Below are 60948 nucleotides of genomic sequence, written 5' to 3'. Positions count from 1 at the left end.
TTTTTAATTTATATTGATTTTAAATGTTGTTGCTGGTAAAATAAATTCATATCCAGATTACACAGTTGTTCCTGATTTTATGGAAGTAGGTTACACTACCCTATTCATTGTCACCTACAAGCAGGAATTCAAAACCAAGTCACTTGACTCAATGGCAGATCTTATGATCCAACGCCATCATGACTATTATTTCATGTGAAATTTAACCCTAGATTTAACTTGAACAAGGATGTGTATTGTTTATACGGATGTTATAAATTAGTTTAGTAGTTCATACATCATGGCCAGTCTTGTATATGTTCTAATATTTGTGATAATTTGTAAGTTCACTCAATGTAAAGTAGGTAAGTAATATTAGTTCTATCTTTGTGCTCAATGAAATTAGAAATAAATTGAAGGGTTGAAGGGGGGGGGGAGGTGGATTGGATGACCGAATGGCTAGCACATGCGCGGTGTATCATAAGGTCTGTCACCGAGTCAACTTGCGTGGTTTCGACTCCCGGTTGTACGTGACAAGGAGTAGGGTCGCCTATCCAACCTCGTCGGTTTTCTCCGGGTACTCTGGTTTCCTTTCACTGCTAAAGACCCCTACGCGCAACCGAATTATTGAAATAAAACTGAACTATGTGTTAGTCCCGAAACGAGATCGTCTCTCTCTCTCTCTCTCTCTCTCTCTCTTTCTCTCTCTCTCTCTGCAATCACATCTCTGCAATAAGCATATTATATGTTTAAGCACTCAGTCATCCGACACTCATTTTTCACATAATTATTGTATCGCAATTTGTATCGGGCTATTAAACGGATGTGTTTCCATGGCAACCGATATGTCTTATTTACAAACCTTCGTAAATAAAAATCAATTTTTGAAATATTCCCCGAGATTTATCCATTTAGTAAAAGGCGTGATTTCCCTGGTAGGATGTAAAACGTGAAGTAAAGATATCTTAAGTATTTCCTGAGATATTCAAAATTAGAATTGAGTATCAGAATCTACGAACAATTATCAATTCTTTAATAACAACAAGAAGAGCAGTGCAGCATAGCAACTGGTCTATAACATCAAGAGAAGTGCAGCATGGCATCTGGTCTATTTAAAAAAACCCAGCATCACCAAAGCCAGCGAAACGTCAAAAACTATTCTTTGCTGCATTTGATTTAATCCATATTTGTTTATTTTTGTTATACGAAAACGAATCCAAAGCACTGACTATTTCAATCAATCAGAGAGAGAGAGAAGGGGGGGGGGGGCAGGCAGGCATGCAGACAGAGATTGAGCACGGCCTTGCGGGGGATAAAGTCCACTCAAGGTCAATTTGGAACGGTAAATACAGTGCAATTTTATTTCAATAATTCGTTTACACGTAGATGCGTTTAAGTATAGGAGGAAACGGGAGCACGAAGAGAAGCCCAACCCGCTTGATCACATGTCTCTGAGTATTAAACCATCACCCCTACCCCCGTGAAGTGAAATAGAAAAACGTTATTTGTTTACCAACGGAAGACATATGCCAGTACAGTAATTCATGCTTTAGATTCATGCCTGCTCGTTATCAAGTTTATTCAAAACCAAGCACTTAGTTAATATGTTTTCTCGTTTTCAGAAACAATGATTCCTCATATTCTCTTTCCATAAACTGTGAATGTTTTCCTTTTTTTCTAATTTCAGAACTAACTGGATTTGATTTTGCATATGAAGGCGAGAAATATGTTTTAACATGTCATATCGACACTACTGAGCGTAATTATGAAACAAAATATAACTGGTATAGAAATAATGAACTGGTCGCCCGAACCGATTCTTCCCCGGAAGAATTAAACTGTAAAATATTTAATATTAGTCAACGTTCAAGATATGAATTAAATTGTAAACAACATCAGCTGATCATTAAATCTGTTGACCAGACTAAAGATAGTGGCGTTCAGTGGAGTTGTAAACACCTTGGATATGATACAGACCGGTTTCCAGATTATACCAGTACGTTTGTGGTAAAAACAGGCAGTACGTAATTATTCATTATAAATGCAATTATGACTTAAACATTTGTTATTAATTACATTGATCGTGTAAAACGTGCGAAATGGAATCAGGTGTCACCTATGTTTGTGTGTGTGTGTGTGTGGGGGGGGGGGGCGAATGGCCTAACGCGTGCGCTTTCGAACCGACACTTGTAGGATCACCTGTCAAACCACATGTTTGTTCCAAAATGACCTTCCAACCTCGTGGGTTTTCTCGGGGTCCTCCGGTTTCCTCCCACTGCTAAAGACCCTTACGTGCAAAGGGATTATTGAAATAAAATTGAACCATATATTAGTCCCAGGATGACCTAGTTTGTGTCGAGTGGACGTTAAACCCATCTCTCTCTCTCTCTCTCTGTCTCCCTCCCTCTCTCTCCATCTCTGTCTCTCTCTTTCTCTCTCTCTCTATACATACTTAACATTTGTTTAGAATAATGATCACTTGTCTGGTGGTTATTATGTGAAGTATATGTCTGTCCGCAATTTTAATGAACTAATTACCTTCACAATGATTAATGAACTGATGTTATTCATGACCACGTCTTCGTCGGTGATTCCGAATCCCGGGTTGTACGTGACAAGGAGAAGGGTCGCCTGTCCAACCTCGTGGGTTTTCTCCGGGTCCTCCGGTTTCCTCCCACTGCTAAAGACCGCTAGGCGCAAGCGAATTATTAAAATAAAATTAAACCATATGTTAGTCCCTAAATGACATGGTTTGTGTCGATTGGACATTAAACCTTTCTCTCTCTCTCTCTCTCTCTCTCTCTCTCTCTCTCTCTCGTCGGCGATTGGTCTTCTGACACTATTAACTTATTTATTCCAGAAGGTAAACGGTCAGATATGTTTGGTTTGAAATTGCTTTAATTTTCAGTATCAGTACCTGTTAAAAATGTATCTATCAGCTTTAAATCAACAATCTATCGACTTACCAACGACACAATTCAAATCAAAAATGGTGAAGTTTTACGAATAAGGTGTGAACCTAGTAAGGGCGCCTCGCCAGCACCAAACATTCGTTTGTATAAAAATGATGTTGATATACAACGTACAACAGGTTATTACCTGGAGACAAATTTAACCGTTACCATGGAGATGGATGAGTCACAATTATACTGTAAAGCTAATAACAGTAAACAAAATGAAAGTTCAACAATTATAAAGTTACAAGTATTAGGTAAGTTTCTTGTAGATAAGATTTGTTTGTAAATGTCTTGCAGACCACATTTATTGGGTGGTTAGTATCCGAATTATATGAAAATGTGAACCACATAATATATAGTACACACGTTGTTCAACAAGGCGGCCATTAATTAAAGCAGACATCTATTTCCAAAGTAGATAGTTATCTGTGTGCAGAACGACGTAGATGTAACTGTAGTAATATGATGCTTTGAGGACTCCATTTTGAAATATGATTGATTGATGTCGTGTTTTTGGAATATACGAGACATGCATAATGTCTTCTAGTTCGCAAGTAGAAAACACAACTCGTAACGAAATCCAATCAGTATTTTGGTTTTTTTCAACAACATACAAAAAAGTGGACATTCAAAATGGCGAAAAGGGACGGAAAACAACAGTAGGACGTTAAATCCCATTTCATTCCATTTAATTAGTGAGTCGACTCCCATAATGTGACAAGATTTAAAGCTGCATTAAAGGGGCTAAATCGCTAATATTTAAGATCTAGAAATTGACACAAATGGGTCGCAACGCATATAATAATGTAATATTTATTTATTTAAACTGATTTACATTCAATCGTTTCTGTTTTACTGTAATTTCTAATCAGTTATGTTCGGCGAAATACGCCAGAAGTCTCAATCGAATGGCAATCTCTGGCGTCTGGTTATTCCAGTCTACACCGATAATATTTATTGCTCATGCTCTCCGGATAAGAATATGACATCAACGCTTGACATGACTTGTGGAATTTGCCTTGCCTAGTTTTTGGAGTCCCTTATTACAAATAGCGCTTAAACGCACCATGGTACACGAATCGTGTACCAATCGTAAAGTGTTTATTTTGTCTTAAGTATTGGATATCAGAAGTCCATCTTTTCCCTGTAAGATCACAACATCAATTTTGATTTAAATTGACAAATAATTCGTGGTTTCAATGTCAAAGATTTTGGACGATATTGAGTTAGAGACTGAGCTACTTTAAGTAAGAGCTGAATCCGTCTGTGACAGGTATTAATATTTCGACAAACTAGGTCATTTCGGGACTAACATATGGTTCAATTTTATTTCAATAATTGGTTTGTGTGTAGGGGTCTTTAACAACGGGAGGAAACCGGAGAACCCACGAGGTTGAACAGACGACCCTACTCCTTGTCACGAAACCACGCCAATGACAGACCTTATGATACAATGCGCACGGGTTAACCATTGTCCCCCTCCCCCACTTATCTCGACTATCTCGACAAAACTTTTTACGCCTCTACTTTCGCCTAGATTAAAGTCATTTGACAGAAATGTTCAATATATTACAGTAATAACAGTCAGTTGTTGATCATCGCTTACCCATGTCCAAACTATGAACTTATTGTTTGGCTCCGCGATATCACCCTAGGTAGAAATGAAATGAAATGAAATAGGGTTTAACCGCCTACAGTTCTGCTCCGAACTGGGCTGATGAAGACGGGCATACGTCATACAGTGAGCTATGGGGGAAATTTTGCCCGGACAGCGGCACTACGGCCTACTCTTAAATCGAAATCCAACTGTCAAGGGATCTTTTACGTGCACACCAATGTGTACACGGGACCTCGTTTTTTCGCCCCATCCGAACGACTAGACAGCTGTCCTTGTAAGACCCTCCATCCTGCATCACTGACAAGGGTGATCCACGCTGGAAAATCTGGATGAACTTTCTCGGCCAATGCATGGATCGAACACCCGACATCCAGGCTAGCGAGCCAGCGTCTTACCCACTTAGCCACCGTGACCCCCCACCCTAGGTAGAAGCAGGCGTTAAACCTCACTGACTGATTGACTGACTGACTGACTCTAAATCTTACATGACATGTAATATGTGGTGGTCGTAGGCCATTAAAATTGACAACATGAGTAAACACGGATCTTAAAACCCAGTAAGTCAAGTACAGGAAATACATGCCAGGAAATGTACAAGTTTTAATGTAGCTAAGTCTCTAACTCAAAGTCTTTGACATTGAAAACACGAATTATTTGTCAATTTAAATCAACATTGATATTGTGATCTTAGCGGGAAAATATGGGCTTCTGATATCCAATATTTAAGACAAAATAATCATATAACGATTGGTACAATAATGCTTTTCAGCGCTACTTGTAACAAGGGACTCGAAGAACGAGGCTAGACATATTCCACAAGTCATTCTTATCTGGAGAGCATGTACAATAAATAATATCGGTGTAGATTGGAATAATCAGACGCTAGAGATTGCCATTCGATTGAGAATTCTGGCGTATTCTGCCGAACATAGCTGATTAGAAATTACAATAAAAACAGAAACGATCGAATGTAAATCAGTTTATATACATTCATATTACATTATTAAATGCGTTGCGACTGACTCTTTTGTGTAAATTTCTAGGTCCCAAATATTAGCGATGTAGCTCCTTTAAGTTTAAAATCCCACGTTTACCCCTATTATATCTGTCGTATGTAACTCTTGTTAATAAACAAATTTTGAAAATCTATTGTTACTAAAATATGATAAAGATTGCTCATACAGTTGAATAGCATTTACAACCTTAAAGGTATATTATGTAAGATTTAGATAAAGAGCTGACCATTAATGTTTTTTTATAGCTCAAAAATATATAATGTAATTACTTCATTGTGAGTCAAGTTAACACTGTTTGAAGTTCTGACAAGATGTGTGCATTGTTGTAATCGTTCTAATCTAGTTAAAATCTCGAGTATCCGATGCCACCGAGACTTGATTATGGTCTTGTTTTGTTAATAAATGTCTAATTAATAATTTAGATAACATTTCAGGCCTAAAGAAAGACTTGCAATAGACAGATTTAGCTCTTGCATAATGTATGTTTAAAGATTCGAAGCGTCATTTGCCTTTTTGCTGGAATATGAAATTTCTCACGGTTTACACCACGCTAAATATGAATTCGGATTGATTATTCAACATTAGTTAAGAAAACAAAATCAAACTACCAACGCTAGATATAGACCCATCATGTTTCTCCGCTACCAATATAAGATGGCGGCGTCTTGTGCCACTCAAACAGCATATCATAACTTTGTAGATACTGAATGGAATGGCTGATATTCTTATTAGAGATCAACGTTTCACAATATTGTAGTTTACAAATGATTCATATAGCGCTAATTGCCGCATCGAGCCTTTAATGTAATTGATCTGTAATTATAACATACACGCAATAATTTTGTTTACATTTAACGGTTGCCATAGCATATACGTAATATTTATGTTTACATTTAACAGTGGTTATAGCATACACGTAATAATTATACTATTCAAAAAAAGTAGGGGATATTTGATTTTTAAGTGTTATTAAAGTCACCTAATGAAACTGACGAAGAAACAAATGACAAAATGAAATGAAGTTCACATTCATCGATGTATTCCAAATGATCGTTAGACTAAGTAAGGCACAGACTGACCATTATAAGGGTAAATACTATATACTATTCAAAAAAAGTAGGGGATATTTGATTTTTAAGTGTTATTAAAGTCACCTAATGAAACTGACGAAGAAACAAATGACAAAATGAAATGAAGTTCACATTCATCGATTTATTCCAAATGATCCTTAGACTAAGTAAGGCACAGACTGACCATTATAAGGGTAAAATGATACCCGGGGTCAAACAGCAAAGTTACCACAGCATCACAACCAAGTCAGTAACGGGTAAATCCTCCTCTGTTTGCCAAACAAGCATTGATCCGACGTGGCATACTCCTAATGAGACGTCTAAGGTCATTTTGGTCCAGATTGTCCCATTCCTGTTGCAACGCAGCAGCAAGTTCTTGGACATTGGCAGGACGTTGTTGACGTTGACGTAACCTCTGTCCAAGCATGTCCCAGACATGCTCGATGGGGGAGAGGTCGGGACTCAGTGCTGGCCAAGGTAATGTGGTGATGTTCTGTTGTTGGAGGTAACCTGTAACGATCCTGGCCCTGTGACATCTTGCGTTGTCATCCTGGAAGATGAAACGGCGGTCATGACGTCGTGCGAACGGCACAACATGGACTGCCAAGATGTTGTCCCGGTAGTACTGGCCTGTAACACGCCCTGCAACAACATGTAAAGCCGTTCTTCCAGCAACAGTGATGCCTAACCACACCATAACAGAACCACCCCCAAATCGATCATGTCTGATGACGTTAACGTCTTGGAAGCGCTCGTTTCGACGACGCCACACCCTCCTACGTCTGTCCAAAAAATCAACAGTGAACCTTGACTCATCTGAAAACATCACATTGCTCCAGCGTCGATTATCCCAGTGTTGACGATCCCTACACCAACGACGTCTTGCCTGAATGTGATGATCTCTCAAACAAGGGATCACGCGAGGACGTCGGGCGCGAAGGTGACCCCTATGCAGTCGATTCCGAATCGTCTGGCCACTCACTCTCACACCAGTGTCTGTTTGAAGTCGAGCGCTGATCTGATTTGCTGTGATGACACGATTTCTCAAGGCCAAGGTACGGATAAATCGATCCTGGGCTTGAGTTGTCGCCCTTGGTCGACCTGAGCGTGGTCTGTCCTGTACAGATTGTGTATCACGGTATCTGGACCATAGCCTGCTTATGACAGACTGAGAAACATTCATCGTCCGCGCCACAACCGCCTGTGTTGTGCCGATCTGTAGCATGCCAAGGGCACGTAACCTTTCATTTTGGGTAAGCCGACGCATATCAAAATTTGTTTTCTGGTCACTAAAACAATTAAACTGATGTTTCCACCCTGGAATTCAATGCCACAATGACTGTAACATTCAAAGTCAGAGTCGTGCAAATCTTGGGTTGGACCCCCATGATGATCCCAAGCATAACCTGCATTCCATGCGGTAGCTATTGGTGCGTTTGGGCGTCACATGTAACTGGAAATGTTTCTTCTGTTAGGTTCTATAGTGACTTTTTTCGTATTCATTTGCATATTTTAGTATTATGCCCCCAAAATCAAATATCCCCTACTTTTTTTGAATAGTATATATTTAAATTTTCCTGTGGTTATAGCATAAACATAATAATTATGTTTACATTTAACAGTGGTTATAGCATACACGTAATAATTATGATACTTATGTTTACATTTAACAGTGGTTATAGCATACACGTAATAATTGTAATACTTATGTTTACATTTAACATTGGTTATAGCATACACGTAATAATTATAATACTTATGTTTACATTTAACTGTGGTTATGGCATACACATGATAATTATGTTTACATTTAATTGTGGTCATAAAATACACGTAACACTTATGTTTACATTTAACCGTCGTTATAGCATGCACGTCATAATTATGATTACATTTAACTGTGGTTATACCCTATACGCGTAATAATTATGCTTACATTTAACTGTAGTTATAACATGCAATATTGTGTAATATTTCGTGATCCTAGTTAAATTAGACGAAAAACTAAGAGAAAACTGATTTATTGTGACGAGGAAATAAATGCCCGGTCTTATCCGGTATTAGTTTTCTTTAATTTATGTGTATGGTATCACGATCCTCCTTTTGTCGTATGTTTATCGTAAAATGACCGGATCGCTCCCGGTATGCTGGCCGAGAAAGTTCAAAGGGCTTGGCAAGACATAGCGCTTAATCTTTCGGATGCTACGAGACGAAAAACCGAGGTCCCGTCTATATATTGGCGTGCACGTAAAATAACCCTTGGCAGTTGGAATTCGATATGATAATAGTCCGTAGCGCCGTGGCCAGGGCAAATTGTCCCTCGTAGAAAACTGTATAGTGTATTCCCGTCTTCATTAGCTCTGTCGCTACGGTACAGAAAATTGGACTTTAAACCCCATTTTCATTTTATTTAAGATTCGACAACAATGTCACTACACGTGAATAACGTCACTGACAATGAAATAATTCTACAATGTGAAGTAGATGGTCAACCGAATAACTACACATTTTCACCATGGAAGCATTTCTTGGATGGCGTATTGATACGAGAGGTCAACGGTTATCTGGAGAATGGGGATACTTCTATCTACTACCTCAACATCTCAACTCAGTTATATAAAAACAGAGGAGTTTATGTTTGTTCTGGAAATTACAGTAGAAATGGACAGATGTATAATCATACCACAAATATGACGATTTGTTCAACTGGTAATTTTTTCGAAAATCTTGTTTCCTCGCTAGGTGGAAGCGATCGCTCATAGTTTATGTAGCCAGTCATTGATATCTAAACGTGGATAGCGCATGCGCTTACTACGAGCCGTAAATTAATATTGAGGGTCTAGAATTATTCCGACAATCTTGTCCTGTCTAAGTGGAAGTGGATGTACATATTTCTTAGTTAATTTGTTTGTTTGCAATGTATACGAATATAATCAGGGATCAGGGGCGGACTGGGGGAGGTTCCAGTCTGAGGGGTTGGGGTGTAAATGGTGCTTTCTAGGGTATATCCTTATGTTGCTAGCTCATGCACAAATTCACCGTATGGCAATCTTACCAATTCACCAAAAAACGTAGTTTCTAAAGGCTAAAAAAGCCACCACCATTCTAACACTGGGTTCCCATACTAGAACAATTAAGGCTCCCATACAAATACAGGGCCCACAAACTAAACACAGAGCCCCCATACTAAAACAGGGCCCGAAAACTAAGAAAATGCTCCCCATACTAAAATAGGACCATCATAATATATGAGAACATTAACTCTTTAGGGTCCCCGGAGTTTACCATACTCAAAGGCTGCTTCTTGCTCCACTCTATACAGGACGTTACGAAGACGGCGCAGCTCACAATTATATTGGCATTGTTGGTAATAATTTGTATTTTCAGCTTCAATCGAGTTCTATGTAACTGATACTGAAACAATGAACGAGACTGTCAGAGTGGGATCTGATTATAATATAAGTAAAATTTTTATCACCGGAAGGAACAGTAACATCACGTGGTTTAAAGGCAACAATGGTCTAGAACGATCCAGTCGTATTGGTATTAGAAGATTAGAAGTTAATATTCCTCACGACTACAACCAATCTGTGTTAATACCATACAGTCGAACATTGATAACAATTACACATGTACAGGTATCTGATGAAGGATGGTATCAATGTTTTATATGTAACCATGACGACTGTAGTAATTCATCCTTTCATCTTTTAGTTGAAGACGAAGACCCGGTTAAGGATACTGATAAAGGTAAACGTTTTAAACATTTTAAAACTTGGACATTCATGGAGTATAATATAATTTACTTATTATAAGTTTTATTTAAATAAATCTCATGGAGAGGGTGGGAGGCGAATGGATAGTGCGTGCGCGCTGTATCATAAGGTTTGTCATTGAGTCATCTGGCGTGGTTTCGATCCACCGGTCGTAAGTGACAAGGCTGTCTGTCCAACCTCGTGGGTTTTCTCTGGGTCATCCGGTTTCCACCCACTGCTGAAGATCCCTACGCGCATGCATATTATTGAAATAAAATTTATCAATATGTTAGTCCCGAAATGACCTAGTTTGTGTCGAGTGGACGTTTGCCCCTCCTCTCTCTCTCTCTCTCTCTCTCTCTCTCTCTCTCTTTCTCTCGCAATCGTATAGAGTGGTATTATTGTCTGGACACTGGTGCGCTCTAACTAGTCCTTACCCTACCGTGGTTCCTGTGAATTAGTAATTCACCCTTTCATCTTTTAGTTGAAGCTGAAGACTCGGTTAAAGATGCTGATAATGGTAAACATTTTAAAACTTAGAAATGAAATGGGGTTTAATGTCCTACTGTTCTGCTCCAACTGGGCTAATGAAGACGGGCAGACGCCATACAGTGTGCTACGAAGGACATTTTGCCGGGGCACCCGCGCTATGGCTTACTCTTATATCGAATTCCAACTGCCAGGGGATCTTTTACGTGGACGTCAATGTATACACGGGACCTCGGTTTCTAGTTCCATCCGAACGATTAGACAGCTTGTTAGGTCTTCCGTCCTGCACCACTGAAGGACACCACGTCGGAAAATCCCGATGTACTTTCTCGGTCAATGCAGGGATCGAACACGTGACCTCCAGGCTAACGAGCCAGCGCCTTATAACGCACTTAGCCATGTTGGCTCCATTAAAACTTAGACTTTAATGGATTATTATTTATAGATTTATAAGTATTATTTGTATGAATATCTGTGCAATGTCATGGAGTTGGTAATATGGGCCGGACACTGGCGCTCTCTCTCTAAATGCCAAATGATATTTACTGTGACCTACCAATTTGTAGACGAGAGCTCGGGTTTGAACGGACCCCTGTTTTAAACACCTATTCTAATTTTCAGGTTCCCCTGACAACAAGAGACAAGATATGTTTGTGTTTTTTGGAGCTGGTGGTGGCGCTGGTTTGTTTTTCATTATTGTGGTGATTATTATTGTTGTGTTTGTCAAAAGGCATCGCCGTAATCAAAAAGGTCAGATTTTTGCTAGTTTTTGTAATAAAAAGAAATTGGTTCAACTATATTAAAGTAAACAGTTTCATAATGTACTCGGGAACAGAGATTGAAAGTAAACAATGTGTCAAATTAACTCCGACGGGCAACATGTACCCAGGAACAGTGATTGAAAGTAAACAATGTGTCAAATTAACTCCGACAGGCAACTATTGATTTCAGACTTGTTTATATCCTAACATGATAATCGTAGAGTATGATGCATATGTCGTGCGCGATGCAGGGTATGCCTCTTTTTAAATACCTGATACTACTTTCACTGGTATGTATCGACATAGAATGTGATTGACAGTTTGGTACAATCATGTATTAATGTGAATATATGTATTGACGAGGCTCGTGTTCTTGTACGCTTCGTGATAGTCCCATCATGAAATGAAGAATATGATTGACCTACGAGTACAGTATTGTGAATGTATTTAATGGGGACGATCTTGTTCTTGTAGAAACGGTTCAGGGCGACCCGCCCCAACGTGAAATGGAGATTATGGAGAATGATTTATATATTAGTGGTGATACACCGACACCCCAACAGAACAACGTGGAGGTGGTTTACACTCCCGTAAACAAGATTACTCAACGAAGAGGTAAATTAAGTTTTATTATTAATCACCATCCTCCACCACTGTACAGGTCCTTTACAGTCCGATAAACAAGATCACTCAACGAAGAGGTAAATGTCGAACATCCTACCACCCCTCTCAAGCACACACACCGAATTATAATCAGAATGCCACACTATTATTAGCATTACAGAAATCCAGATATTTACCTTTCCAAAATTGAGTCGAGGCTGCAGTCATTGATATTTTAGTCCCCGTTATAACATACTTGATACTCAGGTTCAACGTTTCGTTATAACATACTTGATACTAAGGTTCAATATTTAAAATGTTCCACCGTACTTACTTTAAAGAAATTACTCCCCAAATAATTATTATTTGAAATGTCAATTACATGAAAATTAAACATCGACACACAAAACATGGTGTCAAGATATATTGGACAGCTCGATTCTGTCGCTGCCTTGGTACGATTGTCCGACATCATGTAGTTCGAACTATATTATTATTTTTTAGTTGTATTTTGTTGTCCCCTGGAGAGTTTATTTCATTTTCTTTTAATCAAGATTGTTTTGTTTGATTTATTTAAGATGCTTCCTCGAAACCAGAAATGGAAATAATGGAGAATGATTTATATATAAGCGCTGATTATGATACGTCACAGAATCAAAATGGTGGAAATGGAGTGGAGGCGAAACCAGAAATGGAAATAATGGAGAATGATTTATATATAAGCGCGGATTATGATACGTCACAGAATCAGACTGATGGAAACGGAGTGAAGACGAAACCAGAAATGGAAATAATGGAGAATGATTTGTATATAAGCGCTGATTATGATACATCAAAGAATCAAAATGGTGGAAACCAAGGCATGAAGAAACCAATAAAGAAAGGTATTGGCTCTTCAAAAATTAAAATCATATATTTTCGAAAGAAATAAAATGAGGGTTAACGTCCCACTGTTTTGCTCCTGTAGGGCTAATAAAACGGGGATATTTTTTTTATTTTCGAAAGAGTTTTTCTGTCATATAAATGTGACCAGGAGGTCTCGGGATTGTTCCCGGTCTTGGTCCTAAAAATTTCCACGGGGTTTTCCGGCGTTGTTTTCCCTTGTCAGTGGTGCAGGATGGAAGGCCTGAAAAAGAACAGTGTCTAATCGTTCGGATGGAACGAAAAACCGGGGCCCTGTGTAGACATTGGTGTGCACGTAAAAGAACCCTTGACATTTGGAATGAAGGGTAGGCCGACGTATTCGTACTGCTGTCCGGGCAAAATTTCCACAACCACACACTGTCTGGTGTATGCCCAGTCTGTATAGAACACAACAGGAGGACGTTAAACTCCAATTCAATTCACTTGAACGTGTCACACGCTCGCTTCACATTTGAATAGGGGGATCACGTGGCTAAGTGGGTAAGACGCTGGCGCACTAGCCTGGAGGTCGGGTGTTCGATCCCTGCATTGGCCGAGAAAGTTCATCCAGATTTTCCAGCGTGGTTTCCCCTTTTCAGTGATACAGGACGGAGGGCCTGACAAGGACAGCTGACTAGTCGTTCGGATGTGACGAAAGATCGAGGTCCCGTGTACACTTTGGCGTGCACGTAAAAGATCCCTTGGCAGTTGGATTTCGATATAAGAGTAGGCCGTAGTGCCGCTACCCGGGCAAAATTTCCCTCATAGTACACTGTATGGCGTATGCCGTCTTCATTAGCTCAGTTTAGGAGCAGAACAGTAGGACGTTAAATGCCATTTCATTCATTTCATTGCGTTCATTTGAATACAGGGGAGACAACTCTGTACACCAGCCCAAAGAAGTGGAAGGTGTTAACAATTCGCTGGTTATTGTAAAACTAACCGAGTCAGTAACCTGTTATTCGCTGGAGAGAAGATTTTAGCCTGGGCAGCACCGTCCCCGTCTACTCTTTATAGTTTCTATTATCAAGGGTAGTTTTTTTTTGTCAGGTCAATACCTTCACCTTTTTGGACATATTAATATGAATACATGGCGTGTTGTTTCTTATTATCACTGCAATGCATATTTCAGGAACCATTTTGAATTGAACATAAAAATGAATCTTTTACTTTGTTTTTTAAACATTTACCCATTCCCTCTAGCATTTAGGGAAGCATGGCAAGACGATAAATTTTAGATCCCCTGGGCATCATCACCTTATACATTGAGTTCCAACAACAGCCAAATTTACCACTGCATCAATGTTTGCTCCTGATGCATCCAATGCTTAAAGTTTCACTTGATATCAGCACTGAGATTTTAATCAAGAGGTCAGTAACTGTTAAGCGGTCAGTCACGATAATTCCCTTGGGTGACTGCTGTAGTAAAGAATTGACTCTACCTTTAAAGTGGACACATACCCGATTGGTAGTTTCTAGGGGTTACACTGAACATACAAAAAGAAAACATCTTTTACTTCGCTATTTAATTCATTGTATTTATATTTAAGCTTGTACCAAACTGACCAAGTGAAATAATATTAGTCCGGATGAATTACCAAACAGAGACTGACTATCAAGATTTTCTGAAGTAATTGCTTTGATTGAGGTTAGAAAACAGAGGCTGGCTATTTATTAAAAGAACGGCTTTGATTGAGGTTACAATAAACTGTTGAATGGCGTTGAACTCTATAGTTATTGCACGATAAAATTTTAATTTCTCTATACGAACTATTTTTAATGTCAACGGTTGAATACAATATAAGTATATCTTAAATTGTTTTTTAACTGGCGATCTAAAGATTTTAAAGGTACACGGACACCTACTTTTATCTAAATAAATACTTTTGTTACAGTGTATCTTTGTATATATTTTATTACTATTTAATTTTAGTCAAAAGTAGCAATCGACCAATGTCCGAATTGATATCTCGCTAATCTTTTATGTCTTAATGTAACGATATATATTACTTAATTATAGTTAACACGGGTTCTGGCTATTGTCCATATCATCTTCTGTATTTAAACATCTGGGACCTGTTTCACGAAATCTTAACTAAAGATAAAATCCAAATTTTAGTAGATACTACAATTTTGATTGGCTAAGCACTAAAATCAACCCAATGTTATCCAATCAAATTACTAAAATTTGGATTTTATCTTAGTTAAAATTTCGTGAAACAGGACCCTGGTTCTTATGTACAATTTAACATCTTATCAAATATTATTATATAATTATTTTAATCGTAAGCTTGTATATATGTTCTATATTCTACTGTAACTTTAGTCTGGTGACCGGCTCGCCCTAGCGTTATTGTGATCTTTAACCAGTTATGGACACTCGTTTATTAAAAGTCGTTAGTGTTGGAATAAGCTACAAACCCCAGAAAACAGCACTTTCATTATTTATGTTTATGTTATTTGGAGAAGGGGTGGATAAATTTATTTGTTTATTTCATATTTGAGGGGAGTACTAGTTGGGGGTGTGGGGTGTAATGTTTTACCTTATTTTTAGAATATGTTTCAGGCTGATTATTTATTACCCATGCTGTATATTTTAATATTTAATATTTATCTTGTTGTTTATTATATCTTTTTTTATTGTAGATTTTATTTTATATATTCTTTCCTAAATTATGAATTTCAACTCAAACCTCCATCTTTTATCATTAGAGGTTTATTTTATTGAAATGTTCTCTAAATGTACAAGTTCCTTGTAAAATAGGGGTTTTGATTAAATATAATTTTAGGGTTTTCTGTTTGATGAGTGGGGCGATTTATCAATTTTTGTATAATATTTTTTTTAAATAAAGAATTGCTTATCATTAGAGGTCGTTTTATATGGCGGGGCATCAGGTTCAAAATGCGATCTGCAGTAGAAAGTAGAAAATAAAAAGCAAAAGAGAAAATTCTTATCCAAAATGGACCTTTTCGTGTGGGAAACATATACCGCTCGTGCCTTAAATATGCAAGTTCCTTAAGAAACAAAAAAAAAGCCAAAACACCTATACGTTCATTATAAATGATGGCTGGTTTACGATTAACTAATTAAAACCCTGTTTCTTAAGTAGAGATAGAAATTGGGTTTAACATTCACTCGACACAAAATAGGTCATTTTGGGACTAACATGTGGTTCAGTTTTATCGCAATAACTCGTTTGCGCGTAGGGGTCTTTAGCAGTGGGAGGAAACCGGAGCAGCCGGAGAAAACCCACGAGGTTGGACAAGCGACCCTACTCCTTGTCACGTACAACCGGGGAATCGAAACCACGGCAGTTGACTCAGTGACCGACCTTATGATACAACGCGCACGCTCAAAACATTCGGCCATCCACCCCCACCCCCGCAATAGAGAAACAGAGATCACGTGTCGTATATATGAAACGCGCTTCTTCACATACATCCCAGATACGTGATCTAACGGGAAACGAATCCATGTTATAGTCGTGGACTACTGAAAATAAATCTCATTTTAATCGACAAATACAAGACAAATATAGATAAATCTATATATATATTATTTCCGCTGATATCACCTCTGTGGCCTTAGGGCAAATATAAGAATATCATATTTCAAAGGACAGTCTATTGCCGTGGGGAACAGCAACTCATTTCTAAAACAATATGAACAAAAAAAATGCGATCGGTCACGGTCCTATTGATTGTTAACTAATTTCTTTCCGTCACGTCCACCGAAACGATGACAACATGGCGGACTGTTGGTAACTAGTGATTATCCAATTGTCAAATGAAAATGGGTTGAAATGAAATGAAATGAAATCGAGGATAAAGTTATACTGCCAATTGTAAAATGAAAATGAGTTGAAATGAAATCGAGTATAAAAGGTATACTGTATAAAATGCCTTTTTGTGACTGAAATAAAATTAGATTTAATGTTTGACTTTTCTGTACCAATCAAAATAATCGATGCGGACATATGCGATGAGGGAGTTGGCTATGAGGGAGTATGCTATGAGGGAGTTGGCTATGAGGGAGTATGCTATGAGGGAGTATGCTATAAGGGAGTTGGCTATGAGGGAGTATGCTATGAGGGAGTTGGCTATGAGGGAGTATGCGATGAGGGAGTTGGCTATGAGGGAGTTGGCTATGAGGCAGTATGCTATGAGGGAGTTGGCTATGAGGGAGTATGCTATGAGGGAGTATGCTATAAGGGAGTTGGCTATGAGGGAGTATGCTATGAGGGAGTTGGCTATGAGGGAGTTGGCTATGAGGGAGTATGGTATGAGGGAGTATGGTATGAGGGAGTATGCGATGAGGGAGTTGGCTATGAGGGAGTATGCTATGAGGGAGTTGGCTATGAGGGAGTATGGTATGAGGGAGTATGGTATGAGGGAGTATGCTATGAGGGAGTTGGCTATGAGGGAGTATGCTACGAGGGAGTATGCTACGAGGGAGTATGCTACGAGGGAGTATGCTACGAGGAAGTATGGTATGAGGGAGTTGGCTACGAGGGAGTTGGCTATGAGGGAGTTGGCTATGAGGGAGTATGCTACGAGGGAGTATGGTATGAGGGAGTTGGCTATGAGGGAGTTGGCTATATCGGAGTATGCAATGAGAGAGTTGGCATTGAGGGAGTTTGCTAAGATAGCTTCTATCATCTTCTTATATTGTTGTCTCTGTGCACGCCACTTTAATAGGTTCTGCTTTAACCTTTCATTTACTGTCGCAGCACGAACCCGCTGAAGATATACTGGCTTCTAATATTGTGATGTTTTAGCTTGTCTGGGTGCACACCACTTTAATAACTTCTACCATAATCTTCTTATAATATTGTGATGTTTAGCTTGTCTGGGCGCACACCACTTGAAAAACGTTTATCATAATCTTTCAATATTGTGATGTTTTAGGTTGTCTGGGCACACACCACTTTAATAACTTCTACCATAATCTTCTAATATTGTGAGGGTATTTTTCTGTATGACATTATAGTGAGTCAACATGAAGATCTTATTCGTCCAAAATATACGAATTAATTTGGAAATGAAATAAAATGGTATTTAGCGCCCTACTGTTCTGCTCCGAACTAGGCTATTGAAGACGGGCATACTCTTATATCGAATTACAACTGTCAAGGGATCTTTTACGTGCTATCCAATGTATACACGGACGACTAGACAACTTGTCAGGCCCCCCGTCCTGCATCACTGACAAGGGGGAACCACGAATTAATTTGGAAATGTAGAATACATTTAATGTAACGTTAGCTCTAATCGAAGATAGCCACGATTTTACTACATGTGTGGGGGAGGTGGAGAGACACACACACAAACTGAGTCATTTCGGGAATAACACATGGTTAAGTTTTATTTTCAGAATTCGCTTGCGCGTAGGGGTCTTTAGCAGTGGGAGGAAACCGGAGGACCCGGCGAAAACCCACAAGGTTGGACAGGCGACCCTACTCCTTGTCACGTACAACCAGGAAAATCTAAACCACGCCAGTGGGTGGGTATAACGTCTACTTAATAGAAACTAAGTCATTTAATGACTAACATATGGTTCAGTTTTAGTTCGTTAAGCAAGCGACCCTACTCCTAGTCATATATAAGCGTGGAATCTACACCACGCCACTTAACTATATGCCAGACATTATGATCTATAGCACATTAAATCCTGGGGTTTTGTCCAATAAATAACACGACGATGTGAATCAATTATCTGTAATATTAGTAGTTATTGGTGTTGATTATAATCTTTTAAAGATATCCTTGTTTACAAGTACTAATCATTGATTTACAACAACTAAATTATTTAAAATTGGGTACCCAGAGCAAATATATATCTATGTGACGTGGATTATAGATTTATATAATATTATAATTATTAATGTAATATAAATATAGAACCACCGTGACAGACATCCTTTGTAACCAACAGCCACAGTATCGTGTCAGACATGAACATCTTGTTTAAGAGCCTTCTTTCAATGGAATCTCTTTTATTCCTAAGTTCTCTGTCACTCGCCGTCCATGAACCCTTGAATATGGGTAGAATGTGTACAGATCCAAATTTATTTCAACGTATTTCTATAGGACAGATGTTACCCAATCATAAAATACAAAGTTTCACAGCTCCAGGATTAATGATCTGTGCTAGAGAATGTGTTTATCAGACCAACTGTTTATCTTTTAATTTTCATACTGAATCTGGACAATGTGAATTAACACGGGCCGTAGCTGGACCAAATCTACCTCTAGATTCAAAGCCTGGGTATCTATATGCTACAAAGTCAGACTGGATGACTGCTATAGCCGCGAATTGCCAGCACATTAACTGTCCACCCAATCATCGTTGTGTTCCGGAATCCAACGGAACTCATTGTGTCCTAAATGATTGTGGGATACCGCCAGCCATTGAGTTTGCTTCATACGTCGATTATAAAGAAACAATAATAGGAACTGAGCTTGGCTATACCTGCTCGCGACCCGGAATAAAAGCCCAGAACAAGTCGATGACCTGTACACCATATGGGTCGTGGGACAGGCAGCCGTGCAGGAAGATCTCGTCGTGTGCAGATGTCCAAAGATGCAATGTTACCACTGATGGTGAATATTGGTTATATCCCGAAGCATTTGGCAATGCTAACAAGGTGAAAATCTATTGTCATGGACTGACAACGTTAAATCCCAAGGAATATGTTTCCTTACCAAACGAAAATTATGTGCTGTATCCAAGAGCGGTAGTAAACTTGCCATTTTGTTTTCCTGATCATTCGGCGATCGTTGCTAACGCCGGACACGTGCGTTTTGAGAAGGTCAGGGTACATCCCGATAACATGACCATTGATGGAAAAGATTACCAATTTGCTAAGCTCATGTGGGGTAAATTTCAAGAGTATGGACACGCTGCCGACTGTGCGTCATATGCTAGTTGTAATAAGTATTTCGGTTTATTTAAAATTGACACGACAGGAACGGGTTTGGTAATAAACAGAACGGTTTCCTGGGTTCTTCATGGTAATAGAGCTGGGCAAACGTACTTCAACAGATCCAGCGACCATGTAATAACTGCCAAGTGTGGAGGCTTCTGCGGTGGATGTTTTCCCGATTCTAAGTTGAGTTTTGAGCTGGAATTCGGGACACCAACTGTCATTGGGTCAGCTTCTGACGCAATATGTTCAGGTATATTTTAGTATTCAGACACCTGCTCTATAGAATATGAAAATGATATGGGGTTGAACACCCTACTTGTTCCTTAAAGATGACATCTGATACTGTATTAATTTTACGACGTTAAAGAAAACAATAAAATGAAATATAATGAAATGGGGTTATAACGTTCTACTGTTCTGCCCTGGGTTAATAAAGACGGGCATGCGCCATTCTGTGTGCTATGAAATGAAATGAAATGAAATAGGGTTTGACGTCCTACTTTTCTGCACCGATTCGGCTAATGGAGACGGACGTGCACCATACAGTGTGATATAAGTGAAATTCGATTTATTATTGAGAACATTATATTTTATGTATGGGTTCAATCCTTGTTATTTTTGTATAAACAATATCTTATTTCAATTGGGTGAAAACGCACCAGGGAACAGGCATAGCCGATATCATCCCATATTCACACCTTATTTTCGAAAATGTTATATGTTATTTATGGGTTCACTTTATTTTCGAAGACGTTATAAGTTATTTGTGGTTTCACTTTATTGCCGAAGACTTTATAAGTTATGTATCGGTTCACTTTATTGCCGAAGACGTTATATGTTATTTATGGGTTCACTTTATTGTCGAAGACGTTATTTGTTATTTATGGGTTCACTTTATTGTCGAAGACGTTATTTGTTATTTATGGGTTCACTTTATTGTCGAAGACGTTATATTTTATTTATTGATTCACATTATTGTTGAAGACGTTATATTTTATTGATGGTTTTGCGTTTGTTTCAGATTATATTTAGCTTTCTGTATCATTCAGGTATGAGACAATGTTGTTGTAGTTTTTATTTATTACAGATTTAACATCAAGTAGTTTATATATGACATTATAAACAGGCTGATTTTAATTTATACGAAAGAAACATAAAAAGATTCCCCTCGTAAGGTGAGGGAGATAGAGAGAGAGGGAGAGAGAGAGAGAGAGAGAGAGAGAGAGGGAGAGAGAGAGGGAGAGAGAGAGAGAAAGGGAGAGAGGGAGAGAGAGAGAGGGAGAGAGAGAGAGATAGAGAGGGAGAGAGAGAGAGGGAGAGAGAGGGAGAGGGAGAGAGGGAGAGAGAGAGGGAGAGAGAGGGACACAAACTAGGTCATTTCGGGACTCACATAAGGTTCAATTTTATTTTAATAATTGGCTTGCCTGTAGATGTCTTTAGTAGTTAGATGAAATCGAAGGACTCATAGAAAACCCACGAGGTTGATTAGGTGACACTATTGACTCAATGACATACATTATGATTTGATGCTCAACGTGTTAAACCATTCGGTCTACCAACCCTCTAATAGGAAGGTAATGATGTTAGCACAGGGGGCGAGCATATCTTTCGGGTTTTGGAATGACAAATTCTATTTCGTCAACCTACTGGAATTTTTAAAAAAAGAACGAGTTGTTTAAATATAGATTACTTAATGACTTGATAGTTTACTGATGGTGGATCATTTACTACGTCATCGCTATTTCTCTTCCACAAAGGTATCCCATTAGAAACCGTGACGTAGGAGAAATCCTCATATAATGTGCACTCGACCCCAGATCTTGTATACAGATAGCAGTCAATGGTTTTAGAACATTCCCTAGCACAACCTGTCTTCCTAGTAGAGATAAATTTCTTCAGGTGGATTCCAATTACTACGCCTTTATCCGATACAAGATAGAACTGGTTGGTCAGTGAAATATGAATCTCGCCTGAAAAGCAATGACATACAGTTATCAAATTATTCCCTTCCTCGTCGAATACACGATGCCTACTCCTTATCAATACTAATGGAGATTTGCACAGTTTCGTTAAATAAAAAAAATATCCACTTGCCGTGATTTAACTTTGTAACTAAATCCGATTCGGGTAAAGAGAGAGAAGAAAGGGAGAAGAGCGTATGACGCTGACATTTGTGGCAAAAACCAACATAGCCCTGCTCCCATACCATTCTCCAGTATCAGATGAGAGGGATTACGTATATATATAGCTACCGTAAAATCACACTACCTCTAGATTATTAGGTAGCAGTGGAAATTAAAAGTTTTAATAACATTAGAGAATTCAAATTTGGATTTACATGCAACAAAATAAGGGAAAGCCATTGGCCCTCCAAAACAGAGTAATAGCCAAGCGTACCCCATCCAAAACAAAGTAAAAAAACGTCGTAGCCTTCAAAATCTAAGTGTGTAAATGCCGACGGCACCAAAACAAGATCAGGGCAGGTACTTCACCCTTCAAAACAAGGTAGGAGAAAGCCACACCCTCTCCAACAAAATGTTAGAAAAAGTCCCGCCCTCCAAAATAAAGTACGGTAACACCCCCCTCCTTTCCCTTCCCCCTCCCCAAAACACAACCCCCAGTAAAAAGAAACTCAAAGTAACAGAAAGTCACTCGCTCTCCAAAACAAGTTAGGAAAGCCGTTCCAATCCAAAACAAAATATGCCCCCCCCCCCCCAATAGTCAACCACCGCTCCCCATCCAAAACAAAGTAAGTAAGGGAAAGCTGTCCACGCTCCAAAACATAGTTATTGAACGCTGTCCCCCTCTACAACAAAGCAATAGAAAGCCGACCCCTCAAAGATGTTTCCCTGAAAAGTACTTCCTATTTTGTCGTGTGGTTTCCTGTAATAAGTATATATATAAACTGATTTACATTCAATCGTTTCTGCTTTTACTGTAATATCGAAATGAAATGAAATGAAATGGGGTTTAACGTCCTACTGTTCTGCTCCTATACTGGGTTAATGAAGACGTGCATACGCCATACAGTGTGCTATGAAGGAAATTTTGCCCGGACAGCCGCGCTATGGCCTACTCTTATATCGAATTCCATCTGCCAAGGGATCTTTTACGTGCACGCCAATGTGTACACGGGACCTCGGTTTTTCTTCCCATCCGAACGACTAGACAGGTGTCCTTGTCAGGCCCTCCGTCCTGCATCACTGACAAGGGGGGAACCACGCCGGAAAATCTGGATGAAGTTTCTCGGCCAATGCAGGGATCGAACACCCGACCTCCAGGCTAGCGAACCAGCGTCTTACCCACTTAACCACGTTAACATAACTGAGTTGATACTGTAATATCAAGTCAGTTATGTTAGGATAAATATGTCAGAAGTCTCAATCGAATGGCAATCTCTCGTGTCTGGTTATTCCATTCTAGACCTACAGTATTTATTGCACATGCTCTCCAGATAAGAATATGACGTAACCGTTTGACATGATTTGTGCAATATATCTAGCCTCGTTCTTCGAGTCCGTTGTTACAAATGGCGCTGAAATGCAGTATGGTACATGATTCGTGTACCAATGGTAAAATGTGTATTTTGTCTAAATATATTGGATATCAGAAGCTCATCTTTTCCTGGTAAGATCACAACATAAATGTTGATTTTAAGTGACAAATAATTCGCTTTTTTCAATGTCGAAGACTTTGGATGATATTGAGTTAAATGCTTGGGTACTTTAAACTCATATTATTTAACAAATATTTTGTTTGTTTCTACTTACAATAATTTATTGTTGCGCGTCACAATTTACATAGGTTTGTCCTTCATTTCACGACAATGGTTATCTACAAGAGGATTTTACTGTAATGGGCTGACATTGAGATTTCTTGTAGCATCTAGCCGATCATGAGTCACATCAGTATGATACAACGTTTGGGAAATACCCCCCCCCCTTTCTTTTTGGATTTTTTCACTTATTGTTAGTTTGTTTTCATGTAAAGTGAAGCTTGTATCATTACAGACTCTCGATTGTACAGTTGTTTATTGCCTGAAATGTCTATATTAGTATGTCCATTGCGTTCTGTCCGTGGGTTTGTCTTTTACACTTATTATTATTAAACCAGTCAGCAGGGATATTTCAGATGCCCTTTGGGAATTTGTCTGCTACTAGGAAGAACCTTGTCAGTGGACCTGGTCGGGGTGGGAGGGTGGCTTAGCATGGGGAATATAAACCGAGGTCCAATATACACACTGGCGTGCATGATGAATATAAACCGAGGTCCCGTATACACACTGGCGTGCACGAGGAATATAAACCGAGGTCCCGTATACACACTGGCGTGCATGATGAATATAAACCGAGGTCCCGTACACATACTGGCGTGCATGAGGAATATAAACCGAGGTCCCGTATACATACTGGCGTGCACGAGGAATATAAACCGAAGTCCTGTATACACACTGGTGTGCATCAGGAATATAAACCGAGGTCCCGTATACATACTGGCGTGCATGAGGAATATAAACCGAGGTGCCGTATACACACTGGCGTGCATGAGGAATATAAACCGAGGTCCCGTATACACACTGGCGTGCATGATGAATATAAACCGAGGTCCCGTATACACACTGGCGTGCATGATGAATATAAACCGAGGTCCCGTGGCGTGCACGTAAAAGAACACTTGAAATTGCTGCCCGGAGTAATTTTATCTCATATCACACCGTCTTCATTAGACCGGTTTGACGATGTTAAACTTAATTTGATTCAAAAATACAACGCAATACACAAATGTGTTTCAAGGAACGCTGGACCCAAATATCTTAATCTGAAAAGACTCGATTTTAGTGTGTTTCGACGAATTTGACCACGTGGGATGGGGATATTTTAAATATTATTCAAATTAATTAATATCGTGAAAGTGATAATGTGAATGACGATATAAATAAAATCGACGCGCATTAGTTATAACATATTTTTGTTCCAAAACAGTAAGCCACAATCTAGACTATAATCTGTTAAAGACAACTTTTCCTAAATTATTCATTAGTAATCGATTTTTGCAACGACTAGGCGATACTTATTTAAAAAATCCCAAGGAAATTGCTGGTTCAACACGCCATTGAACCCATATACCGCTGATTATTCAGCTAGCACCATAATCACTGAATCACAGATAACATGTAACTTATTACCTTGCATCTTCCTCGATTGACAAAGGAAAGGGTGTTGTTTTACTTCAATGCGGATCTTGTTAAATGGCACGCCGATGTTAGCCTCACTGAGATGGTCGTCTTTGTTCTTCCATACGAAAGTTTGGGACAGTTCTTCACCAGTCAACCATTTGAATATCTCGCCATTTTTATACAACCCTATCCATACGTCATTAGACCTAAACGAATAAACATCTATAGTGGAGAGAGAGAGAGAGAGAGGGGGGGGGGGAGGAGGGGGTGTTTCGTCCCCTTGACTTTGGGACTAATCTATGGTTCAATTTCATTTGGATAATTCGCTTGTGTTACATAGCGACAGATGTTATAGACGCTTCATGCCATCTTGACACATTTAAGTCATTTTAATATCAACCTGTCCGCTATAGTCATTAGTCAAATTGTGGCTGGCCAGTTTTATTTAACTTCCTTTGTCCGATAAGGAAACTGTACTGAATGTCAAATCTGACTGACATGATACGGTAGCCAGATGTGTAATGAGATCGGATCCTTTGTCTAGAAGGGTTTATAAACCCAGAATATAAACGGATCGACAAACGAGGCCAGAGCGGAGGCCATGGGCGCCTTGAGACGAGGCTAGGCGAGACGGAAGGAGGGAGAGCGTCTGGGAGTTGGCACATTTGGGCCAAGCTAGGATATGGATCCCTCAATACAAGGTAGTTATGGGGTCTTTAACACTATGTAGAAGCAGAATAAAAGTATTATAAGATGTTAAAACAGTGTTGTCATCAAGAACCCGAATTAAAGACCCAGTTCTGTCGCACTTGTGCGTATGGGAACTCTAATACTGGGGGCGGATGACCTGGCGAACACCCAAGTGGCGGGACAAGTGACCCTACCCCCTAGCTGTCACGTACAAGCCATTCGAAACAAGCCGCTTGATTTACGTGCAATACGCCACCCAGCCCCCCCCCCCCCCCCTTAAGACGCTAAAACTCATTGCATTTCTTTTGGGGAATTTATTTGGCTGATCAGGCGGGTTTACGTCATTTCGTGACTAAGATGTGGTTTAATTTTATTTCAGTTATTGGCGTATAGTGGTCTTTAGATGTAAGGGAGAGGGGGTACCGGAGGACCCGACGAAAACTCACGAGGTTGCCTCGACGACCCAACTCTTTGTCACGTATAAGCGGGAAATCGTAACCACGCCACTTGACTCAATGACGGGTCTTATGAACCAGTTCCGTTAAGTCTAATCTGAGTATGTCGGATACCACACTTGATATTTCAAGGCTTAACAATTTATTAAAATCGACAATGAGTTCATCTAAAGCCAGAATAAGTCGCAATTAATCAGACTGTTTAATATACATATAATATTGACAGTTTATGCTGGTGTATTTATAATATTCTTCAATAATGACAATTTTTATCTTTTAAAACATCACTTATCATAAACAAACGTTATTTTAGTTGTCAAATCAAGCCAAGAATTCAGAATTAAGAGTTTCCAATCCTTGGATTTGACATAGGGCCTGGCATAGGACGACGTATAGTCTCCCGGATGGGACGAAAACCCGAGGTCCCGTGTACACTTTGGTTTGCACGTAAAATAGACCTTGGCATTTGGAATTCGATATAAGAGTAGGCCATAGCACCGCTGTCCGGACAAACATGTCCCTCAAAGCACACAGAGAGAGAGAGAGAGAGAGAGAGAGAGAGAGAGAATTTAAGTATATAATTTAGAAACTGTATAAATTGTTCAAATCGGGCGTTAAAATGATGGCAATATTCAGAAATGGGATAATTAGCATATTCAGGTAACCAAAATACGGGGTGTTCACATCCCGAAAATCAAAATTTGTCTCGAGCCCCTGACACAAATTCTGTAACAAAATTCTACCGGTTCTGTTTGTTTGTCTGCAAACACATGTACGTTATCCAAACCATGGTATAGAAATAGTTCTACTTACAGTGAAAGATCATTATAATACTTGTCATCTTGTCCAGAGATTATAACAGGTAATGTACCATCAATATCAGTACAACGTTGATGAGCTGTATAGAAATCTACATTCTGGTTACCATGGATAATACCTGCAATATAATTTATATACAGGGGTCACGTGATATGATAATACCTGGAATATAATTTATATATATAGTATACAGGGGTCATGTGATCCGATATAATATACATAATATATGACACGGGTAATGATGGCATCGATCATAAAGGTCATCAATTAATCTTAGATGCAGTAGCCGAGTTGAGATCTTGTACGGACCGTATCAAGGCTTAACAAGATACGCATTGATCCGTCGATGTTGGAGCCGACCCAAACGAAACTGATCTAAAAGTTGTAACAAAATGTACCTGTATCTGTTCTGCAAACATATGGTAATTTTGTTGAACACGACAGTGTATACCATTTACCATCTGGCTGTACTGCTACACACGATTGAAGTCCAGGTTCACCAGACGCCCAGTTGACATTACCCAGGACTTTACCATTATACCACTGGTAACTCTGTAGAGTTGAGTTCCATCGTAGACCAATCAACACTTTATGTCTGTACGAAAACCAGAAATTACAAATTGCTCGATTAATCTCAATAATTAATTTAACGAGACAGCTAACTACACATGGCTACGTGAACTAAAATCAAAGATCTCTGAATAAGAATGCGGAATAGGCTGAGGTGTAATGACGTATGCCCATCCACGACCCTACTCTTTGTCTTATACAAGCTGGGAATCAAAACCAAACTATTTGCCTCAAACGCATGAGTTAAAACATTCGGTCCCACCCCCACCCCCCATCAATACCTTAAAACCCATTTTACTTCCTGTTTGAATATGTGTTCTATTTGAAGAATAAGGTCAGTCCACAATTAGTAAGCATATTTACATCCATAATGACACATCAAATGCGTGAATGCCATAACTTTTAGTATCTCGGATTTTACATTAACTTGGGTGACGTATCTCGAAACTACACTGTCCATAACAACATCCCTGAACATGTAAGCAGATAATTAATGAAAAACGGGTTCAATTATATTTACGGGTTTAATTATATTTGGAATGTGTTTAACCAGCTCTTTCACATGGACACCAACAGTGTCCTTTTAATTATATTTGAAATGTGTTTAACCAGCTCTTTCACATGGACACCAACATGGAATATGTTTAACTAGGTCCAACAGTGTCCTTTAAATTATATATGGAATGTGTTTAACTAGCTCCAACAGTGTCCTTTAAATTATATATGGAATGTGATTAACCAGATCTATCAGATGAACACCAACAATCTGCTTTAAAGATACATTTTTGTAAACGCTAAATCAACCTCAGGGGCATGCGTAAAACTTGGCGCATTTGATGGCTATAAGTGGCACATTGCATCCTTGTGATACGAGTACAAAAGTAAGGCAGTAAGTCTGCTCATTACTTTTAGAGATGTTATTATTTAGTGTACGCAAACTTTATAGCGAATATTATCTTCTTTCACATCAATCTGTATAAATGGTAACTGAATAAAACTAGTAAAGACGAACTTTAATTTCTTGAACAGATTGACACATACATAGTAAACGGTTGGCCAGCCTTGTTTAGTTCAAATCTCATTTTGAAACATGGTATTCTGGAAACTACAGCTTCTTTGATGCGTTTCCCTGGAAAAGTTAATGTACACTGCTAATGTAGGTCTGTATTTAATATTTAGTCTTGCCATTTCATTTCAATTCATTTCTGATTTATAGTTCATACTAATTTGAAACTTACGGTTTGTGGTCATCATACAGGGCTTTAACAGATTCATATTCCTGTTTAGTTGACATCATCACTAAGTCCATTCCTTTAGCTTCACAGTTCTTCATGGCAGCCGCGGACGACATTACATCGTTAACTTTCACAAAATCGCATGCTGCAAACATGAAATGTGAAATACTCAGGGATAAATAATCCTGAAAATGAGCGAACGAGAGAGAGAGAGAGAGAGAGAGAAGCGAGAGAGAGAGAGAGAGAGAGAGAGAACTGTAAATCAGGAAATTGACTAAGTGTTTGGTTTGCGAAATAGTCAAATGCAAAACAAAATAGCGCAAAGGGTCGTCTGCGCAACCTCGTGTTTTTCTTTTTCCGCGTATAAAGAATTCTTAATGATTGAAATTGGTCGAAAATATTTGCTCTAAAAGCAGATACAAATAAAAATACAGCCAACGGAAGAACAACTTACCACAACGATATAGCAACGGGAGTATTACCAGACATCTGACTAACTCCATCCAAGTTGTAGAATAATGCCACCAAAAACTGGAAATATTATATTTTATAATTTCTGGATATATCAGTTTCAATATTGTTGGTGGTTTATTTATCAAGAAACTTTGTCTGAATTATTCGGTATCCCTGAATAAAATATGGTTTAACACAAAAAACAAATGTTGCATGTAATAAAACAAGAATTAGTAAATCCATAAAATTGTGTTATTATGACATTCTGAATCACTTCTTTAAACTCATTAAGCACATTTGAACACTTTATATATGGAATCCGCACTGTATTAATTATGTAATAAATACAATAATAATATTGAAAAATGCAAATAACACTAAGACATACTTCTAGAAAACAGCTACTAATTTACATGGGCAGCTTTTCTCAACTTAGACTACATTAGTATTTGTTTTCTATAAGTATATGTTGTAGTTTATTATCCTATCCAGTTACTAAATGCCCTGAAAACATTATTATGAATGACTTTTAATCGTGTTTTGTGCTTTGTCTTCAATGTCTACAATTGATGTCACCTGATTATTCTTATTTACTGTTTATCGTTCATCAGTTACCCTGGGGCATTAGGACACATATAGTTCTTTATAAACCAGAAATTATATTGAAAATATTATTTGCATAAAAGCCAAGAAAGATCGCCAATAATCCAACTTAAAGGGGGTATCACTACTTTCTTTAATGAGAAAATCACAATAATTAATTTTGAACGATAATTTATTCAAAATGCGTGCATTGTCTGTATGGTTGTCTACCAGTAGCACCGCTCGAAAACCGAAACAAAGCTAATTCACCGACATTTTAATTCCTAAATCGATTTTAGTCGAAAGCACTGCGATGATTTTTTTTTTATTCTGCTTCCATTTAATTATAAAATTGAATTTTTTTTCTGTGTGTGTATGAAAGATATCGAATATGGTAGATCCATGTAACCAAATAGTACATTCAATTTTTATTTATTTTGAAATGTTTGTGGAAGATACATACGTGTCTAATTGTGCATTCATTCAAACTTGAGGGTCTTCTATTTAAGTTTACCATGAAAAGGACAGCGCTATCTCCTTTCATAATTTTATTAATTATTAACACAATATGAATAGTTTTGACTATATACATGTATTTAAGTAAAATAATTGTACTATTATTGTTGTTTTGTTTAGGGGTGATATAGGCCTAGCTTGTTTCCCCAATCCTATTCTTATTCAATAAAATACTGTTTAAATATAAAAGAACAGCGACATGTTTATCTTTCTTCAATATTTCAGTATGTGCTGAACAATCTTAATCGAAAATACAATGATCATAGGGACAGCTGATGTCAAATTTTGGTCCGCCAAATGCCTGTGATATTGAAGAAAACTAAAGGGAAACAGGCGCTTTTCGACCTATTCAATATTTTTACTGATGGAAAAGCGGTTTAAGACAAGTTTTTTCACCCTTCATTTTTGTATATAATAAGGAATGTAATGAAACGCATGAATGGGCCAATGAAGACGGCCCAGACGATGGCATACTCTTATATCGAATTGTATGTGACAAGGAGTAGGATCGCCTGTTGTACGTGACAAGGAGTAGGATCGCCTGTTGTATGTGACAAGGAGTAGGATCGCCTGTTGTATGTGGCATGAGTAGGATCGCCTGTTGTATGTGACAAGGAGTAGGATCGCCTGTTGTATGTGACAAGGAGTAGGATCGCCTGTTGTATGTGACAAGGAGTAGGATCGCCTGTTGTACGTGACAAGGAGTAGGATCGCCTGTTCACCCGCGTGTGTTTTCACCGGTTCCTCCAGTTTCCTCCAACTGCTAAAGATCCTACGCGCAAGCGAATTATTGAAATATAATTGAACCATATGTTAGTTCCGAAATAACCTATTTTGTGTCGAGTGGACATTAAACCACACCCCCCCCCCCTCTCTCTCTCTCTCAGCTCCGATTGGGCTAATGAAGACAGGGATAAACCATACTGTGTGTTATGAGGGACATGTTTGTCCGGACAGCGGCTCTATGGCCTACTCTTATATCGAATTCCAAATGCCAAGGTCTATTTTACGTGCAAACCAAAGTGTACACGGGACCTCGGGTTTTCGTCCCATCCGGGAGACTATACGTCGTCCTATGCCAGGCCCTATGTCAAATCCAAGGATTGGAAACTTTGAATTCTGAATTCTTAATTTGATTTGGCAACTAAAATAAAATTAACTATTTTGCTGTGTTCTGGATTTTCTTATTTCCAATATAATATTATTTACATCTTGTTAGACGGGATAAAACCTCTTTAATTAAATGGTACTATGAACTTGCGTCAACATCCCGGGGACCCATTCATAAAAAACTTGTCATTGATTAGAAATTTAACATCTATTTATATATAATGTTATAATAGCCTTAAGCCAATTTATCAATACGCTAAACAGGGATGGAGAAAAAAACAATGAACTTTGTATATAAATATCTATGGAGTAAATAATACAGGTAATTGAATAGTGAATATAATGAAAATCAATGCCACGTGTTTGTGTTAAAGGTTAATACATGTATAGGTGTCAGCCATTATTACATACTGGTTCAACACATTCCAAATATAATTTTAACAAACAGATTATTGCTACGATAGATGCGTAACGGCGATTTAAAATAGTGACGCAAAAAAAAAAAATGGAAAACACGAGTTGTCCTTCTATATAACTGATTTAAGGAACGATTGATACCAGATATAATTTCAGCTCACTGGTAATTCCGTCGAAAAGCGTTATATGACAGGATATCTGACAATTAAAAAAAAAATAGATAAGAGAAATCGAGACTATAATACGATATTGGGTTTTGTTCGTCTGTGCAGTTAAAATTGCACAATCTCTTAAACAAATATAGCTGTTTAAAGTCAGAGGAGTGCTTGTGATTATAAAACACGATCACGTTACAATTAATTCACTCTGCATATCGCACAGTAAACAATCCCTTAAGCAATGATCACCCTAGCCGAATGATTCAGTCGGATCAATCGGTGTCGAAATTTGCCGAGTGTGTTCGCTGTCATTGGACAGAAAATGCTTGACAATGCATCTAGGTTCACGATTCGATTCCGGTTCTGCTTGAGACAGTTCCAACAGTTTCTAGTAGTTCGGGCGGGCCGAAAAACCGAGGTCTCATCTACACGTTGGCATGCACGTAAAAGAACCCTTGGCAGATTGAATTCGAAATAAGAGTGGGCCGGTCACAATTTGTGTCCTAGCAAACTGTATGGTGTAAGTCAATCTTCATTTACCTAGGTGGTGCGATACTCAATTTTATTTCTGAGCATCATAACGATGAACTATACCTACATTGTACAGCTCACATATATTATTGATATCAACCCAGGTCGCGGGTTCGCTCCTGATGTTGACCGTGACAATTCATCGGGGTTTTCTAACATGGTTCCCCCTTGTCAGTTATGCACGACGGAGGGCCTGGCAAGGAATGCTGTCTAGTCGTTTGGATAGTAGTGAAACCCAAGGTCCCGTGTACACATTGGCGTACACCTAAAAGATCCATTGGCAGTTCGATTTCGACATGAGTAGGCCTTAGCGCCGCTGTCCGGGCAAAATGTCCCTCATAGAACACTGTATGGCGTCTGCCCGTCTTCATTATACTAGTCGAAGCAGAACATTAGGACGTTAAACCCCATTTTATCTTGGTACACATTTAGTAATTAAACGTGGCCTTACGTTAAACCCATTTCATCTTGGTACACCTTTAGTAATTAAACGTGGCCTTACGTTAAACCCCATTTCATCTTGGTACACCTTTAGTAATTTAACGTGGCCTTACGTTAAACCCCATTTCATCTTGGTACACCTTTAGTAATTAAACGTGGCCTTACGTTAAACCCATTTCATCTTGGTACACCTTTAGTAATTAAACGTGGCCTTACGTCCTATCGGGAAGATGAAGACGGATATGTGCTATTTTTATTGGCCTAACTCTCTTTATTTTCTTGATTTGTTGGTGGGTCTTTTCGAGTAATCCCCAGGATATTTTTCACGCCTAACTCCAGATTATCAATGGACATTTTATTATTTGCATGCAACCGGGAAAGCAGTCAACTACATTAGGTTGGGGGAGGGGGGGGGTAGGTGGGGGCATTTGGATAATGCCCTGGTAGTGACAAAACGTAGATAACGAGAAAGGCAACTGGTAGTTTTATGGGACGATTGTAATGCAACTGTTAAATTACTAATCAATGTATATTTACATTCCTATTTGTCATTCGGATGGCGTGCACGTAACAGAACCCTTGTCACTTGGGATTCCCAAAAATAGTAGGCTATAGCGTCGCTGATCGGGAAAACGTTCCCTCATATCACCTTAAATCTCTTCATTTCATTTTAATATGACTAAGATATGACCTACTAAAATTAAACATCATGCTGATTTGTAATTTACTATCTGTTTTTCAACTTTGATTTCACGGACCTCTAATAGTTGAGAAGCACTGCTTTAAACCATAAGCTTAGTCACGGCTCCAATGTCATGGTATCGATACACGTATGAGACAATGTTGTTGTTTCAGATTATATTTAGCTTTCTGTATCATTCAGGTATGAGACAATATCATGGTATCGATACACGTATGAGACAATGTTGTTGTAGTTTTTATTTATTATAGTTTTAACATCTAGTACATTATATATGACATTATAAACAGGTTGATTTTAATTTATACGAAAGAAACATAAAAAACGGGAAAACATAAACAAAAGAAGCAAGATAAAAAAAAGAGTGTTCCCCTCTTGCGGTTATTCAGTAGGGGTTTAACGCCTAATGGACACAAACTAGGTTTTTCGGGACTCACATAAGGTTCAATTCTATTTCAATAATTGCCTTGATCGTAAATGTCTTTTCTAGTTGGAGGAAACCGAAGGACTCATAGAAACACACCAGATTGGTCAGGCGACCCAACTCCTTGACACTTTCTTGACTGACTGACATACACAATTTAATTAAAATACAGATCTATATTTCGTTTCGTTGTTTTATATACTTTCGATGGCCTACACTACATGAAGATCTGACGGCTGTACTGGAGGGTGGCGTCAGGGGTCGTACGAACGTCTTTTGACCCTATAACGTCAGACTTAGATTAATCAACCAGCGTTGACCGTTCTAGTACGAGGGGTGATTGATAAGTAGTGAGCCTCAATTGGAAAACCGTTCAACACAATGATACCACGTTTTGCACGTGCATTATTATGTTCCTCGGGCTCTATCACAAACTTTCATCACATTCGGTTAAACTGTTTGGTTGTGACAGGTCATAACAATCAAGTAGGGTCTGTTATTATCAGAAAATGGACCATATCGAGGCGATACCTGAAATGGTACATAAACTCCAAGATCTGATAATGAATGACGGGCGAGTTACTGAACGATTCATAGCTGGGTTATTTGGTATTAGCCAGGAGAGAGTTCATTCTTTTATCACTGAATCTTTGGAAATGACAAAGTTTTCAGCACGATGGGTGCCAAAGCTTTTGGCGCCTGATCAAAAGCGTTCAAGACACATCATGTCAGAAGAGAATCTAGCCTTATTTGAAACTGATCCTGACCGCTTCCTAAAACAAATTGTTACTATGGATGAAACTTGTGTCCAACACTTTCAGCCAGAAACAAAAGAGCAGTCAAAACAGTGGAAACATGTGACGTAACCGACCCCAAAGAAGGCAAAGACTGTTTCATCGGCAGGAAAGGTGATGGCCTCAGTATTCTGGGATTCTGAGAGTGTTCTCATGGTGGATTACCTCCAAAAGGGTCAAACAATTAACGGTAGATACTATGCAGCACTTATAAGGCAGTTGAGGCAAGAAATTAAGACCAAAAGACGAAGAAAGCTGACCAAAGGTGTGATTTTCCACCAGGACAATGCGCCAGTGCATAAATCAGCTGTTGCCATCTCAGCAATTCATGACCGTGGGTTTCAACCTCTTCAGCATCCACCCTACTCTCCTGATTTAGCTTCCTCAGACTTCTATCTGTTTCCTGCTCTGAAGAAATGTCTTTCCGGAAGGCATTTCCCGTCTGACGATGACGCCATTGCCACTGTGGATGATTTTGTACACACCCAAGACAAAGACTTCTACAGAACTGGAATGAAGCCTCTGCAACACCGATGGCAGAAGTGGATTACATTGAAGGGGGACTATGTTGAAAAATAAATGCATTTGATTTGAATTTCTTGTTTCTTTCTGTGTTAGACTCACTACTTATCAATCACCCCTCGTAGTTTACCCACAGTTCCGTGCATCGCACGCCAAGCCGTAACAAACCGTTTCATTGGCTAATCCCTCACGTCAACCAGAACGCCGGTAATATAACAAGTTTTCCAGATCCTATTGTAGTAAAGACAAGTAAAACGAAATTTTGAACCATAAAAAAGGAAACGAAATAGGATCTGTGTTTTAATCAGATTGTCACATACAATAAAGAGAGAGAGAGAGAAATGGGGTTTAACGTCCTCTCAACACAAACCAGGTCATTTCGGGACTAACATATGGTTTAATTTTATTTCAATAATTCGCTTGCGCGTAGGGGTCTTTAGCAGTGGGAGGAAACCGGAGGACCCGGAGAAAACCCACGAGGTTCGACAGGCGACCCTACTCCTTGTCACGTACAACCGGGGATTCGAAACCACGCCAGTTGACTCAATGACAGACTTTATGGTACAGCGCGCACGTGCTAACCATTCAGCCATCCAACCCCCCCCCACCCACATACATTATGATCTTGCGCTCAAAAAAATGTTAAACCATTCGGTCTACCAAATCTCTAATAGGAACGTAATCTTGTTAGCACAGTGAGCGTGCATTTCGGGTTTTGAAATGGAAAATGTTATTTCGTCAACCTACTGGAAATTTAAAAAAAGAAAACGAGTTGTTTATTATTACGAAGGTCCGAAACACGTATTTTTCTGTAAGTGTTTTTATTATTATTTTTTTTTGGGGGGGGGGGGGATTTAGTTAATTTGTGCATCCAAAAATATACATAGTGCAAAAATTCTGCCAACTTAGATGTGGTTGACTTCCGTGGATCTATTTATTAAATATAAATTGGGTTATTTTTGACAAACATGAAGTGTTTTACGGATGGGACAAAAAGTAATTTCATTTCCCCATCTCGGTTATTTATCAACAGATCTTCGTCGGGTTTTCATTTTTTAATTCTTTGAAATAATCCAATATGGGCTCTGACTGACGTTTTTTTCGACCTTTGTTCTAATAACTGGTGACCTAACCGTTCAATGATCTTTGTAGATATGGTGACCCTGAGGTCTACTAACAACCAATATCAAAAAGTTTGGTCTTGAAGTATAACTTCCGGTTTTATTGAGAGTTCAAAATGACAGGGTTTTCCACTTTCACAGGTATTGGATGCTACGATTCTCAATAGTTCATGGTGTAACTTGATTATTGACGTGACAAGACGTGACCTGACGTGACATGACATGACTTACCTAAACACGTCAGTACGCCCTTGGAGTACTAGTTATTATCATTATTATTATTATTATTATGCATTTATATAGCGCCACTTCCACAGTACTGTGCTCCAGTGAGCTTTACAATATAGATATAAAAGCAAATATGAAAATAGAAAAATATAAATACAAAAAGGATAGACAGGTAAGGTACAACACATAATAGGAAAGGTGCATACATTTAAAACATCACCATATAGACAAGTGTGTAAAATAAATAATATTATTAAAGATAAAAGTACGATAAATTATTAAAACCAAAGAAAGATAAATAATATAAGATAAATATCTCAGCTATAAGTTACATTGTAACGTCTTTATAAAATACACGTAGATTACTTAATGACTTGATAGTTTACTGATGGTGGATCATTTACTACGTCATCGTCATTTCTCTTCCACAAAGGTATCCCATTAGAAACCGTGACGTAGGAGAAATCCCCATATAGTGTGCACTCGACCCCAGATCTTGTATACAGATAGCAGTCAATGGATTTAGAACATTCCCTAGCACAACCCGTCTTCCTAGTAGAGATAAATTTCTTCAGATAGATTCCAATTACTAATGCGTTATCCGATACAAGATAGAACTGGTTGGTCTGTGAAACAGGAATCTCGCCTGAAAAGCAATGACATACTTGGGAAATTAATACTGTTATCAAATTAAATCAGCGTTGTTATTGTTAAATATATGATGCGTACTTTTTGCAGTGCTAACCAGGGACCCGCAAACATATTTTCTGCCCACTCCGCATTAGAAAATTAATATACTTGCGAACACGACAAACTACACGGATATTGCAAGGAATAAACAACAAATATCGAATCAATTGAACAACCTTGGATTAGCTCCAATATGGTAGCGGGGCCTTGTCTTGTTCACAGCTACAATTGATACACTTGTCTAGATATATCGTGTAGCCGTTGGATTTTACCAAATCGAATAATTAGCGGTAAGATTTCAACTTTATTTCAAAGGAAATTGGTTTATTTTATGTTAAGCTATGTACCGTTCCGTTTGGGGTCCGTTTAATTGATGATTAAGTGAGTTACAGGATAGAAACGTTTATGTAATCAAATGATTACAAACTTGCCCAAAGATAGTCCTGAGAAAGACCCGCTGGTGTGGCATCAGTAGTGGACCCGTTGTGATTGGGTTGCAACGTCATTCAAAGGTTAATACGAGGGCTCTTTCCAAAATTTTAAATCAAAACACCCCGTTCGTGAAAGTACGTAGTGTTTTCAAGCCCGTAACTAGGCTGCGCCCCCCCCCCCCTGCAAAAGGTTTCGCCCCACTGTGAATAGATTTTCGACTATAAAATAATAGATATACACTGTCTGTCAATATTACAGCACCCCCGAGAACACTTCTCGTCCCCTTGTTACTCTGAGCTAGTTACGGCCCTGGGTGTTTTGTAAGCCACACATTTAGGCTAAAACTGTTAAACGTGTCGAGGTTCGCTAAACCCTTCAAGAGTACACGAGTTGTCCACGGGTTTCGAGCCATCCTAAGACTGGGTGAAACCACGCAGGAAACTTCTGGGTCAACATACGGTCGAGCCAGCGTCGTAGTCACAGCCACTAATGCAGTGGTTTTCAACTTTTTTTTGCCAACGGCGCACCTTGCAACACGTGAAAACATAGCGGCACACCTGGCTACATATATGAAAAATATTTGAATTTTGCAAAATAAAAACATGAAAAGTAAGACGGCATACAACCGTAGACAGAGACTAGTCATAGACACATAGAAAGACTCAAACTAAATAAAGAAAAACATAGCTATGAACTTATCAGTAGACACCAGTGAATACTCATTTGGGATCATGTGGTTTTTCGCATTTTCTTAGTGTGCCGTTCAAAATAGGTTGCGGCACACTGGTTGAGAATCACTGCACTAATAAGATGTAAATAATTACCTTGCAAGTTTCTAGATTGGCAAAGAAAAGCGTGATCTTTTACTTCTACATGGATCTTATTAAATGGCAGCTCGACATGAGCTTCACTGAGATGTTTATTTTCGTCCATCCATGTGAAAGTTTGAGACAGTTCTTCACCAGTCAACCATTTAAATATCTCGCCATTTTTATACAACCCTAGCCATACGTCATTGGATCTAAAAATAAACACATATAGTCAACCATTTAAATACCTCGCCATTTTTATACAACCCTAGTCATACGCCATTGGATCTGTAAAATAAACACATATAGTGTAGCTACCGTTGTTAACATAATATACAAAGTCTCGATTATCCAATATTAAATTAAATCAATATATGACCGAACTGTTCTAATCTACTTAAAATCGTAGCAATCCGTGGGCATCCAGAGTTGATTATGGACTTGTCATGTTAAAGGGCAGCGTCCCATTTTTTGGGACATGGTTCCAAAACATAAAATATGAATTGAATATAGTAATATAATAATAATTGATCAGCCATAAGAGTGTACCTAGATGTTCTTGATAAATTAAATTCCAGTTACTTCCCTTTACCAAAATGCCAGCTTCCTCAAGTCGGACCCATGTCGCCAAAAATACAAAGAATGGAATGCGAGTAATAATTTATGCATTGTTTAAATAATAAAACCATTACATTGGCCAAATAAATTATTGTTTACTTTATCAAATACAGAACCATTAGCTTCTGTAGGTGAAATCACTCATAAGCTATAACTTTATGAAGGCGCGTCTCATAAATGGGACGCTGCACACGAAAGACCACATTAATTATCGTATTGATTTTTTGTGTATTTGAAAAATTTTTTTCAATGTATGCCATCGTGTGCACTACTGAGATAAATTCATGAAGATGCGTTTCATGAATAAGACGCTGCACACGAAAGACCACATTAATTATCGTATTGATTTTTTGTGTATTTGAAAACGTTTTCAATATATGCCATCGTGTGCACTACTGAGATAAATTCATGAAGATGCGTCTTATGAATAGGACGCTGCACACGAAAGACACCATTAATTATCGTATTGATTTTTTAGTCTATTTAGAAAATTGTTTTCAATGTATGACATCGTGTGCACTACTGAGATAATTTGTGTACTAACTCATTTTAAGATTATTAAATGTAAACCAGGAAACTGACTTGCTATTTCTCAAATTAGGTGTGAAGCATTTGGCTCATCCGAGGACCATCCCTGCTGATATTCAACGTTCCAGAGCCTTCCGTGCCTGATTTATTGGGGTCATGTGTGGGAAAGCTAGTTTCATTTAGTTACTATTGTTTTTTTTTGTAGTCTATATAGAGAATCTCCTATCAGTCTTTTTTGATATCAAAAAATATCAACACAAGTTGATAAAGTAACAAAAAACGAGGCTCTGCCGAGTTTTTTTTTACTTTATCAACGAGTGTTGATATTTTTTGATATCAAAAAAGACGAGTAGGAGATTTTATTTATCACCCAATCCCTTCTTACATGCACAAATAGATAAATATAATTCTTTGCTGTATATTTCACTTTTACTGAACATAACGGCGTAGTGATACATCATTTTTTGACAGCAATTCAACCATTGCAAAGTCCTTTATATTGACCCAGTGTTTCCATCAAGGTCAATTGAATAACAATAGTTCATTTTTAATAAAACAAAAGTTACTTTTAATAAGAAATGAACTGTTCTTTGAAAATAAAAAAAAAATAGTTCCTTTTCAACTGACCAATCAAATTCATGTAAAGCGATATCTCCTAAGGAGATATCGCAGTAGATTATGAAATATATCACACAAGCGATATCTACTGTAGAATGTATTATTGGGTGATAAAGACGTCTAAATAGTCGAGACTAATAACAGCTATATTTACATTAGGTCACTGTATTTATATATAGTGAGAGACTGGATATTTGATAAATGTATGAATAGTATGTTGACAGAAATGAAATGAAATGGGGTTTAACGTCCTACTGTTTTGCTCCGAACTGGGTTAATGAATAGTAACATGTTGACAGACTCTTTGTAAGTTTTATAATGATATTGCTATCTGCCATATATTATGTTTAATTTTATAATTTAATAGAAACCCATGTCTTGTAATTTAGCATACTATTAGTGAGTTTATATCCCTATTATATAATCTACTTTGTTTGAAATGTACCATAATACATTGTCTAATATTATTGAGTATTATCTCCCTTTACTTGAATGGATTATGACTTATTTAACAAACTAAATTATACTTTTGTATGTCAACTTTATCATCAATTACATTGTGTTCATCTGTTAAATAATGTTGAATTTATATTGTTGACAATGTATACGTTATTTACACCAGGCGCGTATAGTTTATACTTTTGCATAATGTGGGAATGAATTCTCAGAATCGATGCCGTCTTCTCTAGCCTAGGTCAGTTGTTCCCTACTGGGCTTCCGTCTCCAGGGTCGAAGGGAAGCTTTATTCAATACACCTATAGTTCTCGAGAAATGCTCTCAGAGCGCAAATGAACAGACACAGTCTCAAGACATTGGCGTCTAATGAACAGATGCAGCCTTTAACTGTTTGCAGTTAATGAACAGTATAGCTTTAAGCTTTTACACAGAGCAGATCACAAAACGGCTTGAACTGGGACAGTTCGCCTCTTTATAGATACTATAAAAGAGTTTTTCCATTGCATTAAAACAGTGTCTGCGATATCAACTCGGTGGAAGCGGGCGTAAAATACAACTAACTCACACTCACACGTATTAAAACATACCTGTATATATGTTTTAATACATAATAAAACTTTTTGGCTAGTCCGCCATATCCTCTGAAGAAGCTCTACTTTAAAGGCTTGTGATCGGCCAATAGATCACTTGTGGCAGAGAAATTACCGGGGTGTGGTTCCTGAGCAACAATTGCAGCAGAATACCCCACACTGCAAACCGTTGCATCATTTCGTGGCCAAAACAAAGAGAAACGAAACACATGAGAGGACAAACATTATCGATATTCAGTGCTCAGTGGCCTTCCGTTCCGGTGTTATCGCCCTTGTGAACGCGATAGATACTACAGTATTAAGAATAAGAAATGTTAATGGAAAATCTGTCGTAATGTTGTTGAAAATGGTGTTTTATTCCTAAATTAGCTATATTCTGCAATATATATCAAAGTTATAATAACCTGAAATTACAACCATTAAAGGGTTAATTTCTAATCAATAATAAATATAACATTTAAGGTCCAAAGAAAGACATGCAATAGACAGATTTGTTTAAATTCATTTTCCAATAAAATCGTAGTAATTACTGAAATATTAACACAATGGAAAAACAGGCGTGTTTTACCCTGACTAAACCGCACAGTAATCAATGACCCACTGCTGCAAAAGGTTGCAACACTCCTTTTTGTACAAGAAATAAAGGAGCAGTGGTGCAATACAGTTAATGCCAAGTGAAAATGGTACGATATGAGTAATGAAAACTAACATTACTTAAAATGGCACTACTTGAGTAATGGAAATTAACATTACTTAAAGGGACAATGACACTCTTGCTGGCTTGACAGCTCTAGAAAATAAAAAATAGCCTTATTCTAAGTACAAGATTTGTTAGTGTCCTACCTGTTGTGTAAATTATCCATTAAATCCTATTTTACTTGTCCAGAGGGTTCAAAAATATTTTAAAATCCAAGTCACATTTGAAAAGCTTACGTCAGGCTTTACAGATCATTTAGGTGAATTTTTCCAATTTTTTAAATTAGGTGTATTAAGATGAAATTTATATCATCAATTAATTGGAATATTGTAAAATAGTACAATTTGTTGACCAGAATAAAGATTGGGATATATTATTCAGTTACAATAAGAGTGGTATTGAGCCTTTAAAATGGCAATATTTGAGTAATGGAAATTAACATTACTTAGGTAACAATCATACATATAACACAAAACACGAGACGTTCACATCCCAACATTGATGGCGGCGGGCTCTCCCCACCCACTTTATCCTCATACCCCAGTGCTTTAGACATTCGATATATTTAGCTACCGTTTCTGTGGAGCAGGTACTTGTCTACAAGTACATGTACGTTATCCAAACCATGGTATATAAATAATTATACTTACAATGATAGATCATTATAATAATTCTCATCTTGTCCAGAGATTATAACAGGTAATGTACCATCAATATCAATACAACGTTGATGAGCTGTATAGAAATTTACATTCTGGTTACCATGGATAATACCTGGAATATAATTTATATATAGTATACAGGGGTCATGTGATCCGATATATAAATAAATATACATATATGACACGGGGGATAGTAATGGCACCGATCAAAAAGGTCATCAATTAAGCCCTTCGGAAATGTTAAATCTGAGATGCAGTAGCTGAGTTGAGATCTTGTAGTGACCGTATCAAGGCGGAACAAGATACACATGGAGCCGTCGATGTAGATGTTGTAGCTGACCCCCAACAATATGTCACTTTATAGATACTACACGTAACCTATACCTGAATTGCTTTACAACATGGCCGTCCATATAGCCCACTGATAATTCTGCTATAATACAATAAGAGATATCTTATGGCGGACTGTTTTGGTTTTATGAGTACTACCTTTCCTCGACTAGATTTAATAATATTAATAAAATATGTTTAATATCGCGTTTTACATAAAATCGCAAAACGCTTTACAACAGTTATATAGTTAAAATGAGACAAAAACAAAAGGAATGGCACTATGGAAAAAAACGAATAACAATGGTGCTCAATTAAAATACGCTTTTCTAAAAAGATGTGTTGTTCAGTACAGATTTAAAAGAATTTAAATTTTCTATGGCACCCAAGCCAACGGTCAGTCTATTCCACAAATGGGTGCCTAGACATTGAACGCATGGTCACCAGTTGGCTTTTATCTTAGAGTGGTGAGGCAGGGTCGAACTGAGTCAGCACGTCTGACACGATATAAACGTACATTGATAGAAATTAGCTCTTTGTTGAGGTAGAGGGGTGCAGACTCACTATGGTGGATCAGTTTAAAAATTATGCGCGATTCGATTGGGAGCCAGTGTAGCTCTTTGAGGATGATTTTCATGTCTGCGTGACGCACTACCAAACGAGTGGTCGCATATTGAATATGCCGTAATTTCTTGAGTTGATACCCATAGAGACCGAAAAACAAACTATTACAATAGTCTAACCATGAAGTCACAAATGCATGAACCAGTTGTTCGGTAGTGGGTTGATCGAGAAGTTTCCTAAGTTTACCTATCCTCCACAGGGAGTTGTGACGCCGCCAGACACATACTAGTAATGCGTGTGTTCATGGCTCCACTTGATTCCATTCACCACGCCGAGCCGAGCCACGTTGAGACACGAACATAACCAATCTGGGTATCAGTTGCACCTCCCCGACTAAAACGCGAAGGAAACCATAGTACTTCTGCTTTTCCGTCATTCAATGAAAGTAAATTTTCTCGCATCCATTAATCATTTTCGTCTACGCACTTCTCGATTCGAGATACTACAGAATAGTCGGTTTGGTAGTCATAGGCAATATACAGTTGTGTATCATCTGCATAGATCACTGAGTCTAAATCATGGCCAATGATGATGTCCTCGTGTGGAATCATGTACAAAGAAAATATGACTGGTCCAGGGACCGAGCTTGTGGAACACGGTAACGTAGAGGTTGTGCCTTAGACACCACAGACCCAACAGCCACCCTTTTCGTTCGATCCCAGAGGTAGGAATTTATCCAATCGAGGGTTAAGCCACAAATTCAAAACCTCTCACTGTCGGTGCGTGTGACAGTCAAATATAATTATACACCGTGTCCGGAGTGAAATCCCATACTGATCTACAGGTGTGACACTGGTCTAAAAGTGTAAAAGTTGTGTACCTGTATCTGTTCTGCAAACATATGGTAATTTTGTTGAACACGACAGTGTATACCATTTACCATTTGGCTGTACTGCTACACACGATTGGAGTCTTGGTTCACCAGACGCCCAGTTGACATTACCTAGTACTTTACCATTATACCACTGGTAACTCTGTAGAGTTGAGTTCCATCGTAGACCAATCAGCACTTTATGTCTGTACGAAAACCAGAAATTACAAATTGCTCGATTAATCACAATAATTAATTAATGATGTATTTGAAAAAATTGACCTTTTCTTTGTCTAAACATACAACAACAAGAAACTAAAAATGGCGACGTAAACTAATATGAAAGATATTTGAACGGTAACGAAATATGCCCATCTTTAGTGGCCCGGGAAAAAACCCTCGACCCTACTCCTTGTCATATACAAGCTGTAAATCCAAACCAAACTACTCGATTCAATGACAGATCGTATGATCTAAAGCGCATGGGTTAACCACTTGGCCACCCAGACCCCGCCCGCCCCCTCCAATACCTTAAACCCCATTTCATTTTTGGTTGAATATTTGTTCGATTTGGCGAATTAGGTGGTTCCGCGATTAGTAAACAAATTTACATTAATAATGACACATCAAAGGGGTGCATTAATTTCAGCTCAAATCGACCCGAGCATTATTTATTATAAAAGAATCTTCCTGGGAGCCTTGGGCTAATGATTATTTTGTAAACACGAGTGAATTTACGTCCATTCATTACTAATGGTGGACCAAGAGGTTTCACTTAATATTTTGACAGAATGATTACATGACGAATACTTTCAGTGAAACTGACTCCACGGTAGGGTGCCCCATCATAAATAAATATCTCCCTATATCTCCAAATATTTCGCCAATTATACCAGAATAAGTATATATATAACAAGTCTTAACTTACCACCTCACATTTATAATCCCTTAATAAACGATCGTGGTATATTTAACAAGTTGTAAGAATTTTAAATAATCCAAAAATTAGACTGAAAAAAATGGTCATTCCGCCGCCATTAAATCCGGGGATTTTTTTTAGTGCAACGTAGAATATCTGCCCTTGATATGAAATGAGTCCCGCTTAACCAGTTTACCAACCGTTCTCCGGCTGATTGACAGACCAGGAAAGCTAGATCAATAAATCTAATTTAGAAACATGCACGTTAGACAACTCAACGATTGTTTTGAGAACCATGTAAAAACAAAAGGAAGACGCCACGAGCTGTGTAGATATTAGATTTACAAGACCAAAAGCATGCCGCTCCTAATGATCTAACGCGCATAAATTCAATCAAATTTTATCAGAAATTACACAAAATTCCAGATTTTGCAATCATGTTCTTTTTTCTGCCATAACTTTTAGTATCTAGGATTCTAAACTTGGATGAGGTATCTCGTAAATTTATTGTCCATAACAATATCCCTGAACATGTAAGTAGAGAATTAATGAAAACCGTGTTACGTGGCGCATTTGATGACTATAAGTGGCACATTGCATGCCTGTGATACGAGTACAAAAGTAAGGCAGTAAGTCTGCTCATTACTTTTAGAGACTTTATTATTTCGTTTACACAAACATTTGAGCGAATGTTATCTTCTATCACACCAATCTGAATAAATAAGGAAAGACGAACTTTAATTTCTTTAATTCCAATGTGAACAGATTGACGCATGGTATAGTAATGTTAGGTTCCCACTGTTGTGCAATGTGTTACGACAGGATTGTCCCTATTGAGTCCACAACCTATTACGTGCAGATACGTTCGGGGACGTTTCGATACGATCACCACGATTGCTACGACTGACCTCAATATGATAAGATCTGATAGGTTCACCACGATTACTCCACGATTAAAACCATGATTTCAATCGTAGCGAGAATCGTGATAGTGGGAACCTAACATAAACGTTTGGTCACCCATGTTTAGTTCAAGTCTCATGTTGAAACATGGTATACTGGAAACTGCAGCTTCTTTGACTGGTTTCCCTGGAAGAGTTAATGTACTCTGCTATTGTTACGTGGCATTAGTCTACCCACTGTACGTCTTTATTCATGACAATAGAGATAGTCTTGTCATTTCATTTCATTTCTGATTTATACCAATTTGAAACTTACGGATTGTGGACATCGTACAGGGCTTTAATAGATTCATATTCCTGTTTAGTTGACATCATCGCTAATTCCATTCCCCTAGCTTCACAGTTGCTCATGGCAGCGTCGGACGGCATTTTATCGTTCACTTTGACAAAATCACATGCTGCAAACATGAAATAAATACTCAGGGATAAATAATCCTGTAAATGAGGGAGAAAGAGGGAGAGACAGAGAGGGGCTCCTTTTATTAGAGTTTAAATGGTAGGCGTTTATTGCACTGTGAATCAGGAAATTGACTAAATTTCTGGTTTGCGAAGTAGTCAGAGGCAAACCAAAATAGCACGAGGGGTCGTCTGCACAACCCCGTGGGTTTTCTCCGCGTATAAGGAATTCTTAATTATTGAACTTGGTTGAAATTATTTTCCCTAAAAGCAGATACAAATAATGATATAGTAACGGAAGAACAACTTACCACAAAGATATAGCAACGGAAGAACAACTTACCACAAAGATATAGCAACCGAGGAATAACTTACCACAGAGATATAGCAAGGGAAGAAATATGAGGCATCTGACTAACTTCATCGAAGTACAATAAAGACAGCAACAACTTGAGATATTATATTTTATAGTTTCTGGATATATCACTTTAAATGTCAGTATCAGTAACTTTGGCTGAATTATTCGACATCCCTGAATAAGATATGGTTTAACACAAAAAACAAACAAACGTTGCATGTAATAAAAACAAGAATTAGTAAATCCATAAAATTGTGTTATTATGACATTCTGAATCACTTCTTTAAACTCACTAAGCACATTTGAAACTTTATGCTATGGAATCTGCACTGTATTGAATATGTAATAATTCATAATAATGTATTAAATTAATAATACATAATACACTAATAATAATAATACACTAATGATAATAATAATAATAATACATTCATAATAATGTATTAATATAATAATGAATAATGCAATAATAATATTGAAAAATTCAAATAACACTAAGACATACTTACAGAAAACAGCTACTAATTTACTTGGGCTGCGTTTCTAAGACTATTCCCTCGACGTTATCAAGCTAAATGAGTAGCTGTTTTCTACAAGTATATGTTGTAGTGTATTACCCTATCCAGTTACTAAATGCCTCTAAAATATAAATATCTCTAACAGTAGTTAATGAATGAGATTAATCGTGTTTTGTGTTTTGTCGTTAATGCCTACGATTGATGTCCCCTGATTATACTTACTTACTTGTTATAACAACATTATCGTCCATCCGTTCCCCTGGAACATTGAGGTAGTAATCCATACAGTTCGTTATAAACCAGAAATTATATTGAAAATATCATTTGCATGAAAGCCAAGGAAGATCGCCAATAATCCAACTTAAAGAGGTATCACCACTTTTTTCACCGAGATATTCACAATAATTAATGTCTATCTCCTTACAATTAGCTCCGTTTGAGAAGATACACGAAGCTAATTCATCGACATTTTAATTCCTAACGAAGTATACTGCGACAGTTTTGAGAATCATTTATTCTGCTTCTATTTAATCAAATCGAAGATGTTGTGTTAGTCTGTGTGTGTATGGAATATGTATAACGGGTTAGATCCACATTATCAAATAGTACATTCATTTTTCAAAATGGTGGTCAACCAAAGCAGAGAAATATTCTGAAAGTAAATAGTTCTATGTTTGCAGAATGCTTGTGGAAGATACATACATTTCTAATTGTGCATTCATTCAAACTTGAAGGTCTTTGTGTGGGCGGGGAGGGGGTGGGTGGAAGGCCGAATAGTTAGCACGTGTGCGCTGTATCATAAGGTCTGTCATTGAGACTGAGCATACATTAAATGTTATATATCCATATATGTGTCATGTATTTTGGTGTTTTTTGAGGATGTTTTTTGCAGTATAATAATGTATTATATTAATTCAATTATCGTTACATCTTGTTGGAAGGGATAAAGGCTCTTTAATTATAGGGTACAATGTACTTTCGTCAACATGCCGGTGACTTATTCATAAACAAAACTTGTCATAATATATGTTATAGTAGCACTTTGCCAATTTATCGATACGCTAAACAGTGATGGAAGAAAAAAAACCCAATGAACTTTGTACAGAAATATCTATGGTGGAAATAATACGGGTAATTGAATATTGAATATAAAGAAAATCAATGGCACGTGTTTGTGTTAAATATTGGTCGAAAATGAGGTATCTCAAAAAGTACATGCGTGAATCATAGATATGGGCAACTTCATTAGAGGGCGTAAAGGGGCAGATCCAGGGATTTTTGCAGGAGGGGGGTTTGCCAGGTTCCTTTTAAGTATATTTGACAGTTGACAATACATCATCGTTTCCAAATTACTTAGGCATACATACACACTGAACGTTTTAAAGAGAGAAGCCCAACACCACGTTGTGATTCAATTTCATTGATGGAAAGAATTAATTTTGATATCACATATGTCTATATCATTATCTCGCGCATCGAATGCCCACCCAATCCTACCATTTGATGATACAGGACAAAGCACACGACCGTGACACTTTCCTCATAAAAAGTTTTGTTTTACAATTGTTTAATTGTTTTTTATGTAGCGTATAACTCTATCCCGTGGAATCTTAAAATACACGAAATAATGTATATATGAGCATGTATCAATTGATTTATACTCAAATTCAATTTTATCATTGTAACTTCTAATTCATTATGTTCGGTTAAATACTGGAACAGTCCAAATTTAACGGCAGTCCTTTGCGCCTGCTTAGTCCATTCTACACGTCGTTTCTGAAACATCCAATTTTAATTAATTCCACAATCTCTTTTGGTATATGTTTTTCTTTGTTCATTACAAATGACACTCCAAACAATTATATCCATAAAATACACGAGTCGTGTTCTCTGATTTCAAAATGTTCATTATGTCTTAAATATTAGATATTAGAATCAAATCTTTTCACTGCAAAATAGTAACACCAATATTGATTGAAATGGACCAATAATTAATTCTAATTCGTGTTTTAGGGGTGTTGGATGGCCGAATGGTTAGCGTGCGCGTTAGATCATAAAGCCTGTCATTGAGTCAACTGGCACGGTTTCGATTCCTCGGTTGTACATGACAAGGAGTAGGGTCGCCTGTCCAACCTCATGGGTTTTCTCCGGGTCCTCCGGTTTCCTCCTACTGCTAAAGACCCCTACGCGCAACCGCATTATTGAAATAAAAATAAACCATATGTTAGTCCCGAATTCGTGTATTTGATTTCCAATCTTGCGGTTAATAATGATCTAGAGCTTTAGCTCCTTTAAAAGTGTGACACTTTATATTTCGTGTTTTATTTAATTACTTGGTGTCAGTTACCATAATTCGATAACTACAATTCGTGAATAGTGGACATTAGTTTGATAACTACAAACCGTGAAATGATGGTCAATATTTACTAGAATAACTACAATAACACATAGTTTTTACGTCAATATTTATCATAAAAACAGGTGCCCGTTTGTCGTCAGAATTGCCTTAATAACACATAACCTTGTATTAAATGTTAATCAAAAATACAATACAATAACCTGAATGCACTCAGCTAAACTGTTTTAAAATACAGATGGGACGTCATCCTTTGATGTTGGCGTACCATTATTTCAAATAATGGTACCGGCAATGTGCCAAGCGTACATTATTTGTAGTAGTTGCAATATCGGACCCGCGTGACGTATTTCCTTGAAATGCACGTGCTGGATAGTGTGCAAGACATTGCGTAATATATAGATATTGCCCTCGAGCTATCGTACTCGTGCAATATATCAATATATTACTTAATGTCTCGCACTCGACCATTAAACTACACTTTATTGAAATGATATATTGGTTAAACGTCAGATAATATTATCTGAACAGCTTGCACGGTCGTCTTATTTGGATCTTAAGATCCTTCACAAAGTTTGCCGACTTGTAACACTTCAGTGGAGACATGAGAGTCCTAATATTTGCGTGGGACGAGAAAAGGGATATTGTTTCGGCTAGTGACAATTCAATATATTCGATTTATTCTGAGCACACAACATCTTACGCCATGTTGTTTGATTGTTCAACTAGAGCCTTATGGCAGATACAAATAGATTCGAGGGTATACAAATCAATTTAGGTATAATATTATAAACTCATTGACATACACGTTACAATAGACATGCCATATTCTAAATAGATCTCTAATTTTATACAACCTAAATGCACTCAACTAAAACTGTTTTTAATTACAATGATATATATTGGTTAAACGTCTGGTTGTTCTGCACTGACCTGAATCATGAAGACGCGATTATAAGTGAAAGTCCTAATTTATGTGCTATACAAATGATATAAAATAATATTGTAATAATTAAAGATGAATTATTTAAACATACATTATGCACGAGCTAAATCTGCCAAATGCAGGTTTTTCTTTAGGCCTGAAATGTTATATAAACTATTTTGATAACTTAAATTATATGATATACGAATAACATTAGTCGAACAGTTGGTAAGAAGTTATCGGAAGCATAGTTTGTTTCAGAAATAGGTAAAAAAATCTTTAAATTATGAAATGTTACGGCGATCTATTTAACTTAAGAATTTTTATTTATTGAATATTTAATCCCAGTAGAAATTAAAACGTATTTTACTCATGTTGTAAGTATTTTCTGACCATCAGAATTCTGCAAAAACTTTCCCCAGATCCCAAAGTCCACTAAATGGTGTTTCAGAGACCAAGTAAGCGCCCGGTGAGACAAAGTCCCCTCAGGCCCAGTCCCAACAAATTTAAAGCTCAGTTACATAATCTAAAATTTTTCGCGCCTACGGCACTCAATTCTATTGTGGCATTATTCTTCAACTCCTCTGTCTTATACAATCTCATCACTATCATTCAGTTACAGTGAATCGACCAGTTAGTAGTACCACTAGTGAGTGGGGCGACAGACTGTAGAATTGTTATTTCTACTCTCACAAAACATGCGAAATTTGATTCCATTTATCATGAAATTGACTATAATTTTTCATGCCCAGTCCCCAAAATTAAAAGGTCAGTTAAATATCTGAAATTCTTTCGCGCCTGTGCCGCTAGATTCCATTATGGCATAATTCTTCCACTCCTCTGTGGTCTTATACTGCCCCGGTACTGTCATATTCCCGGTTACAGTGAACTGCCCAGTTAGTAGTACCGCTGGTGCGTGGGTCGTGGGGCGTCAGGCTGTACAAATGTTCTGACAACTCTGGCAAACCAGGCGGAATTGACAGGGGCAGATTGCGAGATTCTGTCCCAAAAACTGCTGTTTCTGGTTCTCTTGTTCACAAGAATTTGCTCCCAGCAATGACCTCAAGGGCCAGGATATTGGTTCAATTTTTTCAAAATTTTCTCAGGTTGCTCAGTGTTATAGCCACTGAAGGTTCACATAAATTTAAGTACAAAATCAATAACAATCATCATATTATATGACATATACTTTATGTCAACTTAAATAAAACTGCTTTCCGACGAGATAACGATAGGATAACAGCTATAGGCAATACGATCTATGTTCTACCGGGACGCCTAGTGTTATAGCCAGTATTTTGTTGACATTCATTGTGGGGTGTTATTGTGGATGGCGCCCTAGATTTGGAACCGCCCCACCCCACCCCTATTCCCAGCTTCCAGATCAGCTACTGGCCCCTAGAAAACTGTCATATGTGGTGTTCGACCCCTGACTGCGTCAGTCGTATTAGGGACATGTGCACCAGTCGGTCGCATTTTTGCTAAACAAACCCCAAACAAAATCTTTATGTACGCCCCTGCATATGAATGCAACTTTGATATGAGGCTCGAGCAATGGGACGCCGCAGCCACCATAAACCCACATTTCCTAAGATTGACACCAACTCACCAGTAATGTTCCCTAAAGAGCAATCCTAGCTCACCAGTAATGTCCCCTAATGAGCAATCCTAGCTGCCACTGTTAAAAACAAAATGTTTTATCATATAAAATATTTGAGGACGTAAAACCCCATTTCATTCCGATGCCAGGATTTTGATTACTATTATTGTATTATCCCTATTTGTTTTTAATTACTTATTTGGTTTTTTTTAAGCGCGCTGTGGCATAAAGCCTGTCATTGAATCAACTGGCGTGGTTTCGATTCCCCGGTTGTACGTGACAAGGAGCAGCGAATTATTGAAATAAAATTGAACCATGTGTTAGCCCCGAAACGACCTGATTTTCTCCGGGCGCTCCGGTTTCCCCCCACTGCTAAAGACCCCTACGCGCAAGCGAATTATTGAAATAAAGTTAAAACCATTTGTTAGTCCCGAAATGACCTAGTTTGTGTCGAGTGGATGGTAAACCCCATCTCTCTCTCTCTCTCTGTTTATTTTGATTGCTAGTAGATATGAAAGAGCATGTAATAGTAAAATGTTTTTCATAGTACGTTTCAAATGTTTGTTCATTTATTATTTATTATCGTCGAATGTAAATGATTTTTCATGCTTGTTGTGTCTCGTAGGCCTTAAAGGCCGGGCATTGTAAACAAACATTCAAATTGTATTGATGCTATTGTACAGTGTGTGACCCATAAATAAAACAATGGATACATTTTGTGATGGATAATTTAACGTAAAAATGGATAATCGAGGCTTTGTTTTTTTATCGTAATGATGAAATATTCAGAGTTGAGCAGTTTGACTGAAATATTCAGCACATTCTTTTTACGTTATCTTTTTTAAAACTATTACAGCGAGAACTGTCAACTCTTTATCTAATGCATTCCCCTTTAATAAACCTAGTTTAGCAATATATTAACTCACAGAAAACATCCCATGGCGGAATACAACACTCAACAAAATAACTCAACTTAAACATACATTATGCAAGAGCTAAATCTGTCTATTGCAGGTCTTTCTTTAGGCCTGAAATGTTATCTAAATTTTTAATTAGACATTAATTAACCTATCCAGACCATAATCAACTCTAGATGGCATCGCTAGTCTGCGATCTTTAGTGGATTATGAGCCGATTTACGGCATACCGTTCCTTCACGATTTAACGATTAAATGGATAATCGAGACTATGCTTTTTATCGTACTGACTTTAGTAATGATGATCGAGGCTAGGCGGAAATTTCATAATGGATCAATTTGAATGAAATTTTCAGCAAATTGCCTTTACATTATCTAGTTTTTAACTATTATAGTGAGAACTGCCAACTCGTTATCGAATCTCCCATAATGTATCTTTAAATGGTTACATCGCAATCTCGCGTGGTTTCTGGGTTCACAGATCTATTAATTTAATCAATGAATGGATATATCATCAGCTGTTTTCATGGTTTTCCGTTTGAGGAGTTTTCAATAAATTTAAACTCAGCATCGATGCCAGAAAGGGGAGGGGGTTCACGGTGGCTAAGTGGGTAAGACGCTGGCTCGCTAGCCTTGAGGTCGAGTGTTCGATCCCTGTATTGGCCGAGAAAGTTCATCCAGTTGGGAGCAGAACAGTAGGACGTAAAACCCCATTTCATTCCGATGCCAGGATTCGTACATGTTGGGCACGAGGAGCCAGGAATCGGACGTGATTCAAATTTTATCATGCACATGAGCTAGGAACCGAAAATAACGCCATCGCAGCCATCTTCGTTTATTTTCGGGGTGAGGGGTGGGGGCACGGTAGCTAAGTGACTAAGACGATGGCTCTCTAGCCTGGAGGACGCGGGTTCGTTCCGGTGTCGACCGAGGAAATTCATCAGGATTTTCCGTAGTGGTTTCCCCTTGTCAATTGTCTAGTAGTTCGGATGGGACGAATGGTTAGCACATGTGTGCTGTATCATAAGGCCTGTCATTGAGTTAACTGGCGTGGTTTCGAATCTCTGGTTGTACGTGACAAGGAGTAGGTTTTCTCCGGGTCCTCCGGTTTCCTCCCACTGCTAAAGACCTCTACGTGCAAGCGAATTATTGAAATAAAATTAAACCATATGTTAGTCCCGAAATGACCTAGTTTGTTTCGTGTGGACGTTAACACCCCCCCCCCCCTCTCTCTCTCTCTCTCTGTATATAGGTTAGCCTGACACGTGACATAGTTAACTGTTCTATATTTAGACTATATTATTATATCTACTGGTGTCAGCGTGTATGAGATATGGTGACATAATATATACACCTAAACGATTCCTTGACAGTTGGACTTCGATATAAAAGTAATAGGCCGTAGGGCCACTGTCCGGGCAACATTTCCCTCATAGCACACTGTATGGCGTTTTCTCGTCTTCATTAGCCCAGTTCGGAGCAGAACGGGAAGACGTTTAGTTTAATCCCATTTCATTGCATTTTCATCAACCCAATTTAATAATTATTGTCGCACATACAATTACCATGACCCAAAGGAAACATTAAAATATATACATTGGTTATATACGTTATGTTACACGAGGAATGAAAGAGATTAAAATAGATATTAAAGGTAATGTTCGTTGATACAAAACAAAATTATATGATAAACGATACTTACTAATGTACAATAGAGCAATCAAGACCTTTGTTTAGATCTTTGGCTATTTCAACATTAAGAACTTCAACAAGATTAACAATAGTTCTAGGTAAATTAGCTTGAAGTAATCTCAATGTTTTCTCTAACATAGCTTTGTACCTCTCTGCTTCATGTCCCTGTAAAAGTAATATAATCTTTTAGTGTCCGTCACACTGTTGGCTGATATCGCTAATTCTCTGGTCTGTACATTTTCATTCAATTCATCGTCCAATTTCTCCTCTAATGCCTTTCGGGGCATTAATCATCAACAGGGGAAAAGGCTACTTAACTTCAAGTTCCGTAATGATGAATGCTACATTGATAATTTCTCCCTTAGCTGAGCTCCGTGATTCGCTTAAGCGAGCTTGGGATACTGCAACTGGTCCAGACGAAATTCACTACAAGATTTTAAAACAGTTACTTTTTTCTAAAGTTTTAATATTTTTAGATCTTTATAACCGGATTTGGGTTGATGGGAATTTCCCTGCTTCGTGGCATGAAGCCACAATAATGCCCATCCCTAAACCGGGACGATAATCGGCTCTGAAAAAAAGAACATAGGGTCATCGTATGACCACATGTGGGGTTTCGCAGGCTGCTACAGCAACTTCGTGAGGGTTGGCAAAAACTTTCGCATGTTAGAAAAATAAAATTGCAGAGTTCCTTTGTATAGTGGAACACTACCCCTTGAACAACCATCGTCTTCATTCTGTCATGTTGTCGGATCATTTCTGTAGCTTTCATTCACACCCCGGCATTAGGACAGAATACAACTTTTTCGACTGTGTTTCAAGTTGTCCTTGTGACAAAGATGTTCTAACGCTCAATTAGCGGAATGTAATTAACCCACTAGTGTTAGGTCAGTGTTTGGGTTTTTTGATGATTATGCCAAATTACTTCTATTTATTTAATTCCCTTGCAGAGGGCCGTGGTAAAAAAACGGCATCTTGTCGTCCAAATGGTACCCAAAATTAAAAAAAACAAAACAAATAACCCGAGGTCATTTTTACACATTATCTTTCACGTTGAAAGTCGACGACGACGAAGAACCGACATACTGATGACCGAGTGTGTAAGCACCTTCACTCGACCAGTATATTTAGAAAGTCGGACCTTGAACCCCATTTCGTTTCATTTCTTTGTGAGACTACTAGGGTCCTTTAACTTCTTACAAATGAAATAAAATGGGGTTAAATTTATTATATTTATAAATATAGCTTTATTTAACGCCCGCTTCGACCAAAGTGATATCGCAGACAATTGTATTGCTATATATCGAATTACAACTGCCAAGGGTTCTTTTACGGGTATGCCAATATGTACACTGCACTCAACATAGGGATCGAACACCTCACCTCCCGGTTAACGAGCAAACGTCTTACTCACTAAACCATCGCGGCTCTCCCGGTTTAATAGGTATAAATGGTATACTGTATATAGTTTTACTTAACACGTGTCATGTGATATATAAACAGGTTAGCTTGACACGTGACCTAGTTAACATAGTTAACTGTTCTATATTTAGACTATATTATTATATCTACTGGTGTCAGCGTGTATGAGATATGGTGACATATATTCAATAAGCTGTTGCGTGTCGAGTTAATCTTAGTTCCCTTGTTCATATATGAGCGTGTGTTATATCAAGGAATAATTCCAGTAACTGGTTATACCGAACCCACACCGAGTCTGTATACAAGAAATAGAGATATGGTTTATATGCTTAGACAAGATGTGCGGATGAATACATCAATGTATATAATGTGAGAAGGTCACTGCAATGTATATAATGTGAGAAGGTCACTGTATTGTGAGATGGCCAATTGTTTATGACAACAATGGACGTGTATAAGTTTGACGATGTGAACAATTACCGTAGCTATTATAAGTTGTGAAGATCGCTGAGTTATAGAAGAAAGTGTGTGTTATGTTTGTCGATTTAAAAAGGCCTTCTATGTTACTACATTAAAGAGATTTACTTAGTGGTCTGCTGTCATACATGTGATAATATGGCTGAACAGATACGGGCAATAACAAGTAGTTGATTCAACGACTAAATGTGTGTTATTGTGTTATTAAAAAGGTCTAATTCGTTGTTAATACATTAAAAAGATTTACCTTGTGATCTGGCATACATGTGATAACATTGCTGAACAAATATAACTAGTAGTTGTTTGGACAACTGAATGTTGGTGATTTTGTCCATATACTTCACTGTTATTACATTTACAAACAAAACTAGTTTCTGTCGGATACATTTTACAGAATGGCTGAACAAACAGATTACATTTACAAACAAAACTAGTTTCTATCGTATACATTTTACAGAATGGCGGAACAAACAGATAAGGAAGTGTGTAGCATTTGCTTAAATGACTTTCATCAACCTAAAACTATCGATTGTCAACATTCGTTCTGTTTCACCTGTTTAGAAGATTATGTACACAGAACTGCCACTAATGACCACTTTCTGTGTCCTTTGTGTCGTTTCGACATGCCCATCCCTAAGGATGGCGTAGGGGCGTTTAAACCAAGCCATTCCACAATTAATAACCCACAATGTGATGTTTGTACAAATGTTGTATCTGTTTTTAAGTGCAAAGATTGTCCTAAATATTTGTGCGAATCTTGTAAAACAATGCATGATACATTCTGTGAGGATCATATTGTTATTAAATGTAATGAACCATTATCAAACGACGGAGCATTAGGGGCAGATAAATCGCCCGTGACTAGCCCACGTGATTTCTGTTCTAATCATCAAAAAAAGGGAGTGGAATATTTCTGTAATAATTGTTCAATGGCTGTCTGTTCTAATTGTTTTGTTGTCGGCCATAATGGACATGGATATTTGGATTTACAAGTTGAAAGTGTACGAGAAGAAATCAGGGGAGAACTGAAAACATTAAATCAGGAAATAAAAACTCACATTGATAAACTTGAAAAATTTAGTGAAAGTTTAAACATGAAGTACTGTGAGGTGAATGATTCTGTGAAGACGGCTTGCGACAAGGTAGATGAACAGGTCAATATTATCTGTAGTGAGGTGAGAAAAATTGGTGATCAGCTCAAAGATAAAATGAAGAAAGACAATGCCAATGTTGATGTTAATATACAATTAAAAAAACTCATGGACGATATTCAAAAACTAACAGAAGATTTAAAAGTCAGTGTTAAATATTCAGTGAATGTTTTAGAAGATTCATCCATTGTTCAAGTTTTACAAAGATTACCCCATGTTCGACAGGAGAAAGATGAAAGTCTCTGTAGAACATTAGATATACCTGATGTAAGATATTCAAAATTTCAAGTGGCAGAGATAGATCAAACATTGTTAACTAATCAACTTGGTAAAATTGTAAGTTGTAATCAGAATATGGTTGAAGATATATTTAATGTGAGGAATATGCCTGAGTATCCTAATCCTAATGTACTTAATGGTAAACTACTAGTAGTGTCAGGTTTTACATGGAGAATTGGTATATATAGATTTTCATCGACATTACGTGTTAGATTATACCTGTATGACGTAGAAGATAAACGTATCACGTCATGTAAAGTTGACGTCACAAATAAAGTTATAAATAAAACAGATGATAGACAATCTGTGGTTAAACAAGTTGATATGGTTCTTAGACGTGATGGTGGCAATTCATACGTGTATAATGACCTAATGACCTGGGAGGAATTATGTAAACCAAACAGTGGATTTGTTGATCATGATAACTTTACAATCGAAACGACAATTAATAAAATAAGTGACATTAAAAGACGTTTATAATTACTGTAATCTGATGATGTAATATAATATTTACTGTTGACTGGCTTGTATTAAAACAGAGTAACGTGATATTTCTGTGTAGTAAAGGAGGCGGGGGGGGGGGGGAGGGGGGTCGGCGGAAGGGGTTGATCGGTATCTCTCCCCTGTCCGAGATAGATGACTTTCGAGAGCATATCCTTGGCGTGTGTCAATCTTAAACATTCATCAAAATTACATAGGGTACCATAAAAGTACTGACATGAATTATATTAAAATAATAATTTGTTAGGATGATAGGGTTATAGTCGCTTGAAAATATATTTGTAGTTTTATTAGTAAATTGGATAGCCGGTTAGTAAGATCCCTTGACAGCTGGAATTCGATATAAGGGAAGGCTGTAGTGCCGCTGCCCAGGCAATATTTCCCTCATAGCACAATTTATGGCGTACGCCCGCCTTCATCAGCCCAGTTCGGAGCAGAACAGTAAGACGCTAAACCCCATTTCATTTCATTTCCCGACTTACTGCAATCTATATTTCGTTTCGGAAATGTCCTCAGGGGTGCTTTGATATTGACGGATAATGTATATCTATGTTTTTATGGTCGAACATTTTTTCACGGAGGGGGGGGGGGGACAGCCCTTCCTGCCCCCCCACCCCTAGTTACGGGCCTGAGCACAGATAGCAGATATGTCTAAAAAAAACTTGCATCAAAAGTATTTCTCCTAAATAAGATAAAAGACCATTTACCTTACGAGACAAGAATTTTGATTTATAACAGTTACATACTGCCAATATTTGATTATTGCTCTATTATTTGGGCGAATGCTACCAAAAGTAGGTAAGACATTATTTTAAAATTACAAAAGAGTGCAGCAAGAATTATTCTTGGTGCACCAATTGAAACTCCATCAACCTCTTTATTTACTAAACCCGGTTGGCTTACCCTCACACAGAGGATTCTTTATAATAAATTGTCTTATCATTCAAAATTATTACATTTAATACTCCACTCTATCTAAATTCCTATTTTATACAAAAATCTCTTGTTTCCAAAACGGATATCTTGCTCCGTTCACAGACCAGTAAATCTCTTTTTCTTCAAAAATGCAACAAGGAATAGGGTTGCCTGTCCAGCCTCGTGGGTTTTCTCCGGGTACTCCGGTTTCCTCCCACGGCTAATGACCCCTACGCTCAATCGAATTATTGAAATAAAATTAAAACCATGTTAGCCCCGACGAGTGGACGTTAAACTCCATTTCTCTCTCTCTCTCTCTCTCTCTCTCTCTCTCAAAAATGCAAACTGGAATCCATCGAACTTACTCTTCATTATTCTGCATGTCTTTTATGAAACAATCTGCCTTTTGATATAAATATGTTTAAAAATGTTGAAATTTTTTAGATTAAACTGAAAACTCATTTATATTGAGCACTGAAGAAACCATAATATTCAACTGTTGAAATACTTATTATTATACGTCCACATTTTCATGTGGACGTATTATGCCGTCGCCCCTGTCCGTCTGGACGTCCGTCCGTCCACAATTGTTTGTGGACTCTCTACAGGTCACAATTCTTATCCGATTTTGACGAAACTTGAAATATAGGTTTATCCCCAAAAGATCTCGGCT

The 60948-nt window shown here is 37.8% G+C and overlaps 2 protein-coding genes, 1 long non-coding RNA gene and 1 other non-coding gene across 5 annotated transcripts; 2 read left to right on the top strand and 2 right to left on the bottom strand.

The window, feature by feature from the left end:
• The first annotated feature begins 214 nt into the window (after positions 1–214).
• On the top strand, positions 215–16012 carry LOC126829409 (uncharacterized). Of its 2 annotated transcripts, XM_050559283.1 has the most exons (9): positions 215–344; positions 1667–1999; positions 2888–3190; positions 9056–9349; positions 10028–10390; positions 11506–11634; positions 12120–12260; positions 12827–13132; positions 14702–16012. In XM_050559283.1, exons 1-9 carry the CDS (start codon positions 281–283, stop codon positions 14722–14724), a joined length of 1956 nt encoding a protein of 651 aa, XP_050415240.1. In that variant the 5' UTR covers positions 215–280; the 3' UTR covers positions 14725–16012. The 2 variants fall into 2 exon arrangements, with proteins under 2 accessions (XP_050415240.1, XP_050415242.1); XM_050559285.1 differs by lacking the exon at positions 11506–11634.
• Positions 16013–37156: 21144 nt separating this feature from the next.
• On the bottom strand, positions 37157–43234 carry LOC130014077 (uncharacterized). The gene is made up of 3 exons (XR_008789042.1): positions 43111–43234; positions 38969–39165; positions 37157–37668 (listed from the first exon to the last, which is right to left on the bottom strand). It is a non-coding gene; the product is annotated as an uncharacterized LOC130014077 (long non-coding RNA).
• Positions 43235–44963: 1729 nt separating this feature from the next.
• LOC126829420 (uncharacterized) lies at positions 44964–47686 on the bottom strand. Its single transcript, XR_008789044.1, has 3 exons — positions 47540–47686; positions 47025–47166; positions 44964–45093 (listed from the first exon to the last, which is right to left on the bottom strand). It is a non-coding gene; the product is annotated as an uncharacterized LOC126829420 (transcript).
• Positions 47687–57131: 9445 nt separating this feature from the next.
• LOC126829411 (E3 ubiquitin-protein ligase TRIM33-like) lies at positions 57132–59394 on the top strand. Its single transcript, XM_050559302.2, has one exon. The coding sequence runs from the start codon at positions 57888–57890 to the stop codon at positions 59337–59339; it is 1452 nt and encodes a 483-aa protein (XP_050415259.1). The 5' UTR covers positions 57132–57887; the 3' UTR covers positions 59340–59394.
• The last annotated feature ends 1554 nt before the right edge of the window (positions 59395–60948 follow it).

The sequence above is a fragment of the Patella vulgata genome, chromosome 8, assembly GCF_932274485.2.
Source record: "Patella vulgata chromosome 8, xgPatVulg1.2, whole genome shotgun sequence".
Lineage (NCBI taxonomy): Eukaryota > Metazoa > Mollusca > Gastropoda > Patellidae > Patella > Patella vulgata.
Note: the sequence above shows the minus strand (reverse complement) of the source record. Positions and strands in the feature narration are given on the sequence as shown.

Excerpts from the sequence above, each read along its gene's own strand:
- LOC126829409 (XM_050559283.1), top strand. The coding sequence starts at position 281 with ATGGCCAGTCTTGTATATGTTCTAATATTTGTGATAATTTGTAAGTTC. Across the intron at positions 10,391-11,505 it reads GGTTAAGGATACTGATAAAG|GTTCCCCTGACAACAAGAGA; the intron begins GTAAACGTTTTA and ends TCTAATTTTCAG. Across the intron at positions 11,635-12,119 it reads GCATCGCCGTAATCAAAAAG|AAACGGTTCAGGGCGACCCG; the intron begins GTCAGATTTTTG and ends TTGTTCTTGTAG.
- LOC126829411 (XM_050559302.2), top strand. The coding sequence starts at position 57,888 with ATGGCGGAACAAACAGATAAGGAAGTGTGTAGCATTTGCTTAAATGAC.